The sequence below is a fragment of the Populus trichocarpa genome, chromosome 1, assembly GCF_000002775.5.
Source record: "Populus trichocarpa isolate Nisqually-1 chromosome 1, P.trichocarpa_v4.1, whole genome shotgun sequence".
Classification (NCBI taxonomy): Eukaryota; Viridiplantae; Streptophyta; class Magnoliopsida; order Malpighiales; family Salicaceae; genus Populus; species Populus trichocarpa.
The window spans coordinates 28174187-28230568 of NC_037285.2; the positions used below are offsets into that span (position 1 = coordinate 28174187).

General features: G+C 34.0%; 3 protein-coding genes, 1 non-coding gene and 1 pseudogene across 7 annotated transcripts; 2 read left to right on the top strand and 3 right to left on the bottom strand.

The window, feature by feature from the left end:
- Positions 1 to 3856: 3856 nt before the first annotated feature.
- Positions 3857 to 10023, bottom strand: LOC7480083 (protein DETOXIFICATION 43). Of its 2 annotated transcripts, none has more exons than XM_024610817.2 (14): positions 9546 to 10023; positions 8133 to 8334; positions 7848 to 7966; positions 6872 to 7162; positions 6516 to 6709; positions 6263 to 6398; positions 5915 to 6011; positions 5697 to 5797; positions 5374 to 5537; positions 5004 to 5075; positions 4784 to 4900; positions 4595 to 4690; positions 4358 to 4479; positions 3857 to 4052 (listed from the first exon to the last, which is right to left on the bottom strand). In XM_024610817.2, exons 2-14 carry the CDS (start codon positions 8210 to 8212, stop codon positions 3998 to 4000), a joined length of 1644 nt encoding a protein of 547 aa, XP_024466585.2. In that variant the 5' UTR covers positions 8213 to 8334; positions 9546 to 10023; the 3' UTR covers positions 3857 to 3997. The 2 variants fall into 2 exon arrangements, with proteins under 2 accessions (XP_024466585.2, XP_024466592.2); XM_024610824.2 differs by lacking the exon at positions 9546 to 10023 and adding an exon at positions 8435 to 8480.
- A 16721-nt stretch (positions 10024 to 26744) lies between these two features.
- On the top strand, positions 26745 to 27641 carry LOC18095108 (pentatricopeptide repeat-containing protein At5g46460, mitochondrial-like; annotated as a pseudogene).
- A 1091-nt stretch (positions 27642 to 28732) lies between these two features.
- On the bottom strand, positions 28733 to 31521 carry LOC7480084 (uncharacterized). 3 transcript variants are annotated; one of them, XM_024609249.2, is made up of 4 exons: positions 30583 to 31510; positions 29336 to 29521; positions 29080 to 29220; positions 28733 to 28911 (listed from the first exon to the last, which is right to left on the bottom strand). In XM_024609249.2, exons 1-4 carry the CDS (start codon positions 31135 to 31137, stop codon positions 28855 to 28857), a joined length of 939 nt encoding a protein of 312 aa, XP_024465017.1. In that variant the 5' UTR covers positions 31138 to 31510; the 3' UTR covers positions 28733 to 28854. The 3 variants fall into 3 exon arrangements, with proteins under 3 accessions (XP_024465017.1, XP_006369631.1, XP_024465023.1); XM_006369569.3 differs by having other exon boundaries at positions 28733 to 29220; positions 30583 to 31506; XM_024609255.2 differs by lacking the exon at positions 29336 to 29521 and having other exon boundaries at positions 28733 to 29220; positions 30583 to 31521.
- Positions 31522 to 35772: 4251 nt separating this feature from the next.
- TRNAS-GCU (transfer RNA serine (anticodon GCU)) lies at positions 35773 to 35854 on the top strand. Its single transcript has one exon. It is a non-coding gene; the product is annotated as a tRNA-Ser (tRNA).
- A 6132-nt stretch (positions 35855 to 41986) lies between these two features.
- Positions 41987 to 45170, bottom strand: LOC7463851 (transcription factor MYB83). The gene is made up of 2 exons (XM_002299908.4): positions 44535 to 45170; positions 41987 to 43304 (listed from the first exon to the last, which is right to left on the bottom strand). The coding sequence occupies exons 1-2, from the start codon at positions 44828 to 44830 to the stop codon at positions 42617 to 42619; spliced, it is 984 nt and encodes a 327-aa protein (XP_002299944.2). The 5' UTR covers positions 44831 to 45170; the 3' UTR covers positions 41987 to 42616.
- Positions 45171 to 56382: the final 11212 nt, after the last annotated feature.

Here is a 56382-nt window from a genome sequence, read left to right on the forward strand (position 1 = left end):
ACAAGTATTGGAGTCGGTAGTTCGGTCATTCAGATTTCTAGAAATAATTGAATCCTAAACAAAACTTTTTTCTTCGTATGTTGTGCTGTTCAAAATACCTGCATATTTTTACTCATTTCCCTCTTTATGGCCAAGCACACTTCTCATGCTCATCTATGCACAAATTACTTCTTGCCTGTGCATGGATAGTAATAGTAGGATCTCTGGCTTACAAGTATCGTGACAAAAATTACACCTGCTTACAGTTTCTTTGTCATTAACAGTTAATATGTTAGATTTTTAGGCAAAATTCAACTTTGTTAAATTTTAACTTTACATTTAACCTCATGACTAATTTTGTTTTCACTAATCTAATAAATACATTTTTGTTTTCTTCTTTGCTCATTTATTTCTACATGCAATCACAGTTAATTTTCTACTTTTTTTCACCAACATACCACATAAATATATCTTTTGCCCTAAATTGCTGCGCTTCCCATAATTTGCTGTTTTCAATTATCATCCCTGCTTATATTCAGCATTTGTTGCAGTTTCTTTTGCTTTTTTACATGTACCTGAGCACTGTTGAACTTTTTTGAGCTGCTAGAAAAAAGTCTTTTGCTATACATTTTGTTTCTTGGCCAATCTATGGTGTTCTTCTTTGCATGCTAGCTTGGCCTGCCTTCTCTCAGTTTTTTTTTGGTAGCATTTTGTTTCTTCGCTCGGGCATGTTTGCTATGTTATTTTAGGGGTTATATTATTGTCTTACCTTTTGAAGATTAATTGCAATCATGTTATTTGTCTATAATTCATGTCCTCATCAAGAATTTCGGTTCATAATATTATGGCTTATTAATTATTGTTCTTGGTTGTTCACCTTACAATACCAGAAAATTAATAAATACAAACGGAAATACCGAAAGAATATTCCGTCGGTAAATTTCCGAAGGATTTTACCGACAAAAATATTCCCTCGGTATATACCGAGGGAATTACCGTGGGAAAAAAAAAATTAAAACAAAGCAAAAAAAAATGATAACGTGTCATTTTTACCAACGGAATTACCGACGAAATTGTCGGTAATTCCGTCGGTAAATTTGTTGGTAAAAATGTGAACACTATTCATCATGTCAATTACAAAGGGAATCACCGACGGAATTGTCCGTCGGTATTTTCTAGAGAGCTTCAAAACTGTTCACTTTCCAATTGCACTGTTAATTGTTGTTCTTTACGGACAAGATCACCGACGGATTGAAAAGTCGTCGGTGTTATTTGGCGGTTTTCTGAAAAAATTCAATTAATTTAAAATTTTCATTTAAATATTACAGACGGAATCACCGATGGATTGAAAAATCGTCGGTAATTTTTTGGCGGTTTCTATAAACTTTTTACGAAATTAAAAATTTAAATTAAATATTACCGATGGAATTACCGATGGAATAATTAAAAAATATTAATATTCAATTATCTGCCGGTAACGCGCCCCAATAAAAAGCCTGAATCCTCTTATTTCACAAGAGACATACCCATTTCTTATTATTATTCTTCTTCTTCACTATATGTAAAAAACATCATTAAGGTATGTCTTCTTCTTCTTCTTCTTCACTATATGTAAAAAACATCATTTCTTATCTATTTCTTTCTCTTCTTCTCTCTCCTCATCTCCTTCTCTTTTCCTCCATGCTTGGGTATGTCTTCTTATTCTTTCTTCTTTTATCCTTTTAGTTTTTTTTTAATTAATATGTTTAACGAAATTTTTTTTCTCTCCTTAGCTTCACTTGCAACTACATTAAGGTAAGATTTTTCTTTTTTCTTATTTTTTCATGATTTTTTTCACTATATTTGTTTTTTATTTTATTTTTAATTGTTTTTGTTCTTAATAATTGTATAAATGTTGTTATGCGATTTTTTTTTTTCATATGAGATCAATTTTTAGTAGATTTATTTATAGGATTTTTAAATTTTTAGCAATTGCAACTTCATTTTTTTCATATGAATTTTTTTAGTTGAATTTATTTTTTTGTTTTATTTTTTTGTTGTAAATTTGTTTGAGTTGATTTTCTTATTCTTTTTTCCAAGCATTTTCAGTATATATTATACAGTGTTAATTTATGTTAATTTAATTATTTTATAATTTTATAAAATGATTTTTTAAAAATGTTTTTAAATCATTACCGACGGAATTACCGACGGAAATTCCATCGATAATTCCATCGGTAAATCCGTTGGTAATAAAAAAATATTATTACCGAGGGATATACCGACGAAATGAAGCGGATAAATTTATTTTTTTTATTACCAACAGATTTACCGACGGACAAAAAATTACCGACGAAAGATTCACCGACGGAGCATTTCCGTTGGTGATTTCGTCGGTAAATTAATTACCGACGGAATATGTGTCTTACGCCGACGGAAAAATTCCGTCAGTAAAACTGTTAAATTTTGTAAAATTTACATATATATTTAAATTTTCAATTTCGTAAAATTTTTTCAGAAACCGCCAACAATTATCGACGGTTTTTCAATCCATCGGTGATTCCGTCTGTAATATTTAAATGAAAATTTTAAATTAATTGAATTTTTTCAGAAAACCGCCAAATAACACTCTCTGGAAAATACCGACGGAAAATTCCGTCGGTGATTCCTTTTGTAATTGACATGATGAACATTGTTCACAGTTTACCAACGGAATCACCGAGGGATTTTTCCGTCGGTAAAATCCCTCGGTGATTCCGTCGGTAATTCCGTTGGTAAAAATGACACGTCATCTTTTTTTTTTGCTTTGTTTTAAATTTTTTTCCCACGGTAATTCCGTCGGTATATACCGAGGGAATATTTCCGTCGGTAAAATCCCTCGGAAATTTACCGATGAAAATATTCCGTCGGTATTTCCGTTTGTATTTATCAATTTTCTGGTAGTGGTATAAATAAAAATTAAGGATTTGAATTAAATTATATAAATGAGTGTGTAGGTAGGTATGTATGAGAATTAAATATATGTTTGGAATATATGAGTAATCATGCTTTACATGTTATGGAAGTGAAGGAAAATATTTTAGAGATAAAATTATACTTGGGTAGTTGGTAACTAGTGATGTCCAGTAAGTCAAAATGACTGATAACTGATACCTGTAAAAGATTTTATTTGATGGACGTGAGAACTCTTAGATGTTTAAATCGGTAATTTTATAGAAAGAAAGTGTAATGATATTTTAGAGATAAACTCTGAAAATATACATATTGAAAGTATTAAGAATGAACAGATTATGAACATTGAGTTTGAATGATTCATAATATATTTATAACCCATGAGTCTTATCTTTTTACGGAGAGAAATGATTAAAGTGTAATTTTATTATTGTGATATTTCGAGCTATATTCTACTCAAAATAACACGTATTAGATTAATATAAAATATTGATGGATCTGCTTGGGGTCCTGAAAAAATTTCCAATGGAGTGTTGAGCTCGGGTATAATGTCCAAGTACATTAGAGATGAAAAATAAGTCTAGGAGCATTGCATGGACCCAAGCACATTAGGCTCGAGCATGGTGGCTCGAGCCCACGGGGGTGCTGGGGTGTACACCCAGCATGGGCTCAGACTTCTTGCTTTAGCCCATGCTCCTTAGGTGTTGGGCTTGGGTTACCAAGTCCATTCACTTTGAACCCGTGTTGTATGTTGGGCTCGGGCTTGATAGCCCAAGCATAATAAAATATATATTTTAAGATTTTTAAAGTGTTTGTTGATCCATTAAATTTGTATCCATCACAACAAAAACTTAATTTTTCGAAAGAGCAAAGCCCATCCCATTTGTCAATATGTAGTGGGAAACTAAACGTGGCTCTGATTTATGTAGACAAAGGTACAAACGTGTGGCAGGATTAACTGCAGAAAGAAGTGTATTGAAGCGAAACGGAATCACACACACAAACATATAGTAGACAAAAGAGAAAAAGGTATACAAGGACAAAAAAATGTCACTGCAACACGCAAATTCCTGAGGCTTACATTGTCCTATGACAACAATCGCCCTCTGAGAAAACGCCATGGTCCAGTTCCAGTTCCCATCCTGCAAGATTAGTTGCAATTCCATGTCAATCAACTTGTAGCATCAAAGAATCAACGAACTATCATAATAAAGACTGCTACATTCCTGAACATTTTTTCTTTTTCTAAATTGTTTGGTATTCTGTTTCAGTTTTGTATGTTTCCAGATATCATTAATCGTTGAAATCAAGCGAATTTTGCAGGTTTGGGTCTGAAAGATTATCACATGGACAACCAATAAAATAGTTTTGGTCCATCTAATTATCGTGATTTCACTATGAAGAAAAAGAAAGTGGAATGTCATTCGGTATTAACAAGCAACATTACCTCCATACGCCGGCAAATGCGCGTAGCCCCATGAAGATGGTCAAGGCAACCCAAATTCCAACAAATCCACTGGTTTTAGAGAGAACAAAAATGGCTGCAATGCTTGCTGTGGCCACTAGAACCTGAAGAGAAAATAAATTAAACAAGGAAATTTCATCAGAGAAGAATTTAGAAAGATTGAAGTCACAATAGATTATTCTGTTTATTTATGGAATGAACAATGGCTGATAAACTTACCATGGAATATGAAGAGTATGCAAAATCAGATGCTCCAAAGTTTACACCATCAAAGACAAAAGCTATCGAGTTGATGGGTTGTGTACCAGCAACAAACTGATGGGTGGATAGAGCAAGAGATCAGTCTAAGTTGAAAAAAAGAAAATAGAAAAAGAGAATTTTACAAATGAATTTGTAGATGGGAATTACCGGAATGCCGATGGCTATGATACGAAGAACATTAGGATCTTTTGAAAATATTATATCACCAAAGTGCAGGGCAAGTCCAACAACCACAGCTAGCCCAATACCAAGAATAAAACTCATCTGCACAACACCACCAGTCATAATTTGAGCCTGTGGTTATTTTTAGAGGAAAAGGAAAACCAAAACATGGGAGGATGTATCAATACAGTTGTTATTCGCGTACCTGTAACACTCGGGTGGCAGCAGTTGTTGCCTTTTGGTAGTCCTTTTCAGCAAATGCACAAGCAATGATTGCCTATAGGAGTTGAAGAAAAACACACTTAATGATTAGTCTGAATGAAAAATTGGAAATTAGACATATATGTTTTCTGAAAACAGACTACACGAGAAGAAGGCTGAGTGTTCTTAAGAGTTAAGAAAATGTGACATGTTTTGAATGATAACCTGTTAAAAGTATGATTGCAGCTCCTACCAGAATAGTCCTTATGGTATTTTTACTGCATGATTAACAGGGAATGCATTGACAGGGTCTAAAATTGAACACTAATAATCACATAAACCAGGAACAAAAAATCCCTACAGGGTATTTTTACCTGTCCAGCAACAGCGAAGCCATCTGCAAGAAGTGATGATGTCAACCAAACTTGTAAGCAGATCTGGAAGGCAGCCATAGTTGTTGAACCCAGTCGTGCAGCCCTAGATGCTGCCAGGGTCACACAGATTGTGGCCGCTATAACTCGTGCTAACAACAGAAATCCTGCATCCAGCAGAGAAATGAAGTTAGAGAAAATGCATTGATCGCGTATTCAAAACTTTCGTACCAAGGCAGCAAATTAATTATAATCTAACTACAACCAATGACAAGAAGGAAAATCTTCAAAACAGTGATCAGAGCAAGAGTGCTTATGCCCCTCACCATTTTTGAGGAACCGACTAAATTGCAAATCTTTCACTCTTGGGGGCAAAAGATCAATTTTCTTCATCAACCTCCACAAGAGGATCACTGAAATCAAGTACCTATAGGGATTACGAGGAAAGAAAACAAAATTGATAAACACGAGTCCTTTGAAAACTAATCGTTGTAAACATTGAACACCATATTAACTGCACACTTGGAAGAATATTGGTACTTACTGGGAAACGACGTGAGCAATAGCAGCACCACTGACACCCCAGCGGCAGACGAAGATAAATATCGGGTCTAAGATGATATTTGTTAAATCTCCTATTACTGTGGTAGACGAAAAGAACAAAATAAAGAGTTAGTGGAGTCCCAAAATCTCACGCAGGAAAGTTGGATTTATCTCCACAAACAGAATGATGATATTTGTTAAATCTTCTATAAATGTGTATGTTTAATATATATGTTAGATTTCACATTGGTTAGAAATATAGAATGGATCTGCTGAGCACTAAGACATTGCTTATGAAAAGTGGGAATGGATGAAAAGAATGCTGAAACTAAAACGAAATGACTCTCACCAGTGGCGTATAAAGGGGTTTTTGTGTCTTTAAAGCCTCGAAAGACCCCTTGCATTGCCAATGACAAAAGAACTGCAGGAGAACCTAGAGCTCTCAATGTCAAGTACTTCCTTGCAGGGTTTAACATCGCTGAACCCTATCCAATAAAAATGATAGCATCGTCACTTCTCCAATGAATAAAAGCAGCAGAAATGAACAGATGCAGAGCAACAGAAATAATACTAGTGAGGAGACTGAAACTGAAGGCACTTACAGATTTCACACCCATAATATGCAGGAGAGGTTTTGCCCCAAATATGAGGAATATAGCTTGCACTAGACCAAGAATTCCACCAACAATCAATGCTGTCGACGCTGAGGGGATATGTCGCCTCTCGTTCTTTTGTTCGGGATTTACACTTTCTGTGTCAGTATGAGTGGAAGACCTGCTTGTGATTGTCTTGCAATCTGATGAAGAAAACACCAACACTATTTATGCTAGTATGATATGATAATGGTTTTCATGCTGTCTTTTCAGCAAATTTTAGAATACGGACACATGTTCTAGAAGGCAATGCTATAACTTGGGATAATGGCAGATGATCAATGAGAACGAGAGAGTTTGTGTACCATCCTCCGACAGTGAATATTTATTTTCGATGTTCTTTTCGTTGTTTGTGGCTGAGCCTTTCTCTAAGCTCTCAAGCATTTCATCATTAGGAACTGATTCTTTCGCTTCACCACTTTTCGCATCTTTCTTCATGTCCTCAGCCTTCTCTGCTTCAATTTTGGTATTTCTGTGAACTGTATCTTCCTCAGCAACAAAAGAAGTCGTTATACTAACCAAAGGGAATATGGTGACTTTTGAGGCCTGATTAAATATGGCAATAGCAACTCCTACCGCAGCTATTTCCACTGGACCTGTGCAAAATAAAAATTAAAATCATCTTGAGTGTCAGATCTATTCCCTTGTTGGTGTGTTGCATTAAGCAACAAGATACAGCCGATAGAGTAGAACTGAATAACAATTTGATCATGATCAGTAGGATATTAATCTAGATTATAACAATTTTTCCTTTCAGGAAAGCTGAAGCAATTGCCACTGCAATTATTTTTTTGGACAAACAAATAGATACTGTAATTGATTGTGGAGTAATAAGGGCACTGCATTAGGAAAGTGTTCTTGGGGGTTTCCAGGTACACTAAAGCTACTAAACAGTCAATTTGAGATTTTATAGATTTCCACCATGTTGGTTTCGTTGTGAATGTGCAGTATGAGAGAGTTGCTTTGGTAAAGATCACCAAGTACCTAAACCAGATTCACTTCTTTTAATGAACAACTGAAGGGGAATACGCTAAATGCTGTTAACTGAGACACAGAAAGTTCTGCTGCAGTTCCAGTGTGTCAAAATCTTAATCACACTTGGCACTACGAGAATTTTATGCAATGCGTAATGATTTTAAATTTTCACCATCTTACAACCTTGATGGCAGGATATATAGTTTTAAAAGTTACACAGCAAGAATTGTATTGTCAAAATGCTGCCATTTCGCAATTAAATTCTGTAGCTAGCTGACCGAACAATCATAGGACATGAGAACAAACCTAGACGGCCAATGAAGGCTGTGTCAATCAGGGAGGCAACGGGATCAGCAGCTAAAGCCATTGCTGCAGGCAATGCAATCCTTATGATCTCCGAACCAAGTTCATCCTTCTTGAATAGTCTGAAAATGGAACCAACTTTAGCTCATAGATAAAGTTTCTCTTCACTTGTCTAGAAGAAGAAAACATATAGCCATAAGTTCCCTCTTAACAGATAAATAGGGAAATCATAAAGAAAAGCAAAAAAAATAAAAATAAAACCTTGCATGGGACTAAATGAAATTATACCTTGCATCTCTAAAGAAAACAGAGAGTGGCATCTTCGACTTTCTCAGGCCAGCTGGCTGCGAAGCACTTTCCTCAGACATGGTATTGAAACCTTAAGTTGTAATTGAATGTTACTCCAAGTGTGAAACTTTTCTAGCTCAGCTAAGCTATGTCTGGATGACAACAAAACAATTCAAGTCTTCACAAGCTAAGTTCCTATAACCTGCAGAATGCATGGCATAACAGTGGATCATGATTACGGACAATGTTATAAACCCAGCGAGCAATAATGCTCAAGTGCTCAAGTAAGTTCAGAAACCAACCTCGTTTTCTACTACGATATGACAATGGATAAATGCAAGAGTGATTATAGGTAGACGAAAAACTAATGGTACTTGTATAGTATAAACCGGGCCCTACTCTTTATATATATATATATATATATATATATATAATTCAATTGGAGCTATTGACATATTGTCCGCTTTATATTTTAACGTATGTGAATAGAAATGAAAACATTGACATGTATACAAGGGTAAAAACATCTAAAAAGAATTTAATCCAATAAAGAATGATAAGGAGATGACATCAGAGAGCTGCCCTCTGTGTGTGTGTGTGTGTGTGTGTGTGTGGTGAGTCGGTGACAATATCGTAATGTTTTCTAAGGGGTCGGCCAGTCCGTACTTGACAAGTGGCAGAAAATCAACATCCTCGCAGTTAGATTAGAACACACCATGCCCAGTCACAACTTTCCCTCTGTCTACTACTATCATTGCATGAGAGCCTTTCGAGCCTAGGTTGGGCCATAACCCATTAGCCACATGCACCCTTTAAGTTATAATTTTGGAAAAAAGGAACCACGTTAACTTTGCTTTGAATGGGTTATGACTAGAAGGATGGGTAGGATTTTTTCAAATTATTTACCAGAAAATGTCTGCGAATGTCACTTACGTTGAGAAACAAGGATGAATTTCGTTAAGGAAAATAAAAAAAATGTTTGAATAAGCTTGATTTATCTGGTAAGTTAACCAATGATATGTTGATTTAGCTTTTATTCTTTTACTCGATTTACCTGGTTTGATTTTCTTTTAAAAAGAACTTTTTAACTTTTTTTTTTTCAAAAATTCTTAAAATAATAATGTTTTAGATTAATTCAATCAATTTAAATTAACTTATTTAACCGATGATTTGAGACTTGAGTGAGGTGAATAACTTTGTTTTCAATAAACTTATCTGTGGTCTCATCCTTATTCAATTCTAGGGAAAATAAGTAAATAATTTCGAACGTTTTTTCAATGGAGCTTATGCTAGAAACGCAAAATATCTTGACAGCCATAGAAGCATTAATATTAATACAAAATTACTAAATCTCGATCAAGAATTCAAGACGTAACTGAAGGAAATGAAAAAAAAATTATATATTTAGCTTACCTTTGCTATCGTAGCGTAACTACTGTGCAAGGCTAGCTCCTTTCCACCAGCTTCTGCTAAAGCTTTTTCTACCAACGTCCTGAGGATTGCGAGGGAGATACTCCCTCTCCAGTCCCTTTTTATACACACTTTTCCTCACTTTGAAATCTCTGAATTAGCCTATAACTACTGTGCAAGGCTAGCTCCTTTCCAACAGCTTCTGCAAAGCTTTTTCTACCAACCTCCTGAGGATTGCGAGGCAGATACTCCCTCTCCAGTCCCCTTTTATACACACTTTTCCTCACTTTGAAATCTCTGAATTAGCCTATAACAAATTAGCGAGAGTGATCGAGGCACAAAACTTTCATCCAATTCTAGTCAGAAAATGACACGTTCCTTATGAAAAACTAAATAATTAAGACCTCATTAAGATGAATCAAAGAAAGAAAATTTTAAGCTATTACGTCGATGATGAAAAAGCAAATTGCAACTTCATTTAAATCATTGAATCGAGAATTTATAGACTTGGGGGTAACAATGTCTAGCTTCCAGAAAGGTGGAATTCCACTACCTGATGAGTAATCCAGCTCTCTAACCTTATTGTCTAACTTTTTGCTAAAAAATTAAATGCTTTTAGAATGTAACGTGAGGGCTTTTTCCCAGATTGTGGTCCGCGTAGGATCCCAATTCCGCATGCTTACAATTTTAGATTACATGACCTGATGGCTAATGCCAGTTGCAGAAAATGGGAATTCTGTTGTATAGAAAGAGTAATGTAATGGAGATATACGGGGAGAAAAAAAAGATCAAAATATATCACAATCAAATAAATTATTAAATATTTCATTTTCCTCTAATTGTTTAAAAAATATTTCTTTCCATTACATGCATTCTCTTAAATGGCACAGATCTGGAATCTTCTCACTATAATTAATTAGCATCATACAATCAATTAATATGGTTTATATATGATGGATGAACATTTATTGCTTGCTTGTTTCTTTGAAACTATTTAAGTTAAGACCCATTGTTCATGGGCTCAGCTAAACACTGAGCCCAAATGTATATGAGTTTGGTGAGTGACCAGACTTATCGTTTCTCAGCTTAGTCACACGCTGAGCCCAGATATCTGTGGATTTGTTGAGTTGCTAGACCCATCGTCCTTGGGTGCAACCAAACACTGAGTCCAGACACCTCCTAATGGATTAGAGATATTTTCTCCGGATGAGATCGTAAATCAGAAATATTTTTATCTTGGTGGGACCGTAGATCAGAAATATTTTATTCTAATGGAACATGCCAACCTTTCCCTTACAAGGAAGAGAAGCACCTAAGGGTATAAAAGGAGGAAACAAAGATGATTGCGTCAGGTTTAAATTTTTCTCTTTGCTTTAACAATGGGAATTCAATCTTAATAGATAAATCCTTACTAAAAGGGATAATTGAATTTTCTTAAACTAATTCTAATTTAATCATCAAAGAGTTTCCAAATAGATAAAAGGAGATATTTTTTAGGTAACGACGATGATTAACCTATGCTTTCACCATGGAAGGTTGAGTCAGATTGTCAAAATCAGGAGATTAATAACTTTATCTCAGGCCTAGGCCTGGCCTTCAAGCCTATGAAATAAGACATGACCTTATCATTGGCGTCGTCTGTAGAAAAATAATAAAAAAGCTATCGATTGCTCCTCTAGGAACCAGAATGTTATCATTCCTAATTACCATTGGATTTGGAGCCTTGAAGTTTTGAAAGATTTTCAACAGGTACCAATGAGATGTCGGTTCAAATAGTATAACTTTAGAAGTTATTGCAAATCAGTGACTTCTTTGCCATTATCATCCTTAATTACTATCGGAGTTTGAATTTTGAGGTTTTGGAAAGCCTTCAATGGCTACCAATAAAATGAGTTTAATCCATGCAACTTCAGAAGCCATTGTTAACCAAGGACTCCTGCCAAGTTTGCAGATTTGACAGGGTAGATGATCCCTAAACAAAGAGGTTACCTTCTCTTTCGTTAATCATATCTTCACAATAACCGAATGAACTATGTTTATCTATAAAGATTTCTTTTGACGACTACCCAGAAAACCTTTATTGGAGAAACACAATTCCCTTTCCTCTTTAGGGCCCTAAAGCTAGATAGAAATGTATTGTGGTCAATAACTAAAAATGTAAGTTTCTTATATATTAATAACCAAAGGAACTATGTTTATATGAGAAGATTTCTTTTAATGACTACCCAGAAAACCTTTATCGGAGAAACACAATTCCCTTTCCTCTTTTAGGGTCCTTAAGCTAGATAGAAATGTATTGTGGTCAATGACTAGAAATGTAAGTTTCTTGTATATGAATTATATTGTTTAAAATAACAAATGCTTTCTACTATCCAGGTCTCAAATCTTTCAAAGATGGGATGGATTTACTCTCCCTAGTGCGATAACACATTTACTTTAGAAGTAACGAACGTCTTTCTAGTGCTATGACACAGTTTACCTTGGAAGAGATTGACATGTTCTTTTTAGTGCGATCACACATTTCTACAAGAATGGGATAGACATTGCATCAGCAACTAGGATGGATATGCTCTCCCCATCAAATATTCCAAAGATGAGATGAATTTACTCTCCTTAAAGTGATAACACATTTACTTTGAAAGTAACGAATGTTTCCTTAGTGTTACAACACATTTTACTGTGGAAGGGATTAACATGTTCTTCCTAATGTGACCATACCTTTCTCCAAGGATGAGATAAACATTACATCAGCAATTGGGGTGGATACGCTTTCCCCATCAAATATTCCAAAGATGGGATGAATTTACTCTCCCTAGAGTGATAACACATTTAATTTGAAAGTAACAAACATCTCCCTAGTGCTATAACATGGTTTACCTTAAAAGGGATTGCCATGTTCTCCTAAATGCGATCGTACCTTTCCCCAATGTTGGGATAAACGCTGCATCAGTAACGGGGATGGATATGCTTTTTGCATCAAATCTTTTAAAAATGAGATAAATTTACTCTCTTTAATGAGATAGCATATTTACTTTGGAAGTAACAAATATCTTTTTAGTGCTATGATATAATTTATCTTGGAAGGGATTGACATGTTCTCCTTAGTGCGATTGCACCCTCCTTCAAATACAGGATGATGGTTGCTCAGGCTAAGAATTTTATGTTCCCTTGGGAACAATGCCTATAAGGCCTTATACAAACCAAAATTAAAATCATTCGACACCAATCCATACCAGAAGGCTTCTTAACGATCCACAATGAATACACCCAAAATAATAGGTGGACATCAGTAAATGACATCTTTTCTCGTTTCTAAAAAGATAAGGCCTTTATAAATCTAGCTAAGGTTAGATTGTTCATTGCCTATACCCAGAAATGCTTTATTAAGTATGGGCATTGGACCTAAAAATACTTTATTAAGTATGGGTGATGGACACAAAACACCTTGTTAAGTGTGGGTGTTTGACTCAAATAAAAACTTTACATAAGGACTAAAATTCATGAAAATCAACAAAAGAACAAAGAGTTGTATTATAAAAGTGAGATGTATACAAAATAAGAATACATACATACATACATAAATAGAAAGAGGGGAGGGTTTAAAGATCTAGCCCAAGATTCTCAGCAAGATACTTCACCCACTTAGCCATAGCAGCACTCATTAGGAAAACGTCTGCAAAGTCCAGAATTGGGACTGAATGGAAGGCTGCGCTAAAGTCTACCTACATCCCTCTAGAAAGGTTGAAGACATACAGGTTGGACATGGCCAAGAATATCCTGTCTCTCATTGTCTCGGTTAAAAATATCGAGCCCTTGAAAACTTCTGAAATTCCTTAGGAGAATCTCTCAAAGACTCCAACTTTGCATGAGGGAAATCCCTTAAAAACTCCATCTTTTCCTAGAGATCCTGGTCCTTTTCTTTAGTAGTAGTGAGCTCAACTCGTATGGAAACAAGCTTAGTCCGTAGATTAACTTGGGAGTCCCTAGCTTGAAGGAGCCCCTCTCTTAGGGAAACTACTTAGTTGTAGGAAGCCTCAAGTGCTTCCTTTCTAGGGCTCAGCTTGATGGAAAGATCTTGTGTTTGGTCATTAAGTCTGGATTATGCCACCTTGATGCTCTACACTTCAACCTTTACAATGTTTTTTTCCTCCTAAAAACGGTCGAAGGTTGCTTGATTTTCCCTATTTACAGTCATGACCCTCCTTACATAGCTCATTTTGGCCACCCAACGCCTCTGAGAATATGCACACATCATAAAAACCTGTCAAGAGAGAATGTTAAAAGAACAAATAACTCCACCAAAACTGAAAACAAGAGGTTTTAGCCTTACATTGAAAGCCATTTGGCTAATTAATGCCAAATAACAATGAAAGCCTTTGTCAGACATCGTGAAGATGTTCGATGGCATGGTAATGACCCTCTCTAGAGTTCTCATAACCTCGAGGCCAGTATCCTCAATGTAATGTTTTGAATTAAAGGGATAGGAAAAGGCTAGAAAGCCCTTGAAGGCTTAGATGTAGGAATAAATTAAATGAGGGTTAGTGTGGTAATTGAACAATAGTTGATAAATATAAATAGAGAGAAGGAAAAGAAAAGAAAAAAACAAAAGAGGGATCTGAAAAATTTGAGAGAGAATCGGCAGGAGAGAAGGGAGAAAGAAGAAGAAGAGAAAAGAGGGGAAAATAAGAGAAAAAGAAAAGGAGTTGGAGGAAATAAGTAAAAAGGGGTAAGATTATGCTTTAATGTGTATAATATGTTTTCTTTAGCTTTAATTTCGGTTTTGATAAATGTTAGGGTTATGAAATTTGTGTTTTGAGTTTAATTGATGAATTAAATTGAATGTTAGGGGTTGATTGTTGTGGTTAATTGATGATTTAGTTGATTATGGAAGATTGTGATGATTTTGAGTTATAGTTTTGTTTGAATGGTGAATTTTGAGTTAAAAATCAGGGGAGAACAGTAGGTTTCTGTTAAAATTCTGGGTTGGAGGTTGAAGAAGACAAAATTTCGGTTTGGTCCCTCAATTTGCAAAAATTACAGTTTAGTCCCCGAACTTTGGAAAATTACAAATTGGTCCCTGGAGCCTATTCCGAGAATCTGAACAGAATAACATATGAATTATGGGCAGAATTACTGTATAGATATGAAAATTTAACACTTTCAATTTAGTCCTCCAATTTGACAAAAATTACAATTTGACCCTAAAAATTTGGTAAATTACAGATTAGTCCCTAGCTGTAATACTAGCTTTTGCAGATTGGTTTGATGAATAATTAAGGGTTATTTAGTGAATTATTGTCAATTTTATTAGTTGTTTTATTATGGATTAGATTTCGGGAAAACCGTTAAATGTTGGGTTTTTAGGAAAGATAACTAGTTTAGTCTAAAAACATTTAGGGTTATGGAATATACCCTTAGATAAGTGTATTAAATAGGTTATATATTCTTTTGAGTCATTCTTGAATATATCTCATTTGTATTCAGATAATCCTGATATTCTACCGACAGGACGTCAGTAGGATTTTCTTCGGTGTCTGCTTTTGACTTCTGTTTGCTTTTGAGTCAGGTGAGTGGATAATTTTCCATATGCATGAGAAATATTATAAATATTTGATTTGTTAATATGAATTGGATCATGCTTCTTGATAATATATATGTTGATTATTATCCTTGTTTTGATAAAGCATGATCAATTGTTGAATCTAAATTCTTGATATGAACCAGTATATATTTTGAATTGAATTCTGAATTGATAGCTCCTCATTTGATTGATGTCATGAGTTGAGCCTTGAGATATGAATATGTCTGTTTGATTATGATTATGAACCTATGGTATGTCAGTCAGAATACCCATGCTAACAGGGTAGTGTTAGTCTTTGTGCACATCGTATCTGAACCCTAGTTGGTCGGGGGAGTCACCAACCTGTGTGGACTGATCATCCCACAGTACGGAGCCTCATGCTCATTGCATTTTGATTTTCTGACGAGTTTTACCATATGACATTCTTGTTATGGCCAATTTGAGAACACTTCCATAAGAACCTAAAGCCATACTTGTATATATATTTCTCATTGCTGTATTACCTCGTGTGTGTATATTGAACGTTATCTACTCACTGAGTTGTTGAACTCACCATCTCATTATTATTCTTTTCAGGCTTATAGCTTGATAGCAGGTCATTTTGTTGGACCTTCAGAACCTGCTTTTTGGTTGTACTTTGTACCTTTCTTTTATGTCAAGTTAGTGCTCCAAAACTATGAATTATATAAACTCTTGTATTAAGACAATTCAATTATATTATGAAGTTGATTTTGTTGTTAATGCTGCGTTGAACTCTGATTGAGTTAGGATAAGTTTGTGTGTAAGTTTGGGTTCGCATAGGTATGGAACCTTGGAGGGGAACCTTGCCTATGTGCCGGTCATGGATCCGGGATTTGGGTCGTGACACTCAAGGTATGTTCTCCCTTAAACCATAGCCTCCATCAATTGCCCCTTCTTATCCATTAAAGTTGGAAAATCAAATGGATTACGGCTTAGAGATAGATCAATAAAGACATCCTAGAACTCCACAATACCAACTCTTGTAGAGGTCCCAACTGCCATTTCCTTGGTTGATAAGATAGGAAGTTAAGACAAAGGAAAGATCACCGCAAGGGCCTATAGGTGGGGCTTGAAGATGGTTGGCCATTAGGGCATAAACTTTTCTTTTCTTGAAGCGGGTGATGACACTTGTGATCATTGTAGATAGAGCCAGACTCTTTTGTTCCCAGGATAAGAGAAGATCATGACCCCCAACTTCCACGGGGGTTTTCGATGGTGTTTTCATGGAAACAAGAAAGAGAATTCCTCAATAAGAAAGGGGGAGTCTTCCCTATTTTCTTTACCTCTATCTTTGCCAATAGCCTAAGATGAAGATCTCACGGGCAAACTCTTAATAGAAGGCTCCCGTGACACCTCTTCTTTTGCTCCACCTACCAACCTTATATGGATATAAGAATGTTAGATTTTGAATCAGGACAAAAAAAAAAAAAAAGACAACATGACAGGATGATTCTATACCTTGCAAAATAACCTGGTAATATCCCTTGGCCATTTTGTCAATTTCATAGTTGGTTTTGGGAGTAGCCTTAATTTATTGTAGTCCTCCCTAGCGATTGGCAACCTTGATATATCTTATGATCAGCCACTGCCCCCTCCAATTCTTGGCAGAGTTGGATTTCCCAGTTAGCGTGTTCTTTATAACATCGTTGTTCTTATTAGAAAACGTGAAGAACTAACACATGTCGTTGCCGCAATCGATGTCGAAAACAAATTGGTAGCAACTCTTAAAGACATTTATAGTGGGCTCGAGCCTAACCATTCTACAATTTATTTTGAAAGTAGACATGAGTGTCCACGTATTGGGATACAACTAACCCGAGTCCAACTGGTAATAGCGAAACACATCCCTCATATATCCTTCGAGAGGGAATCCTCAAAAAAATTTTAAGAGGGAAGGAATACATCATCTTGTGTATATATAGAGAGGAGCGAAGATTTCAAAAAGACCCCGAAAGGTTCCCAGGGTTAGTTTACTGATACACTTATCAGGGAGAGGCATTCAGGTAATGTGCTTGCCAAGTTGTTGGCAAGTCATGATTTTCATGTCTGCAATGCATTGCTAGAGACGTCATCCTTAGGGATTTGAGGCAACCTTCCTCTCTCTTGAGGTTCTTTAACGAGGACAGGAGAAGGACTCATACAACACCCCTTCTCTTGAACATTTATAATTAATAGGATAAACAGATAGGCCTCTACGAGAGGATCTTTTATCCTTTTCACTAGAGGAAAATGCCAGTATGGAACCTCCTCTCTGAACCCTGAGGCCTAATCTGAGAGACCCATGTTTAGTGTCTCTCTTTTCATGTTTTGGCTGAAGCCTGAACTCCTCATTAAGAACTGGAGAACTTCTCTTTCTTGAACTAAGCCATGTGTTTGGGCTTTATTAGTTTTGGTTGAAAAATAATGATCTTTTTAAAAAAATTGAGGATGATTTGTACAAGTTTTTCTCGGGTCAAGGAAGATATGGCTTGAGGTCTTTTTTACGAGAGTAGTTTTTTCTCTTTTTTTACAAATCAAACAAAGTAAAAGTAAATGAAAGGTAACAGTAAGAACAATTAGGGTTATAAAAAAACCCCCTACATCTTTACTATGGAATGAAAACTTTTCGTGTCATCATATATCTCGAGAAGGCTACTCAAGTACTACATTGAGTGCTAGTCGTCGTTTTGTTTCCCAAGATGAACTTTCTACCCGTTGAAAGAAGCACATGGACTTAAGGATCCCAACGGTGCTAGGAGGGGCACATAGAGATCTTATGGGAAAGATAAAAAGGTCTCACCTGCTACAGGCAAAGGCTTTTTAAAATCTTCGCGTATAATGCCCAAAGATTTAGGATGCTACTGATGGATCAATATTTATTGCTTTTTGGTTGTTTGTTTGAAACTACTCTCTAAAGAGATAACCATGATAAGGTTAAGACCCATTATTCCTAGGCTTAGCCAAGCACTGAGCCCAGGTGCCTATGGGTCTGACGAGTTGCTAGACCTATCGTTCCTAGACTTAACCAAGCGCTGAATCCACACGTTTGTGGGTGTGGCGAGTTGTCAAACCCATCATTCCTGGGCTCAGCAAGCATTGAGCCTAGATACTTGTGGGTCTGACGAGTTGCCAGACCCATCGTTTTTTGGTGCAACCAAGGTTGAGCCCAAATGCCCCCTGATAGATTAGAGATATTTTATCCTGATGGATTAAAGATTTTTTCTCATGATGAGACCGTAAATCAGAGATATTTTATCCAAATTGGACAGGCTAACCTTTTCCCTACGAGAAAGAGAAGCACCCAAGGGGTTATACATGGAGGAAACAAAGATGATCGCGTCAGGTTCAATTTTTTTTCTCTTTTCTTTAACAATGACAATTTTATCTTAATAGAAAAACCTTTACTCAAAGGGATAATTGATTTTTCCTGAACCGATTCTAATTTAATCATCAAAGATTCCCCAAATAGATGAAAGAGGATCTTCTGCAGGTAACGACGATGATTTACCTGTGTTTTCACCATGAAAGGGCGGGTCAAATTGCCAGAATCAGGTGATTAATGATTTTAACCCAGGCCCAACTTTCAAGCATGCATGACCTCATCAATATAATTTCTAAATTTTAGGATTTTTAGCTCGTGCTTGCGTTATATTAATTACATTTAATTAACTATTAGAAGTCCTTGGACCAATTTTTTGCATGCCACCGAGTTCAGTTTTGATTAAATCTTAAGCAAACCTTACTTTATTTAAGCTTTACTAATCACCACATGAGTCCAACGCCAAAAAAAAAACATAGTATTGTTTTTTTTTTTTGTTGAAAATAAAATAAAATATTGTTGTATTGAATTATAGCACGAAGAAACAAACTTAAATATCCTATCCTTTAAATTGTGTGCCACTACCAATTTTTTAAATGTATTAACGTATTCCATTGATCACTAAAATTGGAATGCATAATTAGAAAGAAATAAAAGAACGAAAAGAACGATAATAGTTGGCAGGAAAGGAAGGAGGAGCTCACAACAATACACAAATGGTCTACAAAAAGATGTACAAATATTAATTAATGGCAGCTAATATCCAGATTGTTACAAATTATATAATTAGAAGTTGGCAGTTTCGTGATAAAATCTTCGTTTTAACATCCGAGAGGCTACTGTTAACAGTAGCACTAGAGGTTCTACAAACTTTATGTAGATGGGTCAAACAATTAGGAAGCCAATAGATGTTAATTAAGCAAGCTCGCTCAAAATTCAATCTAAACCAGCAAACTAATCTGGCAAAAAAGACTGGCAGCAGACTAGCATTAAAGGGGAATTCTAATTCTATATAAGAACTGAGGCACAAGGAGACCACACTTGGGAAATGGGGACACGAGACCTCACAAGAGAGGAAAAAAAAAGCATGGACAAACTATAGAAGATGTGTCCAACAATTAGAGAAGCTCAATTATAAATGCTAAAGCGAGCTTGCTGAAAGTGTAATGTAAAGTCTTCCAATTTTGCATATAAGTGTTAGCTACTTCAAGATTATTCTTGCTGGTAATCTCTTACAATGAGCAAAGAGTTTTAGTCTTTTAGACTAAATAGCTTTAGTTTTTCGCAAGTGATGGAAAAAGGGTTCCGGCAGGTTAATTCCTATCTATCCCCGGCTGAACAATATAGTCAAAGAGAGCAGGTAACTTCACGTCTCCTAATTTGCCTCTCCTTTATAGAAAGCTTATAAGAAATACCAAAGCCAATAGATAAAACTTTGTGTGGGTAGCGTAAATTAATGAACTCCTATAAATGAACAATGTCAACCAATCGTCTCAAAGCTTTTAGGACTAATAGATTCATAGAGTTTTTTTTACAGAAAATCAGGACTAAAGAAACCCACTTGAGTTTTTATAAGATGAGCGGATCTTCCAGCAGTCCACTTCCAAAAATTCTTATATATCAAGTTTGAGCTCCATTAAAAAAAAAAAAGGAACATGTCAGGAGTCCTGTTAATATTCTTCGTACAATGGGGAATATGATTGGGACTATTAAAAGATATTATAACAGCCAGACAAATCAACTGGGGCAAGTTTGCACGAGTTGCGGTGGATATTGACCTTTGATAGACCAATTTTAGAGAGATAAAGATTGGAGATGTTGATCACAAGGTCTCTTACCACAGGTTTGCTATTCTTGTGGTAGGGTCGGTCATGGCAGTATTTTTTGTCCTTTCAAAGATTCTGATAAGTCGGGGATAGTAGAGCTGGTGTTAGCCATGGGAGGATGTTCAGCACTGAACCATGTAACCCTAGAGTTGAAGGAGAGAATAGAGCCCTAGGGCCCTGCCGCCCTGGATTCATGCTCCTGCTAATCGACGCTGCAAATCAAGGAAGAATTCGTTTGATGGAGGTAAATCTTCCAAACAGGTTTCGGAGAATAATCAGGGATCACGCTTTGGTGTGCTCTCATCTGTTGCAGTGGATGATGGCGGATTCATGCGAAGTGCGAAGTCTCCTAATTCTTATTCAAGAAAGGATCCTGTTTACCATGCACGATCTAGTTTTCTGAAGCATTCGGCCCATGCAGCTACTGATAAACGGGGGGAGTCCGTTTCTCTAAATGGGTCAACTTCTAGTGCACATAAGGCTCCATCGGTGCAGGCCCATTCAGGGTACTATATCAAATCAAACCCAAGCAAAACCTCCTCAAGTTGTTTCTCCAGACTAGTGCTATTTCAAAACCACAACAAAACGCAACCAAATCAGTTCATAAAGTAGTGGTTCTTGATGATGACAATAGCCCTTCCCAGGTCCTACGTGATGAGTTCTTGGATACTACGTACTGGTGAACCAGAGGATGGCAATGCTAAGTTCACGACTAGTGGCGGGGAGAATACATATGTTTTAGGTCGCAAAATTCGACTCCCGAAGAGGTTCATGGTTTTGGGTTTTCCAGTGCCTCGTGATATTGCTACTAAATACCGTAAGTCCTCAACTAAAGCCTCTATCCAGTGGGAAAAAAAAAGAAGGTTATTGGGGCGTCAAAGGTCACGTATTTATAAAATCATTTGGTTGTTTCTATGGATAATAGAACTCTCCGGATGATGATGATGTTTATCATGACTCGGTTAGCAGTGATGGGGTCGATGACAGAACACTTTCTTTAGCTTTATCTTTTTATTCCTTTCTTCTTTTCCCATGTTGAGTAATGAATTGGAATTGACAATGTGCAATTCACAAGCTTTTCTTGCCTGCTTGGCGGTTTATGATTGTTTCTTATAAACGGATCGTGCTTTGGTGTTCATGGAACCTCATATGAGTGGTAGACAAGCTTCTCCGGTTATTCGATAGCTGGGTTTTCAGAATTCGAGGCTTCTGTGGGTTTTCTAGTGGTATTTGGTTCCTTGGAAAGGCTGATGTGTTGAATTTTACTGTTCCTGCACGTCACAGCCAGTTTATGCATCTGCGTCTTAATTAACTACAAAAACATTTCTATTTACTGTCGTGTAAGCAAGTCCTATACTGCATGCTCATAAACGTTTAGTTAGGTCGTTTGTCTCTATCCATCTTCTTTTTTTATATAATTAATTTAGATGTTCGACAACTTCTGTATATGTTGACTAATTTTACAGACTTTAAAATTAATAATTATATAAACTTTTAATAATTTTAAAAAAACTTAAATTCATAATCATCATAAAACAAATCAAGACTTCTATTCTTTTTCTATCCTTCTTGTGAGTGAGAAAGTTGGTGGTAGAGGTTTTAATGTTTATAGTGTTGCTGATTTTCAAAATTGTATGGATATTTGTAATATGTTGGATCTTGGATTTCTGGATTCTAAGCTCACCTCGGTTAATGAGCGGCTTGACTGAGTCTTCTGCACCGAGGATTGAAGTATTACCGGTTGCTCAATGTTTTTGAGTTTTTGTTTTTTAAAATATTTTATATTTAAAAATATATTAAAATAATATTTTTTTTATTTTAAAAAATTATTTTAATATCAGTATATTAAAATAATATAAAAATACAAAAAACATTAATTTAAAATAAAAAATTTTAAAAATTTAAATTTGTTTTAAAGAGCTTTTAAAATATAAAAACAAACAAACTCTTAATTCGTGTTTAGCTGCAGGCAAATATTGTTTTTAAAAAATTGAGCATGCAAGTTTTTTTACATAAAAAATATTAAATGTAAATAAAAAAGCTTATGCCCACATTAAAAAGCTTATGCATATAATATAAAGATTGATTATTTTGATGGTCAAAACTAAAATTAATGTTGGTTTTTTTCTTTACCGTCAAAATTCAACGATCTCTCTTTCTCTCTCTTCTCTCAAACCAGAGAGTAAAAAATAAAAAAATAAATTTTTATATCAAAATTGAATTGTAAAAATATTGAGGGGTCTAATAGGTATAATTTATGAATTTTAAGGATTAAATTAAATTTTATGTGTGAACTTTGAAACTATCAGCTATTTGTGATGTTTTTTCTACTTTAATAATCTGTTTTTTAATTTTATGCTTAGTAAATAAATTTGGTTTAATAATTTTTTTTATTTGGCCTGAAAAAAATGCAATCGTGAAAAAAAAAATTGATGATCAAATTAAAAAAAATAAAATTTTAAATAGTGGTGTGTGGAGAGTATTTTGGCCAGAATTTTGTATAATATAATGTTCCGGAATGCTATGTTTAAGCATCTTGTATGTATAAAAGTTTGATCATAGAACTTCACGTCTTCAGTTTATTAATGAAGTGGGTTTGGACTTGAGACTAGATACTCCTAGACAAAAGCCAAGCATATTTAGCTTAGATTTTTTTATATTATTATTTTGAGTTTTTTAATATTCTCTATTTAATTTTTAATTTTTATCTCTTCTTTTTTTTGCATAAATAAAATATGTCATAATTTTCTTTATATATGAAGTCTTCTCTTGTCGTTTTATTTTTATACCATCATATTATTAAATTAATATTAAAAAATCTATTTGATAAAAATAAAGTATAAATTTATTTATTTATTTTTGATAATTCAAATCATTAAGAATATTTTAGAATAAGTAAAGAATATTAATAAAATAAAACAACATATAAAATATGTATAATATAGTGAAAATTAAAAACAATAGTCTCCAAATCTATACTCTAAGCATAGCATATTGCACACAAATGTCTGCCATTTTAACGATAAGATAATTATTGGGAATTATTGTTAACATCTCTCTCTCTCTCTCTCTCTTTTTCTCTCTCTCTCTCTCACACACACACACACACACACACACACAAACAAACTAGTGCTTGCATTAAAGGGCACCACCATTAATACTGCTTGGATCGAGATGCCGAAGCTTGCTCCTGTCCACCAATGTTGCTCCTTCCATTTATGGTATACATATATGATATTATAACCTAGTCGACATATTTAATTATGATCGTGCAAACTAATTTGCAGTCATTGCTTTCATCTCTTATATAGTTTTTATTAGCTTTCTTCCACTCAATCGCTGGTTACTTAATTAATAACAAAGGATATCACGTACATTACAAAACAAATTAATGCCTAAGTGCACTCACTTCCTTTTCATTTGAAGTGACATATATTTACTAAATCAATTCTTTCTTTAATTTGGTGAAATTGTCGACAGCTATACTCCAGTAGAACTGATTATATATATATATATATATATATATATATATATAAGCCTTTTAAAATCACATAATTAGTATTGAAGGTTGAGTGTGTACAAAATTAAGTAGCATTAATTAGGTACGATGCATGCAATTAACTTGATCGAGCACATCATGTATTTGGGGGTTGAAATCACGTTATTTAAAAATTTAATTTTTTTATTTAAAATTAATTTTTTTTAGTGTTTTTAGATCGTTTTGATGTATTAATATCAAAAATAATTTTTTAAAAATAAAAAAATATATTATTTTAATGCATTTCCGAGTAAAATATACTTTTAACCGGAACCGCCACTATACCTTTTTACATCCCATGTATATTAAGCGAATTATAATATTAGAGCCCATAAGATAAAAATAAATGAATGAATACACTGGTAATAAGAGCATCGAACAAAAAACAACAACAAGAAAGCATTTAAACAAGTTATACACAGAAATATATGAAACAATAGTATAAATTAACTACCGAAGAGGCATTGCTTGCTCAATGATATTTATAGATGAAGAGGAAAGAAGTGGGGAAAAACCTAAATTATATATAACCCCTAAATCATTTCTCAATTGAGACTTCAAAGTATCGAGAAGAACAAAATCTGAATTGAGTTTTTCGTCTAAAATACTCTTTTTTTTAATAAAAAAAAAAAACATCAAAATCCCTACAAAATTGACTTCATTTTTTACGCAGATAAATTTTGACTCAATTTATAATTTCTATTTAGTTGGGAGACTTAAATATGTTTGCCCAAAATAGAAACATGTGCAGAGGTGACTCAAATTATTTCACAGGAAGGGCTAAATAGATTTATTTTGAGGTCTCGGACCTCTCGGTCATTTTAAATGCAGGAAAGAGTGAATTAATGGATGCATAAAATCAGAAAAAACTTCTTTTATGTTTTTTTAATTAAAAAATATTTTCAAAAAACTCTACACATTATCGAATACATATAATTCACATTTAATAGATCATCGTCATGGTCATGTAGTCATGCTAGCTATTATTATTAATATGAGATGATAAGTAGATCATGCTTATTGAAATTTATTCCTAATAATCAGATCATAGCTAGTGCTTGAAGATGTCTTAATCAATCTTTTCAGGTCCTTATTGGTGTTGCTCCCTCCACCTTTTATTTGGCATTACTTAAGATGAAAAGCATAAGATGATATTCTAAAAAAAAAAAAGTTAGAAGGAAAACTTATGTGTTGGATAATCAATTAATTTTTTTATTTTAATAATTTAATTTATTTTTTTCTAGATAAGATGGCTAGTAGATAATTCTTGATGCTTGATAAGTCAAGGTAGCTGATAACTAGTATCTGCAAAAAATCTCATTCGATAAATTTGAGGATTTTTTTATACTTAATTAAGTATATTTTTAGAAAGAGATGCTCTGAATATATATATATATATATATATATATATATATATATATATATATATATATATATAAAGAGAGAGAGATGAGGGGTATAAAATGAAGATTTTGAACCTGCCATTTGAAGGATTTGCGGAGTATATATAACTCATGAATCATGTTATTTTAACGAAATGAGAAGCTAAAAAATAATTTCTTTCTAATAGCATTAATTAGTGAATAAATATCTCTTACACATCATTAATATTGATGTAAATGTTGTAGGTTCTTAAAGATTATATATATATATAGACACACACACACACATAAGAGTTGCCTATCCCATCAATGAGAGACTTTTCCCTTCCCCATGAGATTTGTCTACCTTACACAGAACTGTTTAGATTCGTCGTAGCCAGATGACTTGTCTTCATTAAAAAAGGTATCCCTTAGGAAACAAAATGATATTGGTGTGCATTCAATGCAGTAATTGAATAGATTTCTAGAGATAAGATGGCATAAAATGGTCATTCATTCAATGGTAGGAGTGAAAAGTTATTTTTTTTTTATAACCATAGTTATTCTTACTTCCATCTTTTTTTATTTTATATTTTTACTCTCTGTAACTTCTGAAAAACAATTTTGTTGAAGAATCCCTGAGCTAGCTTTTATCGAACATGAGAAGAAAAACATCTTTTTAGGCATTTCTTACCAAAAAGCTTTTTTCTTCCTTTTCTTTTTGAACATCAAAATGGACATAAAAAAATCAGATCTGACCATAGGAATAAGAATATCGTTGCCTCTGGTGAGGAGTCTAGGTTCCAACCTGAAACTGAAGAAAGTAGTAGGGGACATGGGTCCATCAAATTAGGCTCGAAAACTAGGGAGTGAAACTCCAACATCCACCTCTAATAAGAGAAAAGTAGTTCTACTTGTCGAAAAAGTTCTTCTCTTGTTATTTCTTGGGAGCCTTAAGAGAGAGAAAGGCTATGTTAGGTCTCTTAGGATGATTCTCCTGATACCTTAGGTATAAAGGATGTGGCGTTTGCTAATGATTGGAAGCCAAGAGAGTACATAACTCAAATGTCTATTACAACATATTATATCAGCCAACTGATATTGGGCTTTGCCTAGGGTCAATTTAAAATTACAATCCTTTTTGCATGTATGTGTTATTGTATTCCTTCCATCTCGAAGGATTTGTGATGGAGATTTTTAAATATTACAAGTTGGATCTAGGTCAGTTGCACCTTAATGGGTCGATAATTTTTTTCGTCTTTGACAAGTTTTTTAGGCTCATTAAAATCGAGCTTACAATTAATGTTTTTAGTTACTGTTACCATCAAGGTTGTTAAAATCTCGTTTTTAACTCGTAAAATCGTACGATTTTACGAGTTAGTGTATGTTATCGTGTTAAATCGGTTTATAAACTCGAAAAATTGTAAAATCGTATCAAAATCGTATAAAAACATTAAAATCAGCTGAAAACGTTTAAAATCGCATTTTTGAACCCTATTTTACGTGTTTAAAAGGATTATATATATATATATATATATATATATATACACACACACACTGTAGTTTGCACTACAGTAAACCAATAATAACACCAAAAACAAAAAGTAAAAAACCTAGCGTCTCCCAGCGCCTCCCTTTCTCAATGTCCTTCTAGTTCCAATTTTCCAATCCAAACTTCCAATTTTCAAATTCAAAACAAATTATCTCTGCAACATTTAAGTTACCATCCAGTTCCATCTCTTCAATTTCCATCTCTCTGTAACTTACCAATTTCCAAATTCCACTTTTATACAATCCACCTCTCTTTCCATCTCTTGAATTTCCATCTGGGTATGTCTCTAGAATATATGCATCTGTTGGTAGATGGGCTGATGTCTCTAGAATGAGAGTGAAGATGAAACAAGGACTTGCGAAACAACCAGGATCTAGTTGGGTAGTTTTGAGGGGAAAGAAACATGAGTTTCTTTCTGCAGACAGATCACATCCTCTAAGTGAGAGAATATATGAAAAGCTGGACTGGTTGAGAAAAAAGTTGAAGGAATTTGGTTATGTTCCTGATCAAAAATTTGCTCTACATGATGTCGAGGATGAGCAGAAGGAAGTGATGTTGTCTTTTCACAGTGAGAGGCTTGCTATTGCGTTTGGGCTAGTTAGCACCGTGCACAATAACAGTCATGAAGAATCTTCGTGTATCTGAGGATTGTCACTCTGTTATTAAGCTTATGTCAAAGATTGTAGGACGTAAGATTGTTGTCAGAGATTCTGGCTGCTTTCACCACTTCAAGAATGACATTTGTTCTTGCAGTGATTATTGGTAGCACTATTAGGATTTTTTTTCCTTGTTAAATCTGCTGGATCAATGTGCTGATTTGGGATGCCTATAGGCACATTAAAGCATCTTCATGATGACCAAAACAAACATTTTGAAGAGGAAAAGAATCGAATTACGCAGATAAATTTTAAGATTATATATGGATTTTATATGAATTTTTATTTGAATTATGAATTTTAAAATGCTTGAACTATGTATAAATTTTTATTTGAAATATGTATTTTAAGGTGCTTGAAGCCTTGAATTATATATATATAAAATTCCTTATGATTTTATGATTTTACGATCCGATTTTATTTTACATCTTCCGTGCCGTGTCAAAAATACGTTTTTAACAACCTTGGTTACCATCTAGTCGCTAGCACCAATAATGGCAATAATACATGTTGATTCTTTACCTTTACCAATAGACCCACAAAAGTCATAAAATGAGCTTTATAGGACAAGCTTGCATATGTTAAAAAATGAAGGGGGAGGTGGCTGGCAATTAGATATACTGGGTTAGTCAGCCTTAGAGATTGAATTATTATTTTTTTAACTAAGATATCGTTTTTTTAAATCATCCAGAAACTAAGTTGTTTTTTTTTTCTAATAAAAAATAAAAATTAATTTAGATCAACTAACTTGTTGAATCTATAATCCAAGCCTTTAACCGAGTTGAGTTCTATAAGTTATGTCAAGGATAACTTGGATCTGAGAAATAAACTTTAGTATTTGTATTTTACATTAAGTAAAAGAAAATAAACACCAGCTAATCTTTAAGTGCGATCTTACCTGAATTGTACACTGATTTTGTTAGCATGGCATTTAGATTTTAGTGCTCAAGGAGAAGTTTTGTTCAACAAAATATCCATGATTTAACTCAGGCATATGCTTATGTTTGGTGCATATACTCAGTCTTAATGCTTTCTGGCCTCAATCATTGATGCAGGCTGCTAAGTTTGTTGTATAATAAAATTGATTCTCTGTGTGTTTGTATGATATTATTTCAGGTGGTGGTGTGGTGCCCTCCCAACTTACTGTCTTGCAACTGGACTCAGAAAGGAATATCTTGTATACAATTGGGCATTTTATAAGGAAAAAATGATTACTTTTTAATTTATCTTGGATTAACTCTATCTAGGAGTAAATTGTGATGGATTTGTAACCTAGTTTAGTCATGATGAATTAAGTCAGGTTTAGTTCTAGTACACATATCATCTTTCTGATTGTTCACGCACTGACACAAGTGTATAATTGAGAATCTCCCACTAATTCTTTGCATGACTCTCGATCTTTCATTAATTGCAGTTATATCTACATATGAAACATCTCGGTAGATCTTGCGTTATGCTTACGAACACGTTTCTTACCATTTATATTTCTCTGATCTTTAATTCTCGCATTTTCCAGCACATGAAGAATTTTGAACACTGCAACAGCAAACAGGATCATCAAGACATAGTGCAGGTGCTATTATATACTTGGGTACGGTGCTTCTTGTCATATGCACCATCAAGGACTAATAGACACACAGCCCGGTGGTGGAATGCAGGCTTGATAAGATTCCAAACTACTCGAAAATTTGATCTCAAGCTTACTCGAATCACTATCGGCAATCCATTTTCTGATTCTAGCATGTCCTGCATATTTGTTCCAGCACCATACATCGGTTTGTTCCTGGTTCCCACAAACAATTGGAACAACGTTGAACTATGGCTCTGAGCATATAGTTTTGAGCCCTGCCAAGTTACAAGAGCCACAACAAACATTGCATTATAACCCATTGCATTATAAACGCAGAAATTGAATTTCGAAAAAATGGTTCATAGGATTGTATTGAGTCACATATCATACACGGGACGTTGCGAAAGTGAGGTGACCGAATGACATTTCCAAAACTGGAGGTTGAATATGAAGGCCAAAGAGCTTAGACTTGTTTTCTATCAATAGATCAATGGAACAATTGCAGTTCAGGATCTTAGTCGTAACACCAGAGCCGTCTACTCCTTCCGCTAGTCCAAATAGCCGAATTCCCGCTATCTGCATCAAAATTTTCTTGACTTTTGATCCAGAGTGAATTTAAGAATCTGATACAGGTTTATCTAATTCTCTAATAACCAGTCCCATCTTTCAAGCTACATGTAATTTGTCTTATAAAAATAGTTGGCAAGTGCCTGTTAAAAAAAGCGTAAACTTACGAATAGCTTTATTCTTGCATTAAGAATTACTGATAGCCTTATCATTATTTTTACTTTTTGCTCAGTGTCGAAAAATTCCTTTTGCCAAGGCAAGGAAATTGGTGTTTAATTATTGATATTGCGTGTAACAGAAAGGAGATCTGAAAATGTTTTTAGTCTCAGGTATAGATAGCATGGGCCCTTTTTGGTAGCAGGCTGCTCGTTTGATCCAAAACCACAGTGATGCCTTGATCATGAAACTCATTTCGCTATGTGATAGGTTATACCTAGGCCCAAAGGGAAGATATGATTCAGGCTGAGGCCTAATGGCTATAAGTAAACCTTTGGTAGATTTTTTAGCTATCTAATAATCACCTCAGCCTCAGGATTAATTGTTTAGCAAACTCCAACCTTAGGGTGTTATTATGGAATTTTACTAAACTTCTTTGAGAAAAGAGCACCAAAAACTCAAAAAGACAAGACAAAAAGGAGCCTCTAGCTAGAATTGGGTCATAAATTTAACTTTCTGTATTGTGGAAGCTGTTCGAGGAAAGTACGGGCTAGTTAGTGGCTATAGGGCTTCTAATTTTAGCAAAGCTTTAAAGCGAGGCATTCATGGACCTATAGATATTTTAGGGACTGCTACAAATATCATTTTGCAGTGATAACATGACGGACTATTTGTCTTGAAACTGATGGAATCTCAGGTTAGTGCCTTTTCTATGCAAAAACTTACGCTAGATTAAGAACTGGGAAGTGTGTGTCATAGGTTATTTGGAATTACATGTTTTACAAGATCATCTAAATTCCCATGATGTGATCAATCAAAAATAGAAAAATGATAAATTAAATTCTCTTCTCTGTTAGATGGTAAAGTATGTACATTTACGTTAAAGAAGAGGAGAGAAAAGATCATGTACGTACCTTGATTGACGTCTTAGGTGGTGGAGGTTTTGTAGCAGCATAAAAAACAAGCAAAGCAACACACAAACTCAACACAAGTCTCCAAAATATTTGCAAAGAAACCCATGCACATGAAGAACTCCTCCTAAAAGAACAGTATCTCCACCACCATCCACCTCTCTTCTCATAATAAAAATCCTCGTCTTCCTCCATCCCTTCCTCTTCATAACCACCATCACCATTAAATCCATGACCATCAACAATGATCAAACGATTTACCTCATTGTTCTCGGGCTCACTAACCTTCTTCTCAATGAGGAAAGAGTTGTTTGATCCACGAGAGGACGAGTAACGAGAGAGAGTGAACCTTGAGACCTCAGGGTTCTTGTTGATGAGTATAGTATCGGATCTTGTTGGTGAATGGAATGTGGATTCGATAATATTATTATTGGTCTTGATATCTGCACTGTTTGCGTGGGAGATGGTAGATGGACTTTGAACATAGTATGCACATGGGTAGGATTGAAACAAGGTTTCTTGGTCTCCACTGTCCATTCTATGAACGTGTGCTGGCATCGAGAGTGAGTGGTGTGTGTGTGTGTAAGAAAGTGGAGGAGATAGAGGTGGGTGTTTCTGACAAGAGATGGAGGTTTTAAGCTTGACAGACAAAATTAAAGGATGCTCCCTTGCTTTTGCTTTTGCTTTGGCTAGTTTGTGAGTATACCCTAAGCTTAATAATCACTTCCTCTTTGGTGGATTGTGCCATGGATGATTACAGAAATTTCTTTGGGCTTGTGAAAGTAATATAAATTTCCAATTAAAGATGTGAAGAATGATGATAAATTGGATAATTCATCGCTCAAAAGAAAAGTGTCATTTGACTATCATCTTCTTAATTTAAAATAAGTTTGGCGATTTTCCAAGTCCACGATTACCTTCCAATGAGGGACACACAGAGATTTATGAAAAAAAAAAGGTTAAAATAAGGGTTTAAGACTGTAAACAAACAATTAATTAATTAAGCCAGGTATAAACACAAAGATTAATCATCAAATTAATACAAAGAATGACGACTCACATACTATAAGAAGCAACACGACTTGTACAAGTTAAATCATGAATCTCTATTGAAAATATAAATGCTAGCTAGCTAGGTTACTAACCAAATCAATTTCATGTAATTCTTTTTCGTTTTAAGCACACAATATTATAATTCCTGGCTCCACGATCATCATTCCTGCCGAAAGATTACAGTAGGGAAAAAAAAATTAACCGTTAATTGCGGGGGCCTCTTCTCCCTAGAGTGCTTATTTGCTTTACACCGAATCGTCTCTCTTTTACCATGACATCCTAGGAACGATGGCAAAGCAAGCACGCTTGAGCATTTCCTTCCTCTCTTTTTAAGTTTTAATTGTGTTCTTTTTTTCTTTTTTCTTTTTTTTCATGTGCAAAAGCTCCTATCTTAGCCAAAAAGCGGATCCAAAAGGCATTTTTCAGTAAGGAAAAGAGACTATAAATTTCTTACCCCACATACATACTGTGCAAATTTTGATGGAATATCCCTTGCTTTTGAAGAGATGATGGATTGAAATACAAGAGTTCCCATATATCGTGATGATTGAAGGTTATAGTGTGAAAGTTGATAGATAATATATTTGAGTAGCTGTTGCTTTTTTAGCACGACGTTCTGGATTGCTGTTGCTTCTGTCATCATCATCGTCACATCCAAAAATATGTATAGATCTTGTTCAAAACTAAATCAATTGTGGACCTCCTGTAGTTTATTTTCGTTTTTCTTGATGATAGTATTAGTTTCTCATCTAGATTTATATTAGCTTGATTAAATTACCTATTAATAATATCACTCTCTACTAAGAATAACAATGGTACTCGCGAGCCGAAATTTTTTAATATTTATATTCTACTCATTATCTATTATATAAAAAATTTAAATATTTATAAATTATTTATTGGGTTTTGAATATCCAATGAATATCAATTATCTACTATTAATTTAGATATTCATAGATATGTTTCTGGTTATATTCGAGTGGATTTCAAGTTAAATTTAATAATATTTATACTTTATTTATTATTCATCAAGTTTAAAAAATATTTATTTATTCAGGTCTATTATCTATTGAATTTGGATTAAATTATTATCTCTGCCCTCCACCACCCAGGCCTACTCCTTTAAAAAATAATGAAATATAAAGCACAAAGATTAATCATCAAATACAAAGAATTATGACGACTCACATACTATAAGAAGCAACAAGACCATGATCTATAATCCGGAGGGAAATGTGTTTCTTTTAGTCAATTTTTTTTTACTCATGTAATTTTTTTATGTTTTGACAAAACATGTCATTTTTATTTGTGACATAATTTATTGAATAAAAACTAAAGATAATTACATAAGCATTCATAAGAATTTGAATTAGAAAATAATTCATAAGAAAATAATTTTTACACACTCGTATGAAAAATATAAGAATAATAAATTTGAAAAAAAAACATATACAAATATAAAATTAAAATTTATTAAAATAAATATTTTATTTTTATTGAATATTAATGAACAAAATTTTTAAAACTCTCGCATATTAAGTTAATGTATAATTATTCATAAAGTAAATTTTAATCTTAACATAAAACTATCCTAAATGGAATTATTTAATATCATTTTAATAATTTTATGATAATTTTATTCTAAAATCATAAAAAAAATTAAGGGTTATTTTTAAAAATTATACTTGTGCTCGACTTTATAAGAATGAGTCCCTCAACCAAACCCAAAAGAAAAGGCATAAGTGCACATAGTCCTGGAAGGTTAGGCTTATACACTAGATTTGTATTTGTTGGGTGAACAATGTGTCATTTATTTTTTTTAAAATTAAAAAATTTGATAAACGAGGCATCTTTCAATAGTTTATGTTCCAACCATATCTTATGGTTAGAAAGTTGGGGATTGTGTTTTAGGATTTTAGAAACTCAAATTTCAACTTTTTTTTTATCTAAAATACCCCAAAATAATCTAAAAACTTTTATAAAGCCATTTGCAATCTAAAAACATTTTTTAATGAGTTTAAAATAGTAAATAAAACCAAATTAAAACAAAATTCACAAGTCATGATCTATTTTCCTCATATATTTGAAAACAAAAATCATAAAATAAACTTATTAATATCAAGTTTGGTTTTTTATAATTTGAATGTGGTCTACCACATAATTTCTTTTTCCTTGTTGTTTTTTTGATAATCTTTTTTCTGTCTTAACATTCAGAAACATAAACATACAAAATTAAAATTTAGGATCGAATTATAAAAACCTTAAAAGAACATGGATCAAATATATAAAAAATCAAAGTTTTTCATGCCTTTTAACAATGTAATTGAAAATGACTACTTTTCTCAATATTAATTCAAGTTCTTGTTATTTTAATTTTTTTTAAGAATAACCTTAAATTTAATTTTATAAAATCAATCTTTAATTCAATATTAGAATATTCTATAACATATTAGATATACGAGAGCATGCAAATTGAAATAGACACCAACATTAAAAAGCTATGCTAACATAACTTCTAAATTTCTAATGATAAAATTGAAATGAAATTACATTTAATGATCAAAGTGCAAAAAAAATTCATGAATAAAGAAGAAAAAAAAGGTTCCCTTTTAATTTTATTTAAATAACTTAAAATTTAATTTCACAAAATCAATTTTGAAATGCTTCAAAACATCGTTTCGAACTCAATATCAAATATGTTTTTTTAAAAAAACGACGAATTACATACGAGAAAAGACATCCACAATTTGCATCCGCCACTTGATAATCTGTTTGCCAATTCAAAAGTATCATATAATTGATTGATGATGAATCTTATTGAAAATAACATATAATTGATTGATGATGAATCTGCTGTGATAAATTATGTTTTTAAATGATTTTTTACAGTATTTTTTTATTTAAAAATATATTAAAATATATTTTTTTAAAATATAATTTTGAAAACCTTATAAATACGGTTAGAAACTCATTAAAAAATGACGAAGTGCAGACGAGAAAAGACATCTACAATTTGCATCCATGCCACATGATAATCTGTTTGCTAATTTAATTAAAATAAGAAAAAGAAAAAAGCAATTAAGGACCTCCCAACTCAAAAATCGATGAACAACGAGCAACTTGAAAACCTTCCTAACAAGAAAATCCTGAGAGACAGAGCGCTAGTAATACACCCCAAGTCAAAGAAAGAAGAATATTAGGAACAGACAAATTTGAAAACCTAAAATAAAGAGATGAAGCACTGCTGGGTGAGCTCTGATCAGTACGTTGATGGATCAGGACTCACATCTGAAGTTGCTGAACAACCAAGATATCAATCTTTTGTCCTGCTTGACGGTGACCAGGCCGGTAACCAGATATGAAGTAAAAGTGGCCGTGATTTTCAAATGTGACTCTATCGGAGCCGCTGGTGTAACCGTGTAAGTAGCTATTAGGGAAGTAGCATTGCATGACTAGCTTCCATCTTGATGCATAATGGACATATTTAGGATCTAGACCATGTTCTTGTGACCTCCAGGGAAGATCTGGAATGCAAAATCGAGCTTACTAATTTTTTTTCTCTCCCTGAATGAAATTGTTTAGACAGAGAGATGAATGCTATCTCTATTCTTTTAGTAGCATTGCGGTAACATGAAGTATTGTGATTTGCTAATCTGCCCTAATCAAATTCAGCAACAAAATGCTTGTCTTGACAATGGATACGCCAAATACTGGAAAATTCATGAAGGGGATAACAAGATGACTAGAAACAAAAGTAATTACAAAATGAAAAATAAGAAGCAGCACATCAGTATTTTTTAAAAAATTTATATTTATATTTTTTTTGTTTTAAATTAATATTTTTTTTTGATATTTTTAGCTCATTTTAATGTTCAAATCAAAAATTATTTTTAAAAAATCAAAAAAATATTATTTTAATATATTTTTAAATAAATAATATTTTAAATAAATAATATTACAGCAATATGAAACACCTCGAGCTCATGATCGTGAGCAGGTCGTAACACCTAACGGGCCTGCTAGGCTAGCAACTTTTCGGCTTCCATTACTTTCTTCGGGATAGGCCTTGTAAGATAGCCATGGCCTTGTAGTACAGTTATTACAATAAATATAATCAGCCTACCCGGCATTTCATTTAGCGACGCTTTGGCCGAGTGGTTAAGGCGTGTGCCTGCTAAGTACATGGGGTTTCCCCGCGAGAGTTCGAATCTCTCAGGCGTCGCAACTATTTTATACGTTTTTAAAAAAAAAAAAAAAACAGAGAGAGAGAACTGGAGGTTGATTTTCACTCCAGTTAATGATATGATGAGATGGATTAGGTGAACTTATTTCGTCAAACCCTACGGATCCTTAGCCTCATTATATAGCTAAACTAAAAAATTTGACTTACTCCCCTTGGGATCAAATGAGTCCGAGAAACATATCTTCACAGTTTATTTAATTTCTCTAATTAATCAATGAAAGTTCATATTCACAATTTGACACATTAAACAAAATCGCAATATAAGTTTTCTCTTTTCTTTGTGTTTTTGGAACTTAAGCAAGGTTTTTTTTTTTTTTTTTTTTCAATACACAAAAACAAGCAACGGTGTATATAAAAGCTTTTAGTTTTTTTAATTTTAATTAACTGCATGCCTATTGGCTCGTACTCGATGAGCTTGTAGCTAAGTGACTCCCGGCCCCCCCTCAGTGTCTACCGTTCTTTCTAGCAATATTTAGCTTTTACTAGATATTTAGACCCGCAATTTCTATTTCTATTTTCAATAAAAATATATATATACAATTTTTTTGACATGTTTTTATTTATAGTAAAAGATGAAATTCTAAATGAAAATTAAAAAGTTTTTCCATAATCTAAATGAATAATTTTGTTAATATATTTCAAAAATAATTGAAAAAGAATTACTACAAATTAATGTCACTGTTATTGTTAACTTATCGATGGAATTACATATGATATTATATCGGTGATATGGTATATTTATTGATTGATATATCAACGGACAAATAAAAACACCCATAATGATATTATATACGGTTTTTCTGTCGATGATATGTTGAATTTATCGATAAAGATACTAAGAGAATGAAACAAGTAATATTTTTTTCATGCTTTGTTTGTCAATAAGTCCATCGGTATATTTATTACTGACAGACTCACCGGTATACCATAAATTATCGACAAGAGTTTTTTCAAAGGACTATTTTTGTCTATAAACCCGTCAATAATATTGTAAGAAATAAAGATTCAAGAACTCTGATGAACACTGAATTGTATCGCCTTCTTTGAAGAAACAATTGTCTGGTTTTATATAGCCTTTACAATGCTGCAGGGTGGCTAATAATTGCTGCACCGTGATTCAAGGAATCAGTTTGCTAACTAACAGTTAAGCATTAACAAACTTACCTGACTTAACTAACTGCCAGCTGGATACCAACTAATTAACAGCTTTAACAAATTTATTTAACAGTAATACTAATAGTTATTTAATACTTCTCAACATTCTCTCCTTTAAACTAATTTCTGTGTAACAATTAGTTTACTCCAGGCATCACGCAGACTCCCAATTGTTCTCGAAGGTTTTCAAATATCTGCAGCTTAACTGGTTTTGTCAGCAGGTCAGCCACTTGATCTTGTGAGCCACAGTGCACAAGTTCAATGACTCTGTCTCGAGTTAAATCACGTAAGAAATGGAATCTCACATCAATGTGTTTGCTGCGTCCATGCATAATATGATTTCTTGAGAGCTTGATGGTTGAACTGTTATCACACATTAAGATGGTGCATCCTTCTTGTTTATGATCTAACTTCTCCAGAATCCTTCTCATCCATACTGCTTGGCAAGCACAGGCTGCTGCTGCCACAAATTATGCTTCAGTTGTTGACAGGGTGACTATAGGCTGCTTCTTTGATGACCATGAAACTACTCCTCCACTCAGCATGAAGACATAACCGGATGTACTCTTTTTGTCTACAATGTCTCCTGCATAGTCACTATCAGTATATGCAATCAGCTGTTTGTTCTCATTCTTCTTGTAGAATATTCCATAATTGATAGTGCCCTTCAAGTATCTTAATATTCTTTTAGCAGCCTGTAGATGCATTTCTGTTGGACTGGCCATAAACTTGCTAATAAAGCTCACCTCGAACATGATATATGGCCTTGAAACAGTGATATACATAAGACTTCCTACTATTTATTTATAGTAAGTCTCATCGATTTTGTTTCCTTCTCCAATTTTATCAGCCTTGAAGCCAGGGACCATAGGATTCATTACTGCGTTACTCTCTTCCATTCCAAACCATTTCAGAACCTCTAGTGTATATTTTCGTTGACAGATATAAATTTCATTGGTCTGTTGTAGCACTTCTATGCCTAAGAAGAACCTCATCCTTCCTAGATCAATCATGTCAAATACCCTCATCATTGATTGCTTGAATTCCAGCATCATTTTCTCATCATTTCCAATGAAGATCAAATCATCTACATAAACACTCACAATTAGAATTTTGCCTCCACTGGTTTGTTTAACAAACAAGGTTTGTTCACTAATGCACTTCTGAAATCCTTCATGGGTGAAGTAAGCTTCATTGCGACTGAACCAGCTCGAGGGGTTTATTTTAGTCCATACAAAGCTTTGTGTAATTTGTAGACCTTGTGCTCATTTCCTTTCTACTCATAGCCTTTTGGTTGTTCTACAAACAAATCCTCACTTAATTCCCCATGCAAAAAAGCCAACTTAACATCTAGTTGATAGATGAGCCAACTTCTTTGAACAGCTAGAGCAAAGATCATTCGAACAATTTCTATTCTTGCCACATGAGCAAATACCTTTGTGTAATCCACACCATGTTGTTGAGCATAACCCTTTGCAACCAACCGGGCTTTGAGCTTATCCACTTTACCAGAGTCATTTAGCTTGGTCTTGTATATCCATTTCACCCCAATCTTCTTAGTTTCAGCTGGTAATTCATTTAAACTCCATGTATCATTTCTCTGAATTGATTCTATTTCAGCATTCATGGCTTCCCTCCACTTGTAACTTTTCACTGCCTCTTCATAGCTCAAGGGGTCATCAGAAGTTACAATTGCCATATTTAGTTTAGTTTCTTCTTCTGACAATCCTTCACCAAAGACGTAGTCTCTCATCCAACTAGGAGTAATTGTCTCCCTCCTTATATGCAGATTGACATCTTCTTCATGTATTGTGTTGGCAGGGGCATTACTGGATTCTTCAATGCCATCCCAATTTGACTCTACACCTAAGTCTGCAATATTATGCCCATTTGTCTCTACATCTCCACTACTATTTGCTTCTTCTTCATTAGTTTCACCTTCTTCTTCCCATTCTAAATTCATTTGTAACTGCTCTTTGTAACTGATATCTCAGTCCTGGTGTTTCTCTTCTTCAAAGATTATGTCCCTACTAGTTACAATTTTCTTTGTTGCAGAGTCATACAATCTGTAACCCTTTGATTCTTCGCTCACTCTCAACAGTACACAGCACATACTCTTGTTTTCCAGTTTGGTTCGTCCTGCATCTGGTATATGCACATGAGCTACATATCCAAACACTCTAAAGTGTTCAACTGAGGGCTTCACGCTAGTCCACACTTCTTCTGGAGTCATGTCTTTTACAGTATTAGTAGGGCATCTATTCAAGACATATATGGTCCAGTTTACTACCTCAGGCCAGAAGGTTTTGGGAATCTTCTTTTCTGAAAGCATGGATCTTACCAAGTTCATCACTGTCATATTCTTCCTCTCAGCCACTCCATTCTGCTGAGGGGTGTAGGTTGTAGTCAGCTGTCTTTTGATGCCATTCTGCTTATAGAACTCATTGAATTCCAGCGAGTTAAATTCACCACCTCTATCTGTTCTTATACATTTAATGAATTGTCCAGTTTCTTTTTCAATAAGATTCTTAAAATACTGGAAATTCTGGAGAGCTTCTGATTTTTCTGCTAGAAAATAAACTCAGACCTTCCTGTTATAGTCATCAATGAGGCATAAGAAATACCTTTTCTTGTTGTTTGAGATTGGTGTAATTAGACCATATATGTCTGCATAAATGAGTTGTAACCTTTGTGATGCACGTCATTGACTCTTTTTTAGAAAGGATTCTCTGTATTGCTTGCCAATAATACAAGCAGTGCATTCTGTAGTTGATGTAGGGAGCTATGGCAGTCCTCGAACCATCTTCTTGTATTGCAAGGTTCTTAGTCCTTTGTGGCTGAGATAGTCATATCTGCAATGCCATAAATGTGACAGATCTTGTGCATGTGTATGAAAACAAAAGGCATCTTTGACTTGAGCCTTTGCTATTAATACGAACATTTTGTTGATTGTCATCCTGGTTTAAATGATTAGGCCTCTCACTAGATGATAAATTTTGCATGTTCCTGATTTGATAAGGATTGCCAAACCCTTTTCTTGTAGCTGGCCTATGCTTAGGAGGTTATTCTTTAGTTCAGGTACATAGAATACATCAGTAACCATGTGCTGCATTCCATCCAAAAACAGCTTGACTTTTCCAATAACTGTCATTCGTGCATTATTCCCAAACTTTACTAGTTGTTTAAATTCTTCATTCAACTTACAGAACATAGCTTTGTCTCCACACATATGATTTGAACAACCAGAGTCCAAAAACCATGCATCCTCTCGATTGTTATCATACAATTCCACTTGAGACATCAATAGTATTTCTTCTTCATTGTTCAGTTCTGCATAATTTGCCTCCTTATTCACTATGGGACATTAATATTGAAAATGACCAAGTTTGTGACATTTATAACACTCCACAGTGGTTTTGTTAAAGGTATATCGTCCTCTTCCTCTTCCTCCTCCTTTAGGAGCTCGTCTGCCTTGACCTCTGCTATAGAACCTATCTTCAGATGTCACCTTCAAGGCTTGTTCTTCCATGCTGTGTTTCTGAAATTTTTGTTCATATATAATCAATGAGCTTTGTAACTCATCAATTGAGAGAACATCAATGTCCTTAGATTCTTCAATTGAACAGACTATGTAATTGAATCTATCAGTCAAGGATCGAAGAATCTTCTCTACAATAGTTACATCTTGTATTTGCTCCCCATAGATTCTCATTTTGTTGGCTATAGTCATAACCTTTGCAAAATAATCAATGATATTCTCACCTGTTTTCATCTCCAGTGTTTCAAACTCCGTCCTTAGTTTTTGAAGGATTGAACGCTTCACTCTTGTGTTTCCTTCATATTTCCTCTTCATTGAGTCCCAGATTTGTTTAGAGGTGCTCTTCTCCAGAATAGTTTCCAGAATGGTTTTGTCAATGGCCTGAAATAGATAGTTCTTCACTTTCAGATCCTTGAGTTTTAACTCCTCTAATTTCTTTCGTTGTGCTTTAGTCACAACTGCTCCTTCCTCTGGCTCTGTGTAGCCTGTTTCAACCAAGATCCAAAATTCCTTAGATCTCAAGAAATTCTCCATCAGCATGCTCCAGTGATCGAAATGACCATCAAAGCGCGGTATGGATGGTTGGATGAAATTGCTATTACTGTCGTTCACCATCTCTCAGTTTGGCTCTCCTTTGTTTTGTAAAGTTTAGAGAAAACAACTGCAACTTTCTCTTTCTCAGGTCCAATGGAGGCTTTGATACCAATTTGTAAGAAACAGAGATTCAAGAACTCTGATGAACACTGAATTGTATTGCCTACTTTGAAGAAACAATTGTCTGGCTTTATATAGCCTTTACAATGCTGCAGGGTGACTAATAACTGCTGCACCGTGATTCAAGGAATCAGTTTGCTCACTAACAGTTAAGCATTAACAAACTTACCTGACTTAACTAACTGTCAGCTGGATACCAACTAACTAATAGCTTTAACAGATTTATTTAACAATAATACTAACAGTTATTGAATACTTCTCAACAAATATGTATATCGAAAAATTATAAGTATTAACACCAATAAAAATTTCCGTCCATAAAACTATTAAATATGATAGTTACATTAATACATCCTTAAAACGCATGCTTCAACATGTAGTTGAAATTCTTTATATTATTGTCAGATCCATATTGAAATGGTTCGTAAGTTGAAACTTTAGCTAATTTTGATCACGCAGAGACATTGCTTTACCTTTCTGAAAAAGACAATGTTATATTGAAATTCGTTTAATTATACAAAGATTTTTAAAAAAAAAATTGAGTCAAAAGTGAGTGTATTTTAATTTAATTGCTGAGTGATGAATTGATGTCAGATTTAAGTAACTTAGGATTACATCCTGATGGATAGATTGAAGTTCACTAGTCCTCCCAATAATAATAATAATTTAATTAGCAATAGCACCTATTAATTACACATGAAACGTAGAGAAAGAATCTTTGACTGTATGTAATTGTTTCGTATTAATTGACGTCTATTGTTTGCATAAAGTGCATTACATTATCCATCTCATCTCCACTAACAACAACCTTCACGCCCACATTATTTCCTTTTCAAATTCGTCCATACAACTACAATTCACCAGATATTTACTTTGAATTTTTGCTACCTCTCTATTCACATTTCTCTTCAAGGTAACGATGATCGTGGCAGCAACTCGTTCCAAGAAATGGCCCAAAGTGCCTCGAAAAGAAACCGATGATCCCACTACATACGGAGAATCTCTTTCCACCCCTAGCTAATCTCCACTTTGCAATTCCTATTGCATGTCTCAGTGACAATAAAGAAGCATTCACGTATAAACTTCTTTCACAGCTGAAAGAAACAAAGGCGTAGAAAGAGCAGGTACGTGGAACAATATTGATGACCAAAGAAAAAAACGGAAATTAAAAAAAATATAGAAAGTATGCGCAAAAATTCCTAGGAAATAGTATGGATAGCTAGGGTAGCTTTATGAGAGAGAATGGAAAGGGTTTTTTTTTTCTTTTTCTTCTTGTTTTTTTTTTTTTTTGGGGGGGGGGGGGGGGGGGGTGGGGGGGGTGTAAGTGTAGCCTGTTATAAAACTTGGAAATCAAGGAAAGGAAAGGAAGATATGTTTTCCATTAAACCTTCCAGATCCCATTCTCCCATTCTCACGTTTTCTCCTTGCCAATGATTTTCAAGCCCCAACATGTCCTCTACTTTAAATCTCTGATCAGTATTATTGAAGCAGGTACTATCAAAGTGGTGGTTGTCGTTGCTGCTGCTTTTCACGCCAATTCTGTTATTACTCACTGCATTATTCTCTTCAATGCTTCTACTCTCGAGTGGCGGAAGAGAAAGATCACTTTCTAGCCCTATTTTATTATTACCCTCCAAAATCCCATAATGATCACCATAAAATCCATCTCCCATACCCACCTGTGTTAAGCATGTGGACATGTCAAATAAACTTGCTGCACCACTCACATCATAGCGGTTACTGAGCACGGTGAAAGGATCAAATTGGTTGCCTGTGACCACACCATGCATGGATATGGATGGTGAGGAAGATGAGTCCTTGCACAGAGTCATAACGTCATGATCATGCATGGGCATGATATTTCCTACGACATGATCTCTAGGTTCTGATGAATCAGAACTATCGTTTGGTGAGGATGTGGAAGTGCTGTTGATCTTGAATCTTTTCTTTAATGTAGAATTCCAAAAATTCTTTATTTCGTTGTCTGTCCTTCCTGGAAGACGCGCCGCAATTTGAGACCACCTGCATTGTTCAAATTACATGATTATAACGAACACATAATCCACATATATAATTACAAACTATATACATAAGTAAGCTTCTTGCATAGAACGCATGCATGTTGATATATAGGGGTGAAAAGTGGAATGTAGAACACACGCTTATTTCTAATTCCTACTTGTCAGAATATTTTCTTCCTTTTTTCCCTGTTGTTTCTGAACTAATTCTACCAGGCAGAAAGGAAAGCCCTAAAAAAGGAAGCAAATTGTGATCAATGCGTTTCTTTTTATTTTTGGTGTGCGGGGAGGGTTTTTTCGGAACAGTTCATTTGAATTTTTCCGTTGGTAAAAATGTTTATAGCCATGGGACCAGTTTGCATTGACTTAGACATAAGCCAAAATCCCCAACCCCCCTCCGCCCCCAGCAAAAATCCCGAACACAATATAAGTGCTGTGAGAAATAATCAGCCATAATTGGGTAGACATTATGATTTATGGGTGATCAAATTAAATGAAGCTGGAAATTCCAAATAAGAGGATATCGTAATTTGTTAATGGTTTTGTTCAACTATTTCATCCGTATAAATCAACCAAATGTAAGAAAAGCCATGTGTAGCCTAAAGCCCTGAACTATATATATCGTCACAAGGCTGTTAGGCCAGCCCGAGCACAATGTGAGGGAAGAGGAGGCATCAAATTTACCCACTGGAGCTAGGAGCAGTGGCGTCCGATTCCAGTAAATATATAAAGAGATCAATACGTAGTTTAACATATAGACAATTCCTTAAAGCCTCTGCTAGGTGAAAATAATATAAAGAGAAGGCAAAAATGTTCAATGTTACTATACATTATATTCACTTAATTAATTTCCACATATGTCTGGGGGAGGTTTTTATGCAGGTGCATCATGAAACCAATGATTAATTAACATTATTCCACCTCGTCTACACATTTGTTACAGCTGGTATACTACTCCATCTTGTGAATTTACAATTTAACTAGGTATAAATTAAGTAAATTATTTAAGTAATTGCTAGCTTCAATTATTCTTTGTTTTCTTATCCATGATCGATCCAAGAGTATCTTTATGTAAGTACAAAATGGAACAGCGCCAGTACTTAATGATGCCAGGCAGCTGGGAAAGATGACATAGATTATATATTAACATAATTAAATTGATCAGGCTAAGCTTTGTACTTCATTAGCATTAAGTATATAGCATTATTCGGTTGACCGGAGAAAAAAAAAATACCTGTTGCCAAGAATGGAGTGTAAATGAATGATAAGCTCTTCTTCTTGAGGAGAAAATGCGCCACGCTTGAGGTCAGGTCTCAAATAGTTAATCCATCGCAGTCGGCAACTCTTGCCACACCTTTGCAAGCCAGCATTCCTAGCAATTTCACTCCAACACCCTTGTCCATTAGTTAACATATACTTGATGAGCTTCTCATCTTCCTCTGGTGACCATAAGCCCTTTCTAAGTTTGGCCCTGTTCATATTATTATTGATTGGCACTCTATCTCTGGCCATTAGATCCGGCTTCCTCATTGTGTTTGATACTCTGATGATAGGCTAGCTAGTACTGGAGCTTAATTTGTTCTCCTTGAACTGGTTTGATGGAGATAAGATAGAGCTATATAGGTAAATGATAAATATTGTTAATTTGTAGTATATTAGAGAGAAAAAAGAGAAAGAGAGGACGCTTCATGGGGTGGTAAGAGTGATGATGACTGTGATGGTTGTGGGGTTTGCTTTAGAATAAGAATATGACTATGGATATGAATATGAATATTATTTCGAGAAAAATCAAGAGAGAGAGAGCATTTCTGTCTGTTGTTGGTTGATGGGTAGAGTGGAAAACGGAGAGGAGGGGGATCTCCCTCAGAGAGAGAGAGAGAGAGAGAGAGAGAGAGAGAGGAATGGTTGGTCTTCTTGTCTTTGACTCTATATCTTCTCTTTTTCGATGCATTTTTCTTCACTCACAAGGTAATCATCATGTGTGTATGAGACAGAAACGATTTTGCTTCCACTTCACATAATGCTCTCTCTCTCTCTCTCTCTCTCTCTGGGTTTATACTTCTAAAACACGTGTGGCTCGAGATTGAAAGGGAAGAGATGCACAAGTACTTTTAGTACATTTTCTCTGGCTAGGGCAAAACTGTTGTTGCATATAAATTCGTTAAATGTTTGTCTGTTGAGCTTGATTAAGATTACTACCTAACGTGAATCACATTCAACCACAACCTCTTTATTGCCAGCTAACTGCCAAATAGTATTTGCTTGTCAAACAAATTATAGGCTCATTTCCCTACTAACATGATATGTATCAAGAAATCTTTTTTTTTTTTCAGCACAAACACTTTACTTTGCCTAAAATGCATCATGCAAATGATATTAGTTTTTTATAAACTCAAATTTATCAGACCTAAAAAACTTTTAAAAATCTAAAAAACATCTATATGAGCTTGGATATGGTAGCTTAAACTAATTGCCCAACACCTTTAGTGCTTGGCATGCACCCCAACATCCACATGGACTTGGACTACCATGCTCAAGCCCAACTTGCTTGGATTCAGACAGTGCGTCTGGATTTATTTTTCACCTCTAATAGGCTTAGGCACCTTGCACGAGCTCAGCACTTCCTTGAGAATTTTTTCAAGACCTTACGCAGGTCCTTCATTATTTTATACTAATCCAAATATTTATTATTTTAAGTAGAATACAACTCAAAATATCACAAGGGTAAAAATACATTTTAGCCCCTCATCTCTACAAAACAAAAAACCTATGGGCTATAAATACACCATGAATCCTTCAAACTCAAGGTTCACAATCTTTTCATTCTTAATATTTTTAGCATATATATTTTTAGACTTGTCTGTCTAGAATATTGTTGAAATTTCTCTCTCTACAAAGTTAATAATTTAAACATCTGAGAGTCCTCACATCTATCAAAGGGAATAACTCACTAGTCAGGTGCAACTCCTTACTCAAGCTGCATTGGTAACCTAAGGGTAAAATCAAACCTTGTCACCCTAAGAACTCTTGACACCCTCAGCAACACACAATGCCCTAGCATAATGGCCACCGGCCACACTAAGCGCTTGTAGATGATTACACTACCTAGAGAAGACTAGGTAGAATGAAATTCATGAGAGTCCCCCAATAGATCACTCACACCATTACAATACTCATCTATAAAGTCGGTACTCCAAATGTATTTATCCTACCTACCATGAGATGGACACCAATTATCATAATTATCGTTCCATGCCAAACTCCTCGGGCTCCCAAGAGTCTAACATACAAAAGACTAAGAGACGGTCTGCACATGAGCATACCTAAGATAATGACTACAACCCCTATCAGTGGAAGGGCTCTTCCTTGTCCAAACGAGTATTAAACACCTGATTCTCTAAATATTATATTTTTATAAAAATAAGTCTAGACAACTATAATGGTCTGGCCAACCCGATGGAGCATGTATAAAATATGCACGGTAGCTTAGAGTTGGTCATCCAGGACAGTGATTCATTATCCAAGATCCTCCCCACAACCTTTCAACGGTTTGCGCGTTCATGGTACAATAATTTGGAGCCAAGCTTTATTAAAGGGTTTGGCAACCTTTATGCCAAGCTAGTGGCATACTTCAGCACTAGCATACTTGCTAAGAAAAGCTCCATGAATCTATTTGGTGTTACCCAACAAGAGGGCAAGTCTACACGGGTATATTTGAAGAGGTTTAATGAGGAGATGCTCAAGATGAAAGAATTGCTTGAGTTAGTAGCCTTAAAAGCCTTGATAAGAGGAGTAAGGGATTATGCCCTCTAGAGAAAACTTTATGCCTTACTAAACAAAAGTTTTCTCAAAGTGAAGCAAGTCATGGAAAATCATATATGGATGGAAGAGGCTAGTTTGCTACGACATGGGCCTTTTTGTTTTTACAAGGACAGCCAACATAAAGAACCTTCCAAGCAAAATCATTCTCCTAGTTGAAAAGAAAGATAAAGGAAAAATCATGAAGGCGTAACCAATAGGAATTTTGTGTATCCTAAGGATTTATAACTCCTTGAATCAAAATAGGATCACTCTTTCAAAGTTATCAAGGTAGTCAAAGCAAACACATTGGAGCCACCTCCAAGACAAGTTCCTTCTAAGAACCTTCTTTATACTTATCATTCAGATCACCTCAAGATGTATAATCCTTAATAAAAATATAAGTTTATTCTTTAAATAAAAATAATATATCTCTAACATACATATACTATCTACAGATCTCTAACGAGGGCTTTTAGAGACTTTTTATAGAAAAGATTGACTTGGTCTCCCTAGTGCAATAGCAACATTCTCTTTAAAGTGGATTGACATGGTCTTTCTAGGGCAATAGCTCCACAATCTTCAAGGGATGGGTATGAGGTCTTCATATTACAATAGTATCATTTTTTAGGTGATGCCTAAGAGACTCTCACTAATTAACCAGGGGATGATCTCGAATCTCTTAGTGCAATCTCGAACTGGCATATTCTTCAGGTGATGTCTAAGAGGGTCTCTCACCAATTTGTCAGGGGTTGATCTTAGATCCCTTATTCTTCAGTGCAATCTTAAACTAGCATATTCTATAAGCAATGTCAAAGCGCCTCTCACCAACTTGTCAGGGATTGATCTTGGATCTCCCACCTCTCCAATACAGTCTCGGACTAGCATGACTCTCTAGTGAGGCTTCCAACCTTTATATTATCTTGAGGGATGATCCTAGATCTCTCATTCTTAGGTACAACCTCTTTCTAGTACGGGGTTCTCACGCCCCATTACATCATCATGAAGGCCATATACCACCCATTCTTAGAGAACAACCACTTTCTAATGGGAGGGCTTCCACACCCCTATGACAATTCCAGGGAAGTAACATGACATACTCTCCTGTATGAGGCTCTCGAGCCCTCACGCCATCATTAGGGAGGCGACAGACCTCCAACTCTTTGGTGAGATCTTTTTCTAATTGAGGGCTCTCATGCCCCCATACCATCATATAGAGGTAACATACCTCTCACACTCCATTGATCACTCTTTAGTGGAAGGCTTTCACATTCCATGTCATTCTAGAGAGGTCACATACCTCTCACACTCCAATACAACAACTCTCTAAGGGATGAACTTGGTATCCCTAGCATAATAACACCACTCTTTATGGGTTCATCCCCTCCACACCTTAGAAATCTTTCGAAGTATAGACATTAACATGGATCTGTCTCATCCATCCTTTAGAATTTTTTTTCTAAGTAGAGATGTTGACATGGGTCTGCCTTCCTAGCCACTTAGAAATTTTTCTAAGTATAGGTGTCAACATGGGTTCGTCCTCCTGTCTATTTATAAACTTTCTAAGTATGGGCTCCATCTTTCATGAGTTTCCTTCAGACTCTTAAAAAAATTTCTATATGTAGGCTCACCCTTTATGGGTTCCCCTCATCCATTTAGAAATTTTCTAAATATGGGTTCCTCTATGGTTCCCCTCTATATACTTAGAAATTATTTTTTAAACCATGATACATGCCCCTACACACAAGCTCTCCAGTATATTACTCGGGTTTTCACCTTTCTTTTCATACGAAGAAAACTTAATAAAACTCGTATTACAAAAAAACAATTACAAGTCTTCGCGTATCAATATCACAAAAAATTAGGGGGTTACTAATAAACCAAAATTTAATAGGCCCAAGAAACTCCCTCAAAAGGCATAAAAAAATCCCCCAAAATGCCCAACAAATCTTTATAGGCTCGGACTACCACGTCTGAGCCCAACTATTCCCAAGGTGCATGGGTGTGTTTCTAAGCTAATGTTGGGTGTGCAACTCAACACCCACATGATCTTGGGCTACAACGCTCAAGCCCAACATGCTTAAGTTTAGGCAGCGGGCTTGGATTTATTTTTCACCTTTAATGAGTTGAGACACCTTGCTCAAGCCTAACACTCATTTGGGAATTTTTCTAAGACCCCACGCAGGTCCTTTAATAATTTATATTAATTCAATATTAATTATTTTGAGTAGATTACAATTCAAAATATTATAAGGGTGAGATTACACTTTAGCATCTCCTCTCCACACAAAAAAAAGACTCATAGGGTATAAATAATATACTATGAATCATTCAAACTCAAGGTTCACAATCTTTTCATTCTTAGCACTTTTAGCATATATATTTTTAAAGTTTATCTCTTTAAAATATCGTTGCACTTTTTTTCTCTATAAAGTTACTGATTTAAACATCTGAAAGTCCCCACATCAATCAAATGAGATCTTTTAATTTGTAAGTATCAGCTATCAGTTACCTTGACTTACCAGGAACCACCAGCTACCATCCACCTGGGCTTTCTATATCAAGCCACTAGAAACCATGGCTAGAGAGAATGAATCATATTACTTGAACTAAAAGATTAATCGATTATCCAACACATCAGTCTTATTACTAAACATCATGAATTTTAGTACTTCATTAGTTTTGCTATCTCAAAATGAGAGTGATCATCCAGGAGAAAGAAATTAATTAGAACATATACCCATCAAAAGTGCCAGGAGCTGAATCATTTTAGGAAGCACAAGAATATTGGTGCCATTCGTCCACTCTAAGTATTATAGGTACGTACAAAAATATGTCTATTTCATGTTAAGTTTAATTACTTGAGGCCTGAAGGATAAACAAGATGAAGGAAGAGATTAATAATTAAGCTAAGTAGATAATGGTAACATCAGTTGGATTGGCATGACTGTGTTCTCGGATAAAGTTGAGGTTTCTTTTCATTTCCAATTAGGACCTTGCTTGTGTGGCAAGGTTACACATGAACAGTTAAAAATAAAAATTTATATATATTCATCAATTCAAAGAATTTTCTGCAGAAGTTTTTCAAGCCTAATGATCTCCCCCCACATCCTCATGAATAATTAGAATTTAGTCTTGATGCTTTAAATTTATCATGTATAGACTTAATTTACGAACAAAAAATTGCAGCCTCTATAATTATAATAAGCTATTCCAAGAGCCCTGATAAATGTGTCTTGTTTGTTACTTTTTGCAAAATAAATAAGAAAGACAATTAGCTATATATTGAGTTCAGGAATGATCTAAACCAATATATTCTCACTTTGAAGCAGAATTAAATGATCTTGACAGTAGTTCTACATCAGTGATCACCAAGCTTGGGAGTGCCAACAATATTTAGACCTGAAAATAAGAATTTGAACATTTTAGGCATCTCGGGCTTGAAGGATACCCCATAGCTTTCATTTTCTTATGTGCTAGAAGAGTCTATCTTATGTCAATTCCCTTTCTTTACCTAACCCCATCTTCCCTACATGCCACGAATTGCTCTACGGAACAGACAATATATATAGTATCAGCAATTTCAGATTTGTCATTATCCAATCCATATTAGAATTAGATGAGAGCTGTATATATATTCTTGTTCAATTCTTGCGAAACAAGAGTTTATGGAGTTGTTCAATGTTTGATCCTCTGGGTTGACAATGACTGCAACAAATTTTCAGGGAAAAATCAAGTAGTGCAAAACTCTGATGGTTCCAAAGCATTCTCTTCTCCCTAAAAACAGCTGTCCAGACCAGAAAAAGAAAACGAAAAAGAAAATCTATCTAATTCTTATGAGGCTGTCCTAAGCAACATGCTCGACTTTGTTAGGAAGACAAGAAAGACCACGTACGTAGCCAGAAATTAATGTACATATCTATCTGTATGCCTTCAAATATAGGGGGCCATGAGCAAATATTTCGATGATGACTAAAAAAGCAAAAAAGAACTCACGAGAACCATGGAACAGAAGTGAAGACAAATAAAGTATTATTTGCTTGATTATATATATCGTCCAATGTATTCATCACTTTAAAAGGAGAAGCATTGGCAGCCAAAAGGTCTGCGACATTGTAAGTGTCCTTCCTTTTTAGGGGATCAATGCCAAAACGGAGAATAACAAAATGGATATTGAGAGTTTAATTTCAATAATGGCTCCCACGAGAAGTGATCGGCTCAATTGTATTTGTCAGCTTTTGTAAATAACTGTGCTATATATAATCCACCAGCCCTTCTTTTCCCTTAATTTGGTTCTACATCTAAGATCTAAGGCTAAGACATCTGATTTATTATTATGTTTTCATGTTCAGATCGAGAAGAGAAAAGGATTTGCTTCCATTGTAAAACAAGTCACACATCACAAATTATTATACTTGAGCTTAATTACTCGATCGATCTTCATGACCAGTTATCATTTCTATGGGTCTCCATCACTTCTCATTCAAACAATATTCGAACCAAACATTCGTAGATGACTTTCCATTCCATTGTTGCAGTAACTAACTAGAGATCCGCTCGGATTGAATTCGTGATGTCAAAAAACCTTTTTAATTTAAAAATTAAAATTGTTAAGTGAAAGTTAATAAATGTTTCTATACTACTTTTTACATACCTCTTTAATTAAAAAATTATTTTTATATTACTTTGTAATACATTATTCAATGCAAACACCATCCAAGAAACTTAAAATTATATTTGAATAATTTGCAATTTGACTTAACAAGAATCTACTTTGAAAAACCAAAGCTATGTCCAATAAGCACTATCACCTTATACCTATAAAGAGATGTAAAAAAGTAGTACAAAATCACAACAAAGTTAATTAAACCCTCAAAGAGTTTGTAAGTTCAATCAAGAATTTAGTATGGAAATCACTCAACCACATAAAAGATATCAAGAATGCTGATTTTTTTATTTAAAATAGTCTTTTTTCTATAAAAAAAAACACTCTACAAAAGAGTATTTATATTAAAAAGAATTCTAAGTCTAATAGGATACTCCTAATGAATATGGATAAACCTAATAAATAACAATAATAATCTAGTGAACTTAGATTTAAATAAAAGCCATAATATCTCTAAAAGGCCTAATAATAACTAAAAGATAAATATAGTAATAGCTCAACTAATTTAAATAAGACTAAAATTAATTTTGTAATTTGTTGACAGAATTGAAGCGCGACTTCAAATGCATGGTTATCTCTCATTTTAATGAATTAAAATCCGAGTCATATATTATTGGAAAGCTATGAAATGTATAATTTTAGAAAATCTATCTACAAAAACAAATATGGACTCTTTTTATTTTCTTGACCTAGGTAAACCTAAAATAAAGTCCATAAAAATATCAACCCAAGGTTCTCTAGGCACAAGTAAAGTTATGGATGTCTACTTTCTAATAAAACTAGAATCGCATTAAAATTTCTTATGTAGCTCTAGCTATGACCAAAACAATAGTGAAAGGTCAAGACTAGTATATTTGAATCTTCTTATTTCAATCTTTTTGTAATAGCTGAATGCCTACCTACAAACCCATCTTGAACATGAATTAAATTAATCAAGACTTGTACTTCATTACTTAATATCTTCTTAAAGTCCACCTTAGCGCATATATCTTGATGAAGTCCATTTAAAGCCTCTTTGAACCTTTTAGTTCTGAATTTTGTCACTAGACCACCTAGTATCTCTAATAGATCTCTTGGTGTTGCTTGAATTGTATCATTACCTCTCTCCTCGAAAGAATTCGTCCTAGAATCATCACCTACATCAAATAAATAGATATCAGAAACATTGAATGTAGCACTAACATTATACTCACCTAGTAAATCTACTTTGTAAGCATTGTCATTAACCCTCTTTATGATCTGAAAATGACCATCTTTTCGAGATATCATTTTTTATCTCCTTTATTTAAAAAACCTTTCCTTCCTCACATGCATCCAAATCTAATCTTTCGGTTCAAACCTAACTAATTTGTGTCCTCTATTAGCCTTGAATGCACATTGCTTTTTTTTTTTCTCTATTTATTATCGTATCTTTGCATGTAAATTACGTCCTTCATCACCTGTGTTTTTTTATTACCATCAAGACTAACTCTTTCATCAATAGGTAAAGGAATCAAATATAATAGTGTTAAAGGATTAAACCATAAACAACCCCAAATGATGAATAATCAATAGTATAATGCATACTATGATTATTTGTAAATTCAATAAATGACAAATAATCTTTCTAGTTTTTTTTAATAATAGCTATTAATAATTGAGTTAAAGTCTTGTTTACTACTTCAGTTTAACCATTTATTTGTGGAAAACAAGTAGTAGAAAATAAAAATTTAGTTTCTAACTTACCCTACAAAATCTTTCAAAAGTAGCTCAAAAACTTAACATCTCGATCAAACACAATACTCCTTGGAATACCATATAACGGAACTACCTTCCTAAAGAATAGATTTGTTATATTCATTGCATCATCAGTTTTATGGCAAGATATGAAATGTATCATCTTAGAAAATCTATCTACAACAACAAATATGGAGTCTTTTCCTTTCCTTGACCTATGTATACTTAAAATAAAATCTATAAAAATATCAACTCAAGGTTCTTTAGGAACAAGTAAAGAAGTATATAACCCATAAGGCATCACTTTAGACTTAGCTTGTTTACATGTTATGCACCTATCATAAATTCTTTGCACATCTCTTTTCACGTTAGGTCGATAAAAATATTTATGTAAAACTTCTAAAGTCTTAATAATCCTAAAATGTCATATTAATATGTAATCATAAGTTTCTCTTACATGCAATTCGTACATTGAATAATTAGACACACATAATCTTTTATCTTTAAATAAAAATACATCATGCCAAAAAAATCCATTAGTTTCTGCAAGTTCACATTAAAAATAAATCTCATTGAAATCAGTATCATCAAAATATAATTCTTTCACATAATCATATTGTAAAGTCTAGTGTTTAAAGTATTAAGAAGAACATACATTCACGCTAATGTATATGTAAGTATATTTTCTTTACCTTGCTTGTATTTGATAGCATATAAGAATGTTTCAATAAATTTCACTCACTTGACATACCTACAATTCAACTTACCTTGACTTTTCAAGTGTCTCAAATATTGGTGATCGGTATGAATCATAAACTTCTTAAACCAAAAGTAATGTTGTCAAGTCTCTAGATTCCTCACTAATGCATATAAATCTTTATCATATGTTGGGTAGTTTAAAGTTACACCATTAATCTTTTCATTAAAATAGGCTATAAGCATTTTATCCTACAATAAAATAACTTCAATACCTATATCTAAAATATAACATTTAATCTGAAAAGTTTTTGTAAAGTTAGGCAAAGCAAATAATGGGGTCGAAATAAGCATTTCTTTTAACAAATTAAAATCTTTTTTCTTGTTTAGTTTCTCATTTGAAACTTACAGTCTTCTTTATAATTTCAGTTAATGGAGCAATTAATGTATTAAAATCTTTCATAAATTTTCTATAAAAACTAGTAATCCATTAAAACTTCTTACCTCACTCACCGTTTTAGGTATAGACCACTCTTTTATAGCCTTAACACCTTATCCTCATCCATCTTAATACCTTTTGCACTAATAGTATATAAAAAAAATCATTTCCATGAAAAAGTCACACTTCTTTAGATTAGCATACAAACTTTCTTTTATAAACACACTAGGTACCTATCTTAAATGAAATATATATATATATATATATATATATATATATATATATATGCTCGTCAAATCTTTTACTATAAATTAATATGTTATCAAAATAAACAACTATAAACCTACCAAAAAACACATATAATATATGGTTAATCAATCTTATGAAAGTATTAAGCATATTAGTAAGTCCAAAAGGCATAACTAACTACTCATACAAACTATATTTAGTTTTAAAAGCAGTTTTTCATTCATCATCTTATTTTATTCTAATATGATGATAACAAGTCTTAAGATTAATTTTGGAAAACAAACAAAACTCATGCAATTCATCAAGCATATCATCTAATATAGGGATAGGATATCTATACTTTACTGTTATGTTATTGATTGCTCTACAATCAACACATATTCTCCAAGTATCATCTTTCTTAGGTACTAAAAGTACATAAACAACACGTGAACTCATACTCTCTCAAATGTACCCCTTCAATATTAACTCTTCCACTTGCATTTGAAACTCCTTTATTTCCTCGTGATTACTTATATAGGCTAGTCTATTAGGAATAGCCAAACCTGGTACTAGGTCAATATGATGTTCTATTCCTCTTATAGATAGCAATCCATTTGGAATTTCATAAAGAAATACATCTTTAAATTCCTATAACAAATAAATACAAACAGTAGAAACACATAAATCAAGTTTGTTAGTGTTAAAGTATGCCTTCTTATGCAAGAGTAAAATTATAGGCATATCAGAAGAATAAGTATGTGTAAGATCACTTTTTTTGCATAAAAATTAAGGTGTTTCCCCACTTCTCCTATACACTCTTCTTTTCTCACCTTTTTTTCTTCTCTCCACACTTGGCATTTCTTTTTTTATTTTAGTTAAAGCCTTCAAATTTGTCTTTAATGGCTAAAACTTTATCCTTTTGGTGTTTTACACTCATGACTCATTTTATTTTCACTCAACCTCACATCCTCACCATTATATTGTAACAAGGCATGTTCGATTTCATCTGTTTTCTTCAACTTCAACTTATCTTCATACACTTGTCTATGTGATAATGGTGCAAACATGTATGTTTTCCATCCTTTTTTTGTGTATAGGAATTTTTAAAACCATTATGCTTAATTTTCCTATAAAATTGCTAAGGTCTCCCTAACAATAGGTGTGCAGCATATATAAAAACAACATCACACAAAACTTCATCTTTATATTTCCCTACTAAGAACGAGATTAAAACTTATTTAGTCACCCTAACTTCTCTACATTCATTTAACCATTGAAGTTTATACGGTGTAGCATGCTTAGTAGTAATCAAAATCAACTTTCTAACCAAAGTTTTGCTAGCAATATTAGTACAACTATCATTATCAATAATCATATTATATACTTTATTTTTTATGTGGCATCTAGTATGAAAGATATTATCCATTTGTTGCTCAACAACTTTTTCACTAACTTGAACATGCAAAGATCTTCTTATAACCAAGGATTCACTACTAATAACATATTCAACATTACTAACATCTTCAAGTGTTGGCA

Coding starts and splice junctions, on each gene's coding strand:
- LOC7463851 (XM_002299908.4), bottom strand. CDS start 44,830: ATGAGGAAGCCGGATCTAATGGCCAGAGATAGAGTGCCAATCAATAAT. Junction 43,305..44,534: donor CACTCCATTCTTGGCAACAG/GTATTTTTTTTT, acceptor TGAACAATGCAG/GTGGTCTCAAATTGCGGCGC.
- LOC7480084 (XM_006369569.3), bottom strand. CDS start 31,137: ATGCCAGCACACGTTCATAGAATGGACAGTGGAGACCAAGAAACCTTG. Junction 29,522..30,582: donor CACCTAAGACGTCAATCAAG/GTACGTACATGA, acceptor ATTTTGATGCAG/ATAGCGGGAATTCGGCTATT. Junction 29,221..29,335: donor TCACTTTCGCAACGTCCCGT/GTATGATATGTG, acceptor GTAACTTGGCAG/GGCTCAAAACTATATGCTCA.
- LOC7480083 (XM_024610817.2), bottom strand. CDS start 8,212: ATGTCTGAGGAAAGTGCTTCGCAGCCAGCTGGCCTGAGAAAGTCGAAG. Junction 6,399..6,515: donor ATATTATGGGTGTGAAATCT/GTAAGTGCCTTC, acceptor TTTATTGGATAG/GGTTCAGCGATGTTAAACCC. Junction 5,798..5,914: donor ATTGCTCACGTCGTTTCCCA/GTAAGTACCAAT, acceptor TAATCCCTATAG/GTACTTGATTTCAGTGATCC.